This window comes from Anastrepha obliqua, chromosome 2 (assembly GCF_027943255.1).
Source record: "Anastrepha obliqua isolate idAnaObli1 chromosome 2, idAnaObli1_1.0, whole genome shotgun sequence".
Classification (NCBI taxonomy): Eukaryota; Metazoa; Arthropoda; class Insecta; order Diptera; family Tephritidae; genus Anastrepha; species Anastrepha obliqua.
This window is the reverse complement of record NC_072893.1, coordinates 14,140,394-14,212,482: the sequence shown is the minus strand read 5'-3', so window position 1 is coordinate 14,212,482 and position 72,089 is coordinate 14,140,394. Positions and strand designations below refer to the sequence as shown.

At 32.4% G+C, this 72,089-nt stretch overlaps 1 protein-coding gene across 5 annotated transcripts; it reads left to right on the top strand.

Moving 5' to 3' along the window:
* Window positions 1-16,127: 16,127 nt before the first annotated feature.
* On the top strand, window positions 16,128-53,889 carry LOC129239009 (serine/threonine-protein kinase tousled-like 1). Of its 5 annotated transcripts, none has more exons than XM_054874266.1 (8): window positions 39,915-40,215; window positions 47,914-48,745; window positions 48,857-50,496; window positions 51,744-51,922; window positions 51,997-52,189; window positions 52,275-52,480; window positions 53,318-53,537; window positions 53,620-53,889. In XM_054874266.1, exons 1-8 carry the CDS (start codon window positions 39,970-39,972, stop codon window positions 53,887-53,889), a joined length of 3,786 nt encoding a protein of 1,261 aa, XP_054730241.1. In that variant the 5' UTR covers window positions 39,915-39,969. The 5 variants fall into 5 exon arrangements, with proteins under 5 accessions (XP_054730244.1, XP_054730241.1, XP_054730240.1 ...); XM_054874268.1 differs by lacking the exon at window positions 39,915-40,215 and adding exons at window positions 46,210-47,009; window positions 47,539-47,735 and having other exon boundaries at window positions 47,914-50,496; XM_054874269.1 differs by lacking the exon at window positions 39,915-40,215 and adding an exon at window positions 16,128-16,801 and having other exon boundaries at window positions 47,914-50,496.
* The last annotated feature ends 18,200 nt before the right edge of the window (window positions 53,890-72,089 follow it).

Here is a 72,089-nt window from a genome sequence, read left to right as displayed (position 1 = left end):
GAGAGCACATTTACGTAGACGTCTTTTCAAAAATACATTTTGCAGTAGTCAGCATATCTCAGCGTAGAATCATCTGAAATCAAAAAAATTGAATAATTTAGTTAAAGCATGAGTTAAACTTCCCCCCAACGTTTATTTTGACGATTTATTTTCATTTTCAGCCATTTGGTAGTCGTTTGAAGTAAAAAGTGATTTTTGACGAAAAAATGCCGCCATTTTGTAGGTGTAAAACCACCTTAATATAAAAAAAAAATGGCGAAGAAAAAACGTTGGGAGGAGGTTTTTTATATGTAAAATATGTGTGCAAAATTTCAAAAGGATCGGTTGAGTAGTTTTCAAATGCCAATGACTAGGCACTTTAAAAAAAAACGTTCGAGAAAATCGCGTTTAAAGTTTGTAACGGACTACGCGCGCAACTGCTGCGTCTCGGCAGATGTTTGAGGCGGCTCGGCTTTATGCTCTATAACTTAAAAAGTTTTGCTCGGATTGACTTAAAATTTTAACACGGTATTTTTGAAATGTTTTACTACAATAACATGCAAAAAAAAAATCGATTTTTATCTCTTTCTAATTTCTAATTTCAGGGCCTGTACTGAAGATAGATATTTCGCTAAACTCAAAATGTTCCCGCTGGTTGTTTTCCGGTACGAAAGGGTTAAAGAGAAATTTGAGCTCTACTCGCTCCCATGAAATACTCGTACTTCGAACAGAAAATTCAGTTTGAACTATGACTGGGTACCTCATAGGTATTTCATTATGGCCTTCCCCTTTGCTTTGTAGTACGATTTTGTTGTTGTTGTTGTAGCAGGATAAACATTCCCCATACTTACATACGGGGAATGCTGCTGGAGTGTGGCAATCCTTGGCCGGATATAAATGCGGGTCGTTTCGGTAACGTAGAACCGACTGCCCTGGAACCGAGTACGATTTTGTCTTCCCCTCTTGCACACCAGCAATCATCACAGCTTGTTCCCCTTGAGCTTTATATTAAGTATATTTGATTAATTAAAAATTCTAGCTGCTAGGCTCAAATTGTTGGTTACTATACTTAATGTACGCATCTTAGAGATATTTACTTTCCACCTGTTCCACCTGTTCTTATCTCATAACTCATCGTGCTAAGTTTCAGATTTTCGCACTTTAAGTAAATGAGAAAAAATGTGTTAACATTTCTTGCTGTTATTCTTCTTTTTCCTTTTATTCCTACACATACATATGTACATATGTAACTACATACACACACATACATACATACATGTATGCTGTAATCATACATACATATGTACCTACCTACCCATTTGTGGTAGACAAGTAAATATGTACATATCTGACTATTAAACGGTTCGCATATAGATTTCAATAATTTAAATTAGCGGTTAGTTTCAAGCGGAACGCGTTGTTGAAGTGAGTGAGTGGCAGCTTGACTAAGTGGCTAACTGAATTAAGTGTAGATACTATTTAACAAGAGACGTAGCAGAAGACTAAGCATGAATTGCAGTAGCACAAGAAACACACAAGAATAAGAATGATGAAAAGACCAAGCAAAGAAGAAAAAACAAAAAACAAAATTAACAGACTATCAAGAAGTGCTCAGCAGATAGACACAGACTAGACCACCAAATAAATCTCAACACAACAACTCAGGTACTACACATACTCGTACATGCTGGAGGGGGAAAAAGAGTACATTTATACACTCAATTGTCACATTGGCAAACCAACTTACCAAACTGTATGGGACAGAGAAAGATAGAACAGCTATCTAAGGTGAAGAATGGAGTTAAATGTTGGGTATTGCTCCACCACGCTCCACTCCACGTTCCGCTTACGGCGACCGGCTTTTGAAGGTAGTGCGTCGACAATTTCGCGTTTTGTTTGAACACTTTTCGCCTTCGATTCCTCACCAACTGTCTACCCCGAGAAACGCTAGCTACTCGCCGAATGGGTACAGTGATGTGCATAAAATAATGTGCTTTTAAAAGAATTGCTGACTATTTGCTGATTTATGGCTTACATGCGAATATAAATAAATGATGATTTGAAAGAGAGGCTTTAGTTTTTGGCTCGATTTATAGTGAAAGGTTTTATGAGATCGAAGTGGGGCAGCGATTTAGTCAGCATTTGCGTTTCTAATGAAAAAAATTAAAAAAATTTTAATTTTCTTAAACAAAGTTTGCGGTTTATTTAAGGGGGGAGCCTGCTTTAGAGGCTTCAAAAAATCGATTTTTTTTTAATAAATGTCTTCCCAAACTATCCAAGAATGTATACTCAAAATTTCAGAAGCAAATTCAAAATATCTTCGGAGTTACAGAAGAAATTGTGAGCAAGCGTCGAGCAGGTATGCAGCGGCCGGATCGCTTTGACGCGCGATTTCTCGGTTTTTTATTTTTACGATTTTTCCTAATTGGCGGGAAAAATAAGGAAAAAGTTAAACGTCCTATCGAAGCGAGATAACATTGATTGTATTCGGAATTAAATTCTCTTCTAGTTGAGTCTAAAAAACCTTAAGAAAGTTACGATTAACCCACTTTTTAAACATTCTAAAGTGAATTTGTTTTTCCAAAAAAATTTTTTTTTTTTTATTTAGCGAAAAATTTTTGAATGTCTCACTTTTTGCTTAATTTTCTTGGTTTAACCATAAGCTATACTATACTATACTAAAATAAAATTTCTTTTGGGTTTTTGGTTTGATGTGAAAATTGCGACCTGCATCTTTCCCGCCGCACGACACAAGCACACTCGAGGCGCCTCGGCAAAATGCTTGTACCAGGCATAATATGACATACATTTTAATGAAAAAATTTGAGCAGACTGTTGAAATATATTACAATAAAACCCGAAAGTTTCGTTTCAATCGAATATTTCTTTCCTTACCAAAAATATCCACGATAAGCTCGATTTTTTGAAGCCTCTAAAGCAGGCTCCCCCTTAAATCAGATGCATTCAATCTTTAAAAATATCGTATTTTTACTTCTAAATTATGGAATGAATAATTTTAGTGTTACAAAATTCTCGTAGTTAAGTACAGATTTTTCAATAGTCTGTAAGTGAACAGCTGCGGCATAAGACTTAAATAAATAAATAAATTATTTAGCGGGCATTCAAATAGGAACGCATATTGGCTATGATCATAAACAGTTGAATGCCGGATCGAAATTTTGCAAACCAGTTCTGGCACTGGCGTATTGTCAACACATCTTCTCCGTACAAATCGGTTAATTTCTTTCTGTCTTGAACAGCATTTTTACCTTTTCTATAGTAAAAAAGTAAAATATGACGAAAATGCTGTTTAGTGCTCTCCATATTTTAAAGTGCACCAACCAAAAACTACTGCGTAAAATCAACTGAACTTATTCACACACAAGCCAATAGAAAACATTTAATAGCATGAAATTGCACAGAATTGCGGCGGGAACGGATTTCGTGCCGTAGATTTTTTTTACAACGGTAAAATAATTAGATTCATTTCTATTTTCTCCGACGAGTTGAAGACTCGGGGTTGCTTTTTTGCTTACTTGATTTCACTAAAAAATTAATTTTATTGTAAACACAAAATATGAGCTGAAAACCAGTCCGGGCATCAGTGGATCAGTTGATAATCACCCGTCAACCCGCTGTTCAGCTGCAATTTTATTCCGGGCCTTAGTCGAATTTCTGTACCTTTTTGATATAATTTGGGGGTTAAAGAAAGCTTTAATCTTCGCTTTAAAGAAATCTTTGAATCTTCGTGTAGTCAAGCATACATTTTAAAGCATTGTTTTTCATGTTTTGAAAGATGTCGTCTTTTTTTACAATAAGAGGAGGACCATACGTGGTTTTAGATTACTTTTACTTGTTAAATTACTAAGAAAAAAATTAATAGCATTAATGTTAGATTTTTTGGTTAATGTTCCTACTTAAACTTAAATGCCCCTTACATTAAAGCCTACTCATCTTTCGAAATTGATGGCAATAATTCATATATGTATAGTAATCACATTTACCAGCAATGCAGAAAGTAGTCCCGTGAACGGACCACCACTAGTCCCCACAGTGGCCACACCATTTGACACAGTAGACGACAGTCGCTGTAAGTGCGACCCTACCTTGAACCCTAACTCGCCCATAAAAATAAAAAAAAAGAACAACAAATCACATTGCTCTTCCCATCACTGTAAAAGCTCCTTGCTTTCTCCACGTTTGGCACCAAAACGACACCACCCCAGCACATCTTCGTTGTTGGCATCCTCGGCACTGCAACAATGCGTTTCGCTATCACCAGCAACATCAAGTTTTGACTTTTAGCTGTTGGGAACTGTCGGCTGTGGTGGGCTGGTTTGACGGTCAGCCGGTCGCTTGGTCGCTTGGCGTGCCTGTCATTAATCGGTGGTCGCTCGTTTTTCGTTTTAAAGCACATAAATACAGTCATATATGAAAACTATTCAACGCTTTGTGTCCACTGTTACACATACATGTGTGTATGTAGACATGCATGCACATGTGTATGTTTGTATGTATCTTATGAACTTCGTAATATTTTGCTTCGCCACTTTTTCGCCTTTTAACCGTTAATAAAAACAAAGAATAGTTAAGCATTTCTGTTGTAGCTGCTATTTTTATTGTTTTATTTCGTGTTGTTGTTGTTTTGTTGTGTGGTTAAATATAAATTTAATATAAAATTATTTGTTTGAAATTTTCGCATTGCTGAGTAAAAATGAATTAAAAGCTAAACGCGAGAAATGTTTTGCGGAAATCGCGTTGACGAGCAACTTGTTTGTTGTAGTTTGTGTGTATGTATACATATGTATAGGTGTGTGTGCTGTTGGCCAAGATAGGCAAAAATAGGTGTTCGCTAATGGTACTAATTGGTGCGTTCGGCTGGTGGTTTATGCTTAATTGATGATTGGGTGAATTTATTTAGTTTATAATTATTATTTTTTTTTTTAATTTTAATTCGGTTTTGTTTTTAATTAAACGAAACTCCTATTTTAGTTCTATTGATTCTACTATAAGTTGGAAAATTTATTTAGTGTGAAATTTTAAAATTTTTTTTTATTTTAATTTATTTTTTTTTTTAACTTTTTTTTTAATTTTAACTAAGTTTTTTCTCTTAATTAAATGAAACTCTTATTTTATTTTATTAAATTTTATTATAATTTGATAAATTTATTTAGTGCGAAATTTTCTTTTTTAATTTTAATTTATTTTTTTTTTAATTAAATTTAATTATTTTATTTTAATATATTAAATTTTATTATAATTTAGAGCGATTTTTTTAGCTAAATTTAATTTTTTTTTTTAGATTTTATTATAATTTAGTGCGATTTTTTTTTAAATTCAATTTCGTTCTTTTTATGAAATTCTTATTTTATTTTATTAAATTTTATTATAATTTGATAAATTTATTTAGTGCGAAATTTTCTTTTTTAATTTTAATTTATTTTTTTTTAATTAAACTTAATTATTTTATTTTATTAAATTTTATTATAATTTAGAGCGATTTTTTAGCTAAATTTAGCTAACTATTTTTTTTACATTTTATTATAATTTAGTGCGATTTTAGTTGCGAATTTTCTTTTTTAATTTTAATTTCGTTCTTTTTAATTAAATGAAATTCTTATTTCATTTTATTATAATTTGGTAAATTTATTTAGTGTGAATTTCCATTTTTTTTTTTAATTTTAGCTTAGTTTGTTTTGTTTTAATTGAATGAAACTCTTATTTTATTTGATTATAATTTGGTATTATTTTTTTTATTATAATTTGGTAAATGTTTTTAGTGGAACATTTTCTAATTGTTTTTTTTTTGTTGTTGTTAATTTTAACTTAGTTTTTTGTTTACTTAAATGAAACTCTTATTTTATTTTATTTTATTTTAGTTGATTTTATTATAATTTGGTAAATTTATTTAGTGTGAATTTTTCTGAATTTTCTTTTTTAATTTTAATTTAGTTTTTTTAATTACCTTTAGTTATTTTATTTTATTGAATTTTACTAAAATTTGGTAAATGTATTTAGTGCGTATTTAAAATTTTTTTTTTTTTAATATTAATTTCGTTTTTTTTTTTAATTAAATGAAACTCTTTTTTAAGTTTATTTAATTTTATTGTAATGTGATACATTTATTTAGTGCGAATTTTTTTAAATTTTCTTTTTTAGTTTTAATTTAGTTTTTTTTTAATTAAATGAGACTCCTATTTTATTTTATTAAATTTTATTGTATTTTGTATTGCTTTATTTAAATTCTTTTTTTATTCTAATTTATGTTACTTATTACTTCATTTTATTTTATTTTTTTTATTTTATTTTATTTTATTTTATTTTATTTTATTTAATTTCATTTTATTTTGTTTTATTTTACTTTATTTTATTTTATTTTATTTTATTTTATTTTATTTTATTTTATTTTATTTTATTTTATTTTATTTTATTTTATTTTATTTTATTTTATTTTATTTTATTTTATTTTATTTCATTTCATTTCATTTCATTTTATTTTATTTTATTTTATTGTATCTTATTATACGTTACTTTCTTTTTTTTCTATTCTATTTTACCCCATTCACTTACCTGTGTTCCACTCAATTAGTTGTGCTTACATTGACGCTTTCGTTTGTTTTTCCCCATACATCTCATTTGTGGCCAAACTTTGTATTGCTTCTGCATTTTTCGAAACAAAAATAAAAAGAAAAAATAACAAAAATAAAAACCAAATTGTAAATGTAACTTATTTATTTTCGTTTTTGTGCTTGTGACTCTGCCTAAACGTGTCACATTCACAGCGGTTGAATGACACTTAGTCGTTATTATGTTGAAAATAATTTTGTTTGTCTTTTATAATTGTTGTTGCGCCTGTTGTGGTCGTGTTGTATGGTGAAGTGTTTGTTGTGTATTATTTCTTTGGTTTTGACAATCGCGTTTCGGTGTTTTTGTGTGAATCAATCCAACACTGCTGTGGGTTGCGAGTTGAATTTGGGTATACACAAAAACAAAACGAAATGGGCGTAAGGTAGATGGACGAAAGACTGAAAAAACTACATATATATTTTCACCTGCAAATATCGATATTTTTGCACAAGCAAACATAAAATCCATGTCATTTTAGTATTTTTTTCAACCCTCTCAACTAAAAGCTTACATTTTTTTTCTCTTTCAACCTACCCTGCGCTGTTAATGGTACTGTTATAATCTAATTGCATATGTGAAATTGAGACAAACATCTGTTTTGTAAAAGAATTGAGTTGTGGAACACAAACATGAAAGAATTTGGATCATAGAAAGCGACCTTTCCAGATTTTGAGGTTAGCCCCGAATACAGTTTCAAGCGACAACTGATATACATACATACACATTTATAAGGCATCAAAAAGGTACAATGCACAAGGGCACAAATAGTGTTTGCATAAATCTCATCAAGGTGCGCGGATACTCCTTTCAAAAGTAGAACTATGCTAACGGCAAACAGCTTAAAGGATGGAAGAGTGAATCATGTCGCATATTTTCTTTGAAGTTCATTGAGTTAGGGGTAATGATCAATTGCAGGGAGTATCTAAAACTGCAAATGTACAAATCTTTAAACGAAAAAAAACTCTTCTAACAAGAAACTGCATTAGAAAAATTACAAAATTAATTCAAAAACTTTTTCGCCCGATTTTATTACCAATAATCCTAAGTCTGGTGCTATCACTGGACTTAGGTTATGTTAGGTTAGGTTGAAGCGGTTGTCCACTGTAGGACACGCTCAGACTCATGGCCCATTATGATGCCGCCCTTATCCCTCCTGAAACCAATGTGTACTATTCAAAAATTTCGTAAGATCGACAGAGCCGAGATCTTCTGATTGATTAAAGAAATGTCCGCCCAAAATGGCGAATCTTCGTCTGGATTGAGCAGGACAGAGACACCGAAGTTGCGGGATCGTCTCTTCCTCTTTCTCGTCTAGACAACTTCTGCAGAAGTCATGTGCTTGCATATCCATTCTCACTGGATTTACAGTCATTAAATTTTTAGGCAAGTGAGTCACTGCAATCCGAACAAACTGACCGCTGATAAGGTTAGAAGAATAAAAACTTTAAAAATACCTCCAAAAAATATAGAAAGAATTTTCTGAACAGTAGCTGTGTTTGCAGTTTGTGATGATTTTCGAAGTGTTATTAAAGGCAAATGATTTGAAAAATATTATTCATATATGTATATATATATGTATTTATAATTGACGCTTACACCATTTCCCAAGTGCTTGACCGAGCTCCTTCTTCTATTTGTGTTGTGAGTCTTAATGTTTTCCTCTAATGGAGGGGCCTACACTTTTACGACGCCTCTGAACGGCAGACATTTTTAGGAGGAGCTTTTTCTTGGCTGAAATACACTCGAAGATTTGCCATTGTCTGTTTCGGGGGACCGCTATAAAAATACCTTTTCCATCATTTTGTGTTTCATAGCCGAGACTAGAGCGTGTGCAATTGTTACAAACTATCAAGTATTGGTGTTCGTGTACATCAAAGTAGGGGAAAGTGAGAGAGCAAAACGACATTTCATTTTGAGGGGAAGTTGCAAGTTTTTACTCGATGAAGTTTTAATTGTAAGAATTTGCAAGTGAGAAAAACAGCTGCTTTCAAATAAAAATAAATCCAAATCAAAATTTTTCAAATCGAGTCAAAGTTCAAAAATATAAATAAAAATTGTGATTTAAATGGAGCATTGAAGTGTATATATTTTAGAAAAAATGTATACAGTTTATTTGAAGTCATATATTAAATGGGAATCGTCCAATGCTATAGAGGTATGTATGTACGCCTGAACCACAGCTTCCAGTCACCGTGGCTGCATACACACATACATGCATGCATAGACGGAAGCAGGGGAACTATGAAGATATGGAGATGTGATTGCCACTGCAACGCAGTTGCTAATGGAATATTCTTCATTTGACGGCGATGATGAAATCGAACAAATTAATGTGGCCAAATTAAAATCATGTGATGCTAAGCGCATTATTTTGCATTTTATTTGCAATATTTATTTTTTTTTTTAATATAATACGAGGAAGCTCAACTTTTTTAATTAATTTTAAAATTTTTGTGATTTTCGCAATTTAATCAGCTGTTCGTAAAACTTACAAGTTGTTACTGGTTTTGCGTTCATGTACTTTTTTTTGTTGATATTTTTGTCTTTGAGAGCGTATTCCTGGTAAATAAGTTACGGCAAGTTACTGTGTAATTTTTACATGAACCGACCTAACATTTGAATGTCCAGCTGAATAGCAACTTTTAACTGAAACACACACGGCCCTATGGATATTTTAATATATTTTCTGATTGATAAAAATATTGTGCAAACAAACACGCAAAAGTGTGCGTACATATTTTTTATAATATTTTGCCCTGGCTGTCCAACTAATTAATTTCGTTTTTTTTTTTGTTAAAAAATCCATAAAAGTGAAAAAATATTTTATTCAAAATATTGTCCATCGGAAGCAGCAACTTTTTTCCATCTTTCAGACAATTTATGGATTGCATCCCAAACAAACTTCTCATCTTTTGCGCCGAAAAAGTCATCAAGCCATTTTTTAATACCTTCAACATTGGTGAACCGTATTCCAAAAGGTGATTCTGCATCGACCGAAACAAGTGGTAAGCAGAAGGAGCTATGTCTGGGCTATAAGGCGGGTGAGGTAGAATTTTCCATCCGGCATTTTCCAAATAATTTTTGACCGGGACTGCGGTACATGTGGCCGAGCATTGTCATGATGACAAATCAATTTCTCGTATCTGGTCGCCCATGCTGGCCGTTTTTCGGCTATTGCTGGCTTCAAACGTATCAATTGTTGCCTGTATAGCTCTCCCGTGTTCGATTTTTTAACAGCTCATAGTACAGCACACCCTTCTGATCCCACCAAATACAGAGTATTGCCCTCAAACCATGAATATGCGGCTTTGTTGTCAATTTGGCTGGTAGGCCTGGCTTCACATATGATCTTTTACGCCGCTTTGGGTTGTCGTAATGAATTCACTTTTCATCGCCAGTGACAATACGATTAAAAAAAAAACGATTCCTTTTTGTGGCGATTAAGCAGCATTTCAGACATACAAAATCGTCTCTCAACGTCTGACGGCTTCAATTCGGGTGGCACCTAATTTCCTTGTTTTTGAATGTAACCGGCTGCTTTTAAACGTTTAGAAATGGCTTGTTCAGTGACTTCCAATGTTTTTCCAAGTTCTTCTTGAGTTTGCGTGCAAACCACTGCTGACATACCCTAACCTCTGGAGCATATTCAGGATAAGCTTCTGAGAGTAAACGATGTGCTTCTGTTGCACGTTTCTTTAAATTGAAGGACAAAAGCTAAACTTCCCGCAAATGCTGTTTTGTGGGAATGTAATTTGACATTTTGACTGTAATAAAAAAAATTTTTGTGTGTTTACTAATATTCACTTGATTTTTTGGCGTGCTTTAACATAGAATAGCTGTCACTGTCAAAATATTGACTACATAAATAGATATGAGGTTAGTAACAAATACGAAATTAATTAGTTGTACGCCCGAATATTTCGAATATGAAATAAAACTTCAGCAAAAAACAAATAAATAAAGATTTTTCATTTTACAACCAAATTCACCTTACTTTTTGCCCACAGGTAAGAAAAAGAAAATATTAATCCTGGCAATCCTAATAAGGATAATGGAAAACTTTTATCAAATTATTGCATTGTCATCGGTCCTTGATAGGTGTGCAAAATTTCAAGTCGATCAGATTTTTAGAAGCCAGTGAAAATTAAGCTCAAAGATTCCGTTACATACATACATGCATACATACATACATATATACATACATACATACATACATACATACAACCCGACCTAATAAAAGTGTGTTAAAAAAAATGTATGATTACGTCAGTTTCTTTGTGCGATTCGCTCGAAAAATAGCTAAACGCAGCTATCGAAACTCTCCAAATTACAAACACACAGCAGTATATATGTACATTCATATGTTTGCATGTATGTGTGTGCGTGTGCATATTATCATGTATTTATATATAAATATAAAAATCTCACACAACAACAACAACAGCAACATCAATTGCTATACTATAGAGCAAATAATTCGAAAAGTGCAGTGAAAAAACAAAAAAAATTCTCTTACAACGCATTCAATCGCGTAATGCGGCACAAATAATTGTCTCTACATACAATATGTATGTATGTATTATGTATAGTACATATGTACGTACTTTCGTTTATAAATACATGTATGCATACATATACATACATACGTGCATGCACATATACATACATGCATGCACCCGTTTTTTTGCCCCTCCAATTTGCGCCCCCTTTCTTACCATCCTATCATTTCCATTTTTCACATCCATGCACACAAACGCACTCACACACACATGCCTAGATGCATTTATATGCATCGAAAGAGTATATATGTAGACATCTGTGGTACATAGTCGCATACGTGGCTATGCACTCGTGCATATGCGTAAGTACAGCGTCGATTTGTATTTATTGCAAAGTATCTTTCCGCTGTTTTATTTATTTGCCTGCTTGAATGCCCACTTCTGTCGCCCATTTGTACTGCATTAGTCAAACAATCGGAAAAAAATTAAATAAATACCTATCAAAGTTCATGCAATTTTGATTAAGCTAAGTGAGTGGGGTGGTGACGTTTTAAGGGTGGCTCAATGCCACTAGTTTTCGTGAAGTTCGCAAGTCGAAACGAAAGTTGAAGTCGCAACTCATTAATGTGAAATGGGATTAAATGAGAATAAAGAATATAAATAGACATAAGTATGAGTACTAATATTAGTGTAAACAAAAATATATAAAATTCAACAAATAAAATTATAGGACTGCGACGGTTTCTAAGTTATTAAAAAAGTTAATATATGTATAAGTACAAAAGTTATAGGTATTTGATTGTATGTTTCTTATTTTAAAATAATAAAAAAAAATTCTTTTTATAATTTATAAAAAAAATAAAGTTAATAAAATACAAATTTATATATAAAAAAATTGTATAGTCCAATAAAAAAAAATTAATTAAAAAAATTTTATTAAAATTAAAGCAAAAAATTTAACCCAAATTTTAATCACAAAAAATTTTATAAAACATTAAAAAAAATTTAATACAAATTTATATACTTTTTTTTTTAATAATTAAAATACAAAAAATTAAAATACTAATTTATTTAAAAAAAATTGTATATTCCAAAAGAAAAAATTTAAAAACATGTAATAAAAATAAAATATTAAATAAACAAAATTTAATACAATTAAAAAAAAATGTATAAAAAAATATTTTATTATTTTTATTAAAAACCATGAAATGCTAAAATCGAATATAATTTATGTTAAAAAAATCAGTTCAAAAAAGAAATATATATATATACAAGGTGAACGATATGAAGTGTTACCTATTCAAAGCACCATAACTTTTTTGTGTGAAATTAGTTTTTATTAATTTCAAAGACAAAATTGTTCAAAAATGATTACAATTTTAAGATATGTATATTCACTTTAGCTCGATATTACCACCTTTTGCCTTGACTATAGCCTTCAAACGGTAAAAAAATGAGTGGCATGCTGCACGAATGTGATCGTGATCTTGAGGTATTTTGGGCCATTCTCGTATAAGCGCTTTTTTCAGCGCATCCATACGGCTCTCCAAAATGGACCAGATGGAATAGTCCATCTGATTTGCGTCTGGCGAATTCGAAAGCCATTGTGTGGACGAAATGAAGTGTGGAACATGATTTTTTAGCCATTGACATTTTCCCGATAATAAGTCGCATTCACTTTGACACCAGGCTCGATAAAAACGATTGGAGAGCGTTCATGAGCGCTCACTGCGCCCCAAACCATTACTTGCGATGGGAAATTGCTTCTCGTATGAGCGTTCGGTCAAGTAAACCCCATCGTTTTGAGTGTTTATGAACTGCTCAATTGGGAAATTTGTTTCATCAGAAAACACAATGTTACGAAATTCGCCACGTTCGTGCAAGTGCAACAACTCCTTTGCTCTGCACCTTGAGTTTTTGTACTGATTCATATTTATTCACAGCATTTAAAGGGATTTAATAAAAAAACTTCAAATTCCTTGGAAAGAAACAACAACTAAAGCAACGAAAAGAAGTAGCACACTTTTTGACATTGTCAATAAATTATTTTTGCAAACTTTAGACAGGGAATAGGTAATTTTTTGATTAATTTATTGTAATATTTCGTATGATAGCCATTTGTGTCAATAACACTTTGCAAGCGCTTTTTCATGGAATGGATAAATTTATTGACGTCGCTTAGGTTCTCGGTATATTCTGCCATTCCTCCATTATTGCAGTTTTTAATTCTGCTGCATTCTTTAGATGCTTGGTAAAATTAAAATTTGGTTTATTCTCGGTGATGACTTTTTAGCACTGCCGACTAAGTTTCTTTTCTATATATTTAAATAGTGTTTGGCGTCCGTTGCGCCGCCAATGAGCACCAAGTCTCTTACTATTTTACTTGGAATGCACCCCCGAACCATAACGGACATTTTTCCAACTTTAACCGTTGGAATCATATTTTGATTTTGTAAAGCTCTCAAGAGCTTGCACCATACGTTAGTCGGTCCATCGATGTAATGTAGCATTATCTTTGTTGTGCAAAGGAAAATACAGACGTTTTTCTACGTTTTGTGCAGATATTCTTTTTTTTTTAATTTTTTATTTTATATATCGGTTGCTTTTTTAACTGCATAGGAATTATTGATATCGATAACAATGGTTTGACAGCTAATAATGGCAAACTGTGTTGTAATTTCTGTTTGGCAAGACGTGTTGAATCGTTCAGCGCCAGAATAATGCTTCCAAGTTGTGCAAATATATTCTGAAAAAAAAAAATAATAAATAAATAAATTTGTTTGTGAAGTTCATAAAGCACTTCGTTCATTTTATGATCAACATACGATTTATGGCAAAATCAATTTGGTGGCATCTTCGGTTCCAGAAGTGGTGCTGTTTATGGGCCCTTCGTACTCAAAAACTGAGCTGATCGAATGGACCATGAAACTCGTAGCCCCGGGGGCTATATACCAAAAAATAAATGCGAAGAAATTATTTACCAGATTATATGTAGTAAAAAACAAATCATTCTAATAATATTACATTTTTTTTAATGTGACTTTTATTTTTTTGATAATTTTTTATTGTTTTTAATTTTGTTTATTTCTATTTTTTAAATCATTTTGCTTGTGTTATACTGTTTAGTTTTTTTAAATTCAAAAAACTTAATTTTTTATATTAATTTCTACTTTTGTTTTTGTTAATTTTTATTGTTTTGAATTTTTTTTTAATTATTTTTTTTTGGTTATATTGTTTTATTTTTTTTTAATAAAAAATTTTTTTTTAATTAAATTTTAATTAAACGTTTTAACTTTTTGTACATATTTTTTAATTTTATTAAATACATTTTTTTTAATTTAATTTGAATTTGTTATTGTATTAATTTTTTTAATTTTTATTTCTATTTTTTTTTAATTCTTTTTTTACATTTTTTGTTTTAATTTCTTTTTAGTTTCATTTTAATTTTTTTTTAATAAATTTTATTTTTATACCTTTGTTAATTTTTTATTGTTTTAAATTTTTATTTAATATTATATTTTTATTATATTGTTTTATTTTTTTAACCAAAAACAATTCTTAACTTTAATTTAATTTTTTCATTTTGTTATACATATTTAAATTTTTTTTTTAATATTTGTTTTTTTAATTTAAGTTTTATCGTTTTTTTTCTTAATTAATTTCATCCAATTATTCCAATAATATTTCTGTTTTGTATTATCATTTTAAGTTCTCAAGCTCTTAAGGGGGGAGCCTGGTTTATGAGGTCTAAAAATTGCATCTCTTTGCGATTTTTTTTTTAAGGAAAAAATTAATTTAGCACTGCAAAGTTTTTTCTATCTTTTAATGAACATTTAAAAAAATTTTGTACTGGTTAAAATAAGTTGAAAAAAATGTTTAACATAGAAATTAGTAGAGCACTGCAACGCTGGAGTTTCCAACTGGCGTACAAGATACAGCTCGTAATTATTATCTAAAGCAAAAAATTCAAATGGATTTCCAATTATCATGATTTTTTATTCTAGATGAACTAAGAAAACTGAGAGAAATTCCAAAATTTCAACTTTTTGGAGGTTTAAAAAAAAATGCCTTTCTATAAAAAAAAAATTCACTTCAACTTGGTATAAAAATCTTGAAAAATTTTTTTTTATCTATTTTGTTAGTTCAAATAGAAGAGAATTTAATATTGAAGGGAACAAGCTATGTTTCATTTCCAAAGGTTCATTAATTTTTTTTTCATTCATGTACGCCAATTCAAAGAAATCATAAAAATGAAAAGTCGAGAAAAGAAGATAAAGTTTGTACTATAGCTGTTCGGTCACAGCGTAACTACTTAACGCTCGCCTACCTTTGGCTTTGTATCTACGGAAATATTGAGAATTAGGCTCTGTAACTTTGTGTGAATATTCTGAAATATATTAGGAATCGGTTAAAACAAAAAAAAAAAATTGATTTTTTTGATTTTATAAACCAGGCTCCCCCCTTAAAAAAAACAACCGATATATTTTATTATGTATGTTTAATTTATAGAAGTGTTGCATTTGTCTTGTTCTATTCTCATTTGAAATTCCCAACATTTGCACAGGGGCGTATGCCAATATTTTCGTAATGTCGAGAAAAAAAATTGCGCGTTTTCGCAAAAATTTGGTTTGCCCCCAAATAAAGAAATAAATAAATAAATAAAAATGTTCACCTATGAAATAAAATAAATAATAAATAAATTACGTAGTAAATTTTTAATGATTTTTGCATTTCTGGGTTTTAATGTCATCTCATACAAAAAATTAGAGTATCTGTAAGAAAGAATGGATTTGCAAACCCTGAAATATTCGCATAATAAAAAAGTTTAAATGCCTTCACCCCTTTTTTCTGCCTGCATAAATCATCACGGTTTTTACACCAACATACATACCTACACGTGCATATTAAATTACTGCTTACAAACCGAAGCCTTCGCTTCAAAAGAACTTTTCACAAAACCTTTTTTTTTTTCTCGCATTAAATAAATGAAAAATATTTTTGTGTAATTATGAATTGTAACAGCGTTTGGAATGCCAATAAGCAAGCAAGCAGGAGAAAGTAAAAAAGAGCAAAATTAGAGAGAAGAAACTACAATACATTGAACTAAGCGAATCAGTAAATAGAAAAAGCAGCTAAAGCAAAGTACTTGTAAAAGTGCGCTGAATGTTCAAACAGATGTGTGTATACACATTAAAAATCGTTGAGATAAAAAGCAATGCAAACAATGAAATTGAACTGGATTGCGGCACCTAAATAACGATCGTCGTAAGTGAAAAGTGAGTTGCCAGTTGAGATAAAACAGTGCACAATTGAGCTACTGAAAAACGTTATACGACGTTACCGCACCGAGAAAAAAGAAGATTAAAAAAAAACTTAAAAATAATGAAAAAAAGTAACCTTAAAAACTGCGCCTAAATTTTTACGCTCCAAACTAAATTAATTCGGCTTCACACATCAGGTCCAGAAATAAGTGAAAAAAAGTAAATTACAATCAAACAAATAAAAAACAAAAAAACTACGCCAACGTCAACAAAATCTTCGTGGGAGATTGAGCCGGAGAGATTCTCGTGCGAGTACCGTTTTATTTTAAACTTATTTACCACATACATACACACATACATATGTGTGTATGCTGCCAGCAGTATTTGCATGTGTTTGTGCATCGGTGGAAACAGCGCTAATTATTATGCAAAAAAGTAAGTATCACTCGAGTGTTTATTATGCGCTCAGCTATAGACAACAGTTTCTGTTACTGAGTTTTTTCTTCACAAAAAAAAAAAAAATATATATATAAAAAGTGGAGGCGTATAATTACGAATGTAAAATCTTAATATAATATACAATATTTTTTGTATTTTAAGACTATTTTGATTGCATGCGCCACTGTGTTGATAGTCATTCACGCTTCTCAGTTGTGCTTAGTTGGTAGTCGTAACGAATGGTTTATTGAGATAGTTCGGAAGCGTCATTTTTGTGCATGTATGAGCAGCTGCAGGTATTTGCACTTCCAAGCGTAAACGCAAACGTCGCTTCTACTAAATTTAAATGTAAATATTTAGTTGAAAATAATTTTATAAGTATGAATAGATAATTGCGTGAAATATTTTTCGCTTCAAAATAGACTCCCCCACAATCACACAGACGCGTGTTATACGAGTACATACCTACGTCTATGCATAGGTTTTAATAAATTGTGTGTACACCTGTGTTAAAAATAATAGCAGCGCGACATATTGCAAAATTTTGACTAATTAATTAATTTGAAATTTATTTTTATTGGAATTTTTTTCTCATTTTTTTTATTAAACTATAGTTCATACAAAAACAACAATTGCAAAGTTCTCTTGTTTTACTTAAAAAAAAATTTATAAATTTTTGCACCTATGTTTGCAATAATAGCAGCGCGACATATTGCAAAGTTTTGACTAATTCATTATTTTCTAATGTTTTTAATTTGAAACTTTTTTCTTATTTGATTCTAATTTTTGTTGAATTCTTTAATCTTTTAAATTTTTTTCTATGGTTATTTTTTGTAAAACTATGTATAGTTCATACAAAAACAAGATATTGCAAAAGACTAATTATTTCTTATTTTATTTAAACAATACTTTTTATAACTTTTTGTTCTTATTAAACCGCGCGTACACCTGTGTTTACAATAATAGCAGCGCGACGTCTTGGAAAGTTTTGACTAACTAATTGTTTCTGATTGGTTTTTTTTTTTCATTCATATTTATAAATTTTTTTCAATTTAAAATATTTTTTTTAATGTAACTTTTCATTTATTGTCAATTTTTTGTTGTTTTTAATTTTGTTTATTTATATTTTTTTAATTATTTTATTTTTGCTATATTGTTTTATTTTTTTAAATAAAAAAAATTAATTTTTTAAATTAATTCTTATATTTTTTTACTTTTTTTGTTAATTTTTTATTGTTTTTAATTTTTTTTTGCTTATACTGTTTTATTTTTTTAAATAAAAAAAAAAAATTTGTTTAATTTAATTTTAATTTTTGTTTATTAATTTTTTATTGTTTTATTTTTTTTATTTTTGTTTCTAAAATAATTTCTATTTTTCTGTTTTACTTTTTTTAATTTCTTTTTAATTTTATTTTAATTTTTTTTATTATTAATTTTATTTTTATATACTTGCTAATGTTTTATTGTTTATAATTTTTTTTGTTATGTAATGTTTATTATATTGTTTTTTTTTAATAAAAAAAAATGATTTAATTTTCATTTAATTTTTTCATTTTGCTTTATATTTTTTAGTTTTTTTTAATAATTTTTTTAATATTTTTAATTTTATGTTTTTTTAATTAATTTCTATTTTTTAATTAGTTTCTATTTTTTAAATTCTTTGTTTTTAATTTTTTGATTTAATTGCATTTTAATTCTTTTTTATTATTAATTTTTTTTATTTTATTTATTGTTTTAAATATTTTTTGTTTGTATTTGGTTGATTATATTTTTGTTATATTGTTTTATTTTTTTAATTTAAGTTTTTAATTTAGTTTCACTTTAATATTTTAGTTTTGTTGATTTAATTTTTTTTATTTAATATTTATTTTTGTTTTTTAATTTTTTTATTGTTTTCAATTTAAATTTTTTTTTTTTAATTTTCTTTTAATTAGTTTCTAATTCTTTTTTTTAATTCTTATTATTTTTTAAATTCGATTTTAATTTTGGTTATTATTAATTTTTTTTTAGTTTATAATATTTTTATTGTTTTTAATTTTTCTATTGTTTTTAATTTTTTTCTTTTAATTATTTTATTTTTTCGATATTATCTTATTTTTTTCAAATTACAAAAATAAATGTTAAAAAAATTTAAAAAATTATTTTTGTTTTTCATCTTTCTATATATTTTTTAATTTTATTAAATACAGGTTTTTAAATGTAATTTTTTTTTAAACTTTTTTTATTGATATTTAAATTTTTTATATTTTTTCAAATTTTTTATATTTTTTCAATTTTTTTTTAATTTTTTTTTATAAAACTATAGTTCTTACTAAAAAAACAACTGTGTTGCGCAAAGTCTCAAATTTTGTAGAAATTTTAAAAAGATCAACACAGTTTTATCAAGTTTTAAATTTTTTAGTTGGCTTTTAAATTTTTTTAGGAAAATTTCGGATATGCAGTTCTATCGCCCATTTAATTTTAGTAACAAGTTTAAATGAATTTGTGTATGTGTATGTGTATTGTACTTCAATCTGACAAAGAATCCAAAGATTTAGGTGTAATTTTTGTCTTACGCTAAGTACGAAGGAATAGCTCATATTTTACGGATCCTTTTAACTGGATGAAATGAAATTGAAATTTGAAAAGTTCGAGCCAAGGAGCACCATAAGATTTGGCGGCTCCTAAAACACTCAGGCTAAAAAAGCCCATTGTATTTAAAGCTCTGGAAAGAGGGTAGATAGTCAAGGAGGGAATGAGAAAAGTATCATAGAAAGAGATAGGAAAGAATAGAGACAGAGATAGAGATAGTTAGTCCTGTGAGAATTTTCCTGATTCTTTGGCAAATCTGTAAATATCCTCCAGTTTTAGAGAACGAATATTACTCATTCTCGGAACCCAAAACTCGTAGCTCTGCTCTAGCAAAGGCAGGCCACCCACAGAGAAAGTGCTCAGCGCCTCTTCCAAGCACGACATGCACATTGGGTCTGCGTTTATCGAGAAACTGAAAAGAAACGTTTATGAAAAAATTGCGTGCCATTATTAATTTGGCATGAGGCTGTATGCGACAGCTGATTTGACAGCTTTTGAGTGGGCATCATTCAGTTGTCGAGTACTTAAGTCAAGTCTAGGGTAATTACACTATAAGTTTCCTGTACAAACTTGCGGAAATAAGACACGGCTATTGCACTATTTGGACCGAGATTTCTTGGTGGCACTATTTTTCAATATTTCAAAACGTTATTTAGTGCCGCTGATTTATGATGCTGAAACCGCCTTTTATATGAATTCACTATCGAATTGCTTTGATTTTGAGCGCAACTGTAAATGTTTATACAAATCTGATTTGCACAAAATTTTGAAATTAAAATTTCTCGACACGCTTTACTTAAAAATATTGAACATTTTCAAAATTAATTGAATTTTTAATTATTGACTGTAATTGTAAAAATGATTGCTTACAAATAATTAGTTCATTTGTAATTTTATTTATGCTATTTTTAGACAAAATTTTTTTTTTCACTCATGCACACTACATACATACATACATACATACATACATACATACATACGTAGTGATTACCTCATTCACTTCAGGCTGAAGTCAATTTACATCTGTTGTGATTGAAACGCGTACTTTTATACATACTTATATACCCACTGCTATAATCTCATACTCACATACATATATAAGTATTTATCATAAATTTTATATGAAAATTTACATTACTACATTTGCTTCACATGAATTTCTAGATGAACTGTTTAATACAATAAACATCGGAAATGACTGTGGCCTGAGATTTGTTAAATATAGCAACGAAAATATGAAATACAAAGTATTTTGCATAATAATTAATGCATTAATACAGCTTAATCTGGGTAGTAAATATAAATTTAAAAATCCTGAAATGAAAGCGTCAATCCGAGCAAGACAAGACAGTCCACGACAAAAAAAAAATAGTAAAACATATTTTTTTTTTTCAGAAAATCGAATAGATTTGCATAAATGCTATAGTATTTTGATTCATTTTAATTTTAACTCAACCATGTGTTGATATAGGTGAACCGTTACCTATGAGAATCGGAAATTCTATTTCAATTTCTCGAAAAAATTATATCACCATCGCCAGAGGCTACAGAAAGTTGCGCATATTGCGGTATCGCTACTTGGCTCTCAATAAATTTGCCTGCCAGTTGTTGAGCTGATGTGATTGTACAGTGGAGTAGACTCACGATGTACAGAATTCAGTTTGTGGTCAGCGCATTTCAAAGAATCATCTGATTGGCTGACGTAGCAGGGGTAATGAATCAGTTTGTTTACGAAGAAAATGAAATTGTGTTGGTGATGTATGAAAAAAATAAGCGCAGCCTAAGTCCATGTTACTTTGTTGCTGTTTGAATAACAACTGTGTGTCAGCCGATGTTACTCTCACAATTTTGTTTCGGATGGCGAAAAATTGCAAGGATGATAGATAGATACCAGATTTGCTCGTTTAAGTATGGTGAAAAAAACATTTTTTTTCAGAGGAACTTTAGATTCTACGTCGAAGCTAAAGCTAAATTTTGTGAAACACAAAACGAATGACGTCGGCATAACTGTCAAGTTTCCTCAGAGCCGAATAACGGTCTGTTAGGTAGTACAACTCTAAAAATCTTTTCACCATGGAAAAATTGTAATCTAACGTCCTTGGAGTAGGTTGTTTACAAGGGTGTTAGATTACCATGTTTGCTATTTAGCTATGGTGGGGAAAAAATTGTAAGGGAACCTTGGTGTTGCCACGTCACTTGGGGATTCTTCTGCCAAATTCTGCATGATCAATTCACATTTATTCACACACTCGTCCAATCAATCGGTGTTCAGACAGCAACGAAGGGTTATTGGTTGATTTTTTTCAAATGTACACCACTAACACAATCTTAGTTTTTTTGTAAACACTCCCCAAGTGGCGTCAACCCATCTGATTCTGTCAAATTCGCTCAGAGCCGAATAACGGTCTGCTCTCTCTTAGCTTTCTTAAACATCTCGTCTACATTCACTTTTTTCACTTTAATCGGCGTCATCGAATTGTATTCTTGATAATAGGCAAAGGTGCCTAGAAGTGCAAGTTGCCATAAAGGAGAAGATCAAATCTCTTGGGTGTGCAGGTAACATTTCTCTGAATTGGGTTCCAGAAAATAGGAACATAGAGGGAAATGAATTTGCTGATGAGCTTGTCAGGAAGAGAACTCAATTGGTCTCAGAGATCTCCTATCCGATCATCGACATTCCGCTGACTGTTGTGAAAGGAGAATTGCACAACTTATTTTTCAGCAAAGCGCAGAAAGGATGAAGCTCCAATTTTTTCATGTACTATTTCGAAAACCCTGTGGCCTCAATACAAGAAGAAGGACGCAAGGAATCCATGTCATTCAATTTCCAAACTCGTAGAAACTGTATTTACGGGTCATTGGACGATCGGCACACACGCGGAAAAACTAGGTTTACCCTTAAACCCCCATTGCAGAAGCTGTAAAGACCTTTGAGAGAAGGATACTGTTGAGCACTTTCTCTATAAATGTCCCATTTTGGCAGCTCGACGATTAAGGGATTATATACAGTTAGAAGGCCGAAAAAACCGAATTTTGCAGAACTTTTTCTGAGAAAACTTTTAAATTTATTGATCTAAAAATTTTTACACATATTTTGCTATCTTTTGACTGTATTTTAAGACTTAGTATTAGAAAAAATATTTATTTTGAAAGGAGCTACAGCTGATCTCCGGGAGTTCCTCTCAAAAAAGACGTTTTGCAGGGACCACTATATCTTTGAACTGGTTCCTCTGAAATTAGAAAGCCAAACAGATTTCTTTAAAGTAATGGGAAATCTAGTAATTAATCTAGAAGGAATAAGCAAAATACATTTTTTTGAGAAAATGGCGCTTTCTCAAAAAAAAAAAATTGATATTTCACCAAAATTTCGGCCTTAAATTGTTTATAAAAATAAACAAAATTATCGGTGAGAAAAAATCTTCGATTAAATATTAAACAATATATTTAAGAAGCTTTTGTTAAAGTTTGAGACTAATCCGTTTAGCCGTTTTCAAGTAATGTTGGTCGCAGATTTTGAGAAAAACGCCTTTAAAATTTGAAAAGCACTTTCAAGCACTCTGAAACGCCTTCCCAAATTTGCGTGTGACTTCAAAAATATTCACCGGAACGATATTAAATTTTCTGTGTGTATTCTTAAGTGTACACTAAGAAAAAAAATCAATTTTTTGAAAATTCTTACTGTACAGAAACGCTTAAGGTGACTGAATGCTCCTTTCTTTGATAGCCTGGGGCAGTGCGCCAAGCAGAAAATTTAAATTAAAAATGAAAATTAATCAAAATTAGATTACGCCATATTTTTGCTCTGCATTGTATGTACGAGTATTTACCTGCATTATGTCACCGAGACTCGTACGAATAAATTAAAATAAAGCAAAAAATGTCTTGTCTCTGACTTCCAACATTCGTCAGGGTCACTATGCATAGAATTTTAAATATTTAGCAAATTTAAACGATACAAATGTTTACTTTAAATAAAAATAAAGAAGAAATACCTACCACCTACCCACATACATACATACATACAAACATAAACGCAAATGGGCGAGTATTGTGCTTAAAAATGCTCATCTGCAGGCGAATATGCAAGTACATATGTATGTATGTATGTGTGTTTGTATGTATGTATGTATGTATGTATGTATGTATGTATGTATGTATGTATGTATGTATGTATGTGTATGTATATATGTGTGTATGTTTGTATGTATGTATGTACGTATATTGCACACAAGTATGTATTAATGTATATATATATATGTGCATACCCGCAAATACATATTTATGTACATAAAAATAATAATGGCGTCTCAGATAATGCCAATTCTCGTTGATTACCCGTCGTAGTAGCGCATCGATTTTGTGCGGTGTGACGTTTTCATCAGTTGCGGCGCTCTGTATGCCTGCTTGCAAAAATAAAAGGCAACAAAAAAAAATGAAAAAAAAAATTAACAAAACGAAGAAACTGCATTCAACTGTTAATTCAGTTCAACAACGAATTCTGCGCACAGTTATCGATTCGTCGGTGTTTGGTTGTCGGACCGAATGATCCAACAGCACTTTAGCCAGTCACTTCATGTTGCAACGATTCACCACTATGCCTTTATTTGATTCGATCGCTTTTTGTCTCGCTTACTGTCGCTTTGCCGCCCTCCTACCTGCCTGCCTGCTTGCCATTCGCGCTCGGTAGATCGGTCAACCGCCCCGGCTATGTGTCAGTGCAATTGTCTGGCTGTCTGTCTGTGCGTTTGTCTGTCGTCTGTGGGTTTGTCTGTCTGTCTGTGCGTTTCTCTGTCTGTCTGTTTGTCTGTTTGTTTGTCTCTACATTGTGATGTCAAGCTTGAGCCACATACTATAAAATTATGGCTTGCTGTCGAATCGGTAGTTTGCTAAAGCTGAATTGGTTGTAGTTGGCTCGGTCGCCGGCACGATCGTTGGCTAAATGGCTGCTGCTTCACTGGCTATTGAGTTGGCTGACGGGCTGTCTGCCTGTTTGTTGGTCGCTTACTTTGAGTAAGTCAAGTCGAGGCGTTAGACACATGCTTGTACACTTTTTTTGTATGTTGTTGTTGTTTCTGCAATTGCCACATTTAATAATAAAATATATACATACATACACACACACACACAATTCATACACATGCATATTTAGCTTTGGCTGATCGCTCTTACCGTTTGTTGAGTTGTGTTTTTCTTAAGTTGGTACTGATTTCGGTTTGTTGATGTGCAGCTTTTCTTGCATTATTTTTTGTATGTACATACCTTATTTTTGCTGCTCGTTTTAAGACTGTTAAGTTAGTTGTCTTTTTTTTGTTTGTTTGTCTTTTTATTTCTTTTAATTTATATTTTGCCGTTTTGCTGCTTCTATGAACACTTTTTTGTTTAAAAATGTAGCCGTTAAATCGCAACGTTGGCAACTGTAGCCAAAGTAGCAGCAGCAGCAGCGGCAGCAGCAACAGCAACAGTAGCAGTAGCAGCAACAACAGCGCAGTCGCATTTTGTGGAAGTTTGTGGATCGGTCGTTTGCTGTTCGCTGCTTGATTTTGTCGAGACTGGCAACTGGCGACTGGCGACTTGCGCTGGGCTGCGTTTCTTGTGTAGCCATGGCGAGTTTATTCACCTTTGCCGTGTAAGAAAATCATGTAACAACAACAACAACAATAGACATTACGAGAAAAACAATAAGAAAATGCGCAAAGCATAAAGTAAGCCAAATCAGATGCATACCTATGTGTATGTATGTATGCGTGTATGTATGTATGAATGTGTAAATGTGTGTGTATATGTATGGATGTATGTTTGGATGTATGTATGTTTCGATGTATGTATGTTTAGATGTATGTATGTATGTTTTTGTGTATGTATGTGTGTATGTTTTTATGTATGGATGTGTGTATGTATGTATGTATGCATGTATGTAAGTATAGACATGCATTCATACCCGTTTACTAAGCAAAACTTGCGCTAACTTTATGTGAGGCAATGCGTCAAATCAGCCAGTCAGCCAGCCAGCCAGCCAGTTTACGTGGCCAGCTTCCATCTACAACAAATACTATGTAGTAGAAGTGGAAAAATTAGTTTTTGCTATTGAAATAAAATTTAGTTAACTTGCCGTTTGTTTGCTTAGAAAGTGCAGTAATTTATTAACACATTGAGGTCACTTTCCCCCGAAACGAAGCGTCAACGATTTTCCACTTGAGAACACTTGCCGAATATGAGATACTTAAGTACATACATATGCACCTACATGCATACCTCCCTAGATACATATTTTCAAGCTTCGAAGTTTTAGGCTAGCGTTGACCTAATACACATACACATACATATATGTACATATATACGCCCGGACTAAAAAGAAGCAGCATACGAGTACATATAAATCATTGCCTCTGAAAAGAAAAATACATAGAAATACCTATGATTGGAGGGAGAGTCGCCTCCAACTTCCATTATTCTCCGCACATTAATGGCCAATGCTCTTACACTTACTTTTGCTCCAGCAAGTGCATCCCAACAATAGTTGCATATTCCTGCAAATTGACAAATGTCTGTAAAAGCTCATTGTGATATGTGTATGTGTGCATGCTCCTATGTATGTACATATGTATGCATGCATGTATGTATGTATGTACATATATATATGTATATATAGTATTCATGTTAATGATGATGTGCAAAGTGCATAGCTACCTCTTTATCGATTTTGTTGCATGTCATGTTGCGTGCATCCACTAAAGTTTTCAAGGGTTACTCATCTGAACGCATTCGCTCGCTTGCTCTCCTACTACATAGGCTCCTCGTACATGTCGGCCTAGGGTGCTTGACGGCTGCTTGGCTGCCTTGCTGGCAGGGCTGGCTGGTTGGCTGACTGCTCGGTTGGGTGGCTGCCTGCCTATTTGGTGTTGACGCACCACTCAGGTCAGTCCAGCATTCGGCTTCCAGGGTTGCCAGGCTCTAGCCTGCTCTTCTGAGACTTTTGGCAGACTCTAGCCTGCTACTGGCGCACATTCTAAGGGGAATTCAAGTGAAGCGTATGTATGTATGTACATATGTATGCATTCAACAACTTCCCCAACCATCTTTCAAACCGTTGTGCTCGGCCATGTCGTTTTAGTTCTTATTTTACTTAATGTTTGAATATTTCGCCTCTTACTTAGTTTTGGCGAAACGCTGACACGAAGCCGCAAACGAATGTATTATACAATTGCAGCCACATATCTACATATAGATAAGTACAGGGTATGTTTTTGAGGTAATAGCGTTAGCAAGGGGAAGGCATGGAATGTGACTTTGCTAGAGCAACAGCAACTTTTACATGTAGTTTGTTTTAACAATTTGGTTGTTCGAATGTCAAAATTTCAATGCGGTTGTAAACAAATAAATCAGACAACAACAAGTGCACTTTGAAATGTGCTGCTCTAGCGAAGTCACCTTGAGCCGTAAGTCGTACTAATGGCCGTATCTTATACGAAATTTCGTTAGCTTACAGTTTTACAGGGTTTGATTGAAAAGTAATGAGCCTTCCCGCGCGGAGCGTCTGCCAAGCGATCAACCGAATCGGTTGGTGGGGGAAAATAATCGTTGGACCTTCCCCTTCCACTAGAAACCGGTCCCAGTTCGCTGGCAACAGCAGTGCGGTCAACATCGCTCCGCGCGTGAAAGCTGTTTAAAAGTGTGTTAGGATTTTGCAGACGCGAAAATGCAGCGATCGTTGGAGCAACGGTACTCGATCAAATTTTGCGCAAAGCTAAACAAAACGACTACCGAAACCATTGGGCTACTCAAGGAGTCTTACGGGGACCAATCTCTGTCCAGTGCCCACGTAAAACGGTGGCACAAGTCGTTCAAGGAAGGCCGGGAGGACGTCGAAGACGAACAGCGACCTGGTACCTCCTTCCTCTACACCTCTGCATTGGCCAAGATGGGGGTTCCGGTGCTTCCCCACCCTCCCTACAGCCCAGACCTGTCCGCTCCGGACTTCTTCTTGTTCCCGCGCCTGAAAAGAAAGCTGAGGGGAAGGCGTTTCGACTCCATCGAGGCGATCCAAAAAACTGTGACAGCCGAATTGAACGCGATTCCGGCGGATGAGTTTAAAAAATGTTTTCTGCAGTGGAAGGACCGCTACCAGCGGTGTATTGACGCTCAAGGGTCCTATTTTGAAGAATATTAGTTGTATAAGTCAAAAGGTTTAATAAAACTGCTTAAAAAAAATAAGGTTCATTACTTTTCAATCAAACCCTGTATACAGGGTTGACAATCTGAACGGCACTACGTCACTTGTCAGGTTAGCGAGACCAGCAATGGGTATGCATTGACAGTTAATATGTTTTTGCGTAATCAGTATAAATACGACTAACACTGTTATGGATCACCTGGGTCACCTTGTAAAAGTTCTGAAATGTGTCAGTCACCTAAATATGACTTTTTTGAGAAAGTTATTATGCGTATCACTTCAAGCAAAGTTTGTTTCCAGTATTTCAAATGTTTTTCCAAATTTTTTTTACTCCAGAAATTAAGAAAAAAAATGTCTTAAATATTGATTATAAATCTCATGCAATTTCCTATAAGTTACACGTACTGAAAACCAATTTTCAATTTGGCTAACTATACTAAGCGGGAGTAGTTACTTAGCCTTGATATCTGTCTGCCGCTCTTATAGTTTAAAGTTGCAACACTTAATAAAGCACCCTGTCCTAACATTTTAATAACGTCCCTCTCTAAATTTGCTCGTTGACGAGTTTGCTACTTTTTAATTTGTTTTTTTTCTTATGACTACTCGTATTTTATATTTTTTATTATTTTGTACCTCATATTTATATATACATACATATATTTATATATGTACGCACTCACATTAGTATGTATCATATGTATTTTTCCACTTCGTTCTTTGCTTTAGTTTGCATTTCATTTCGTTTAAAATGCTGCAACCCAGCCCTCGCACTTTGTCTAGTGTTTATCACACCCAACAGCCAGCAGCTGCAATTACAATATATTGTTCCAACCTTGCCATATGACGACTAATAGTATTCGTTTACTGCTTAGTTGCCAACCATCATCAAGTCAGCCAGCAGCAACTCGTTACTTGACGCTGTGCGCCTGTTAGCAGCCAAACAAGTCGTTGCCAGCAATCCCAACTACCGAACCAGCACCGAAACAAAAACCAACAACGTTATCGTCATCGCTGTTATATTGACAGTGTCAGGTGGTGGTGTTGGTGATGGTGATGGTAGCTAGCGGGCTCTTTTAAAGTTTGCTACATACATGCACATTCTTCTAATCTCCTGGAATAGTTCACACTGCAAGCGAGAGCGTAGAACCCAATTTCACCAATATGTATGTAGATATGCACACGTGTTCGATCAGGCACAGGGGAAGTCGAGGTGTGGCAATGATGTTATTGTACAAGAAAATCTACAACAAGTACACATTCATATGTACTTTTGTGGCTTAACGGTTTGCTAATGTGTACACGAAATGGTGGGTGGTAGGCGCACAGAGAGCGCGAGAATTTTGCAATTCATTGGCGAGTAGGTATTTTTGTTGGAACAACAGTGAAAGAGTATCTATTTAGTAGTTGCACGAATAAATGCCTTAATTCCGAAGTGTAACCGATATACTCATCTGCATGCACATTTAAATGCGTCGTATAATCGGTAGGTTTTTAATAGAACTGTTTTTGTGTTTTTTTTTTTTTGTTTTCGTTCTGTAGAACTCTCCTCCTGTTATCGCCAATAAAATTATAAATGCTAAGAAGGAAACGGGTAGAAAAAACTTAAACTAAATTAAAGTAAATAATTTACAGTGACGCCAAGCAAAAATGGTTCACCTTCCATGGCAAATGAAATTTGATATAAACAAATATTGTTATGAATTAATATTTAAATGTTTTGAACCGAATCTACAGCGAAGTGCTGAAAAATTAGGTATTTCGAATGCGTTTCGGTTGTATGAACACAACCAAGCGAAAAATACAGCTAGCACCGATAACGAGTAGCCTTACTGCAGAAGCGTAATATGTAAATACTTCGGAACAGGTTGCAGGCCCGACTATTTTCAAGTTGTTGGAAGCAAGAAAATTGCATAAAAAATAACCACTAATGAAAGAATGGGAAATCATTTTTCCCCTATATTATGTGAAAAAATGCTTGCAAGTCCCAATTAAGTAAGCAAAGGAGACTAACGACAAAATGTGCAATTAATTTGGAAATAATTTTGTGAGTAGTCAAAAATCTTCATAACCCAAAAAACCCATTTTATTTGAATTGTAACTGGAAAATATTAGTTTTTGCTTTTGTAAAGGGTTTTTCAATAAGGACGGGTAGATGTTGAAATGGAATAAAATGGCGTTTGCTGTGTGGCACGTAGCGCCGTCCTGATGGAACCACATGTCGTCTAGGTCCATATGGTTCAATACGGGCCATAAGCAATTGGAAAGGCCACCACGTCTACCGAAAAATGGGCGCAATGTGCGCAACGTTTGCGTTAATGAACACTCATTTTGATAATAAAGTTTTATCATTTGAACGTGCTGTTCAATCGTGTAACTTGCCATGATGATTTGGCATAAACAACTAAATAATAAACAAAAGATTTGACAGATGTCACCAAAACAAAATGGCTGCCACAGGGCGCCAAAATCGACCCGCGCCAATTGAAAAACCCATAGATTCGCAATATAATCCATAAATTCGTAGGAATGATTATAAAATATTTATTTCCGTTTTTATTTATATGCTAATTCAAAATATTCTGTGATTTTTAATAATTCAGTGAAAATTTGGGCATTTTCAATGTGGCTACATACCTACCTATGTGCATACCTTTTGTATTCTGACGATTCTAGTACAGTTATATCTGGATATAATGGGGTTAGGGGTTGTCAGAAGCCCGAAAAAATTATGATTTTCAATAATTGTTTGCTAGTCAATTGCTTTGTTTTACAAAAATATAAACATAGCATTACTACATACATCATGTTGCGACTTGGCGTTAGCAGAATTAAAAAAAAAATTAATAATTGTAAAAGTTATCGCTGTTTGTGTGGAGCCCGTTTCTACAGAAGTCCCTTGCGGTGAGCATCACAAGTCCTTGGAGATCCTTCTAAACTCAATCGGACAAGAGAAATTAGTTTTGTTAATAGATAAACTTGAGCCTGATCGAAGCTCTTTTTTTTTGTTTTTCAAAATTAACAATATGTCGGCCTCAGGAAATATTTTTCAGATTTTCGAGAAAAAAACCGACAATTAATAAAAAAAAATTTTTAATTAAAAAGAAAATCCTTCGATTAGACACAAGTTTTTTTGTTTCTCAAGAGCAGTATAAATTTTATTGAAATCTACCAAGCGGTTTTTAAGTTACAGCATTTAAAGTTTTGCTATCGAGCGCCGGAGCGCCTGAGCGCCCTTTGTTAATTGTCGAATAATTCGAAAAGTATTTGTCGGATTCACTTCAAAGTTTCACACAATATTTTTAAGATATTATACTTTAAAAAATGCAAAAAAAATTCCAATTTCTTGAAAATTCTGACTACCCCTTAACCCTTAATAAATACACGCTTTTTCTGATATCTTCCTCTTAGATGCTAAAATTGTCTGATGGGAGATAAATGTTACGTATCTTTTTATTTCCGAAGTTCTTAACCTAACCCTCCGTTGGGCACCTAGGTTTGGTCAGACTGGCTTTTTCGACTTTAGACGTGAATTTAACTTATTTCTATTGTAGCTAACGACTTGAGCTTCCAGGTAGCTCCCTAAAATCTAATTTTCTATCGATTTATGGATATAAACTTCTAAAAAAGATCCTCGAACAGGGCGAAAAAAGGACAGACCCCGAAGGTTTTAGAAAAGATGTCCAACGAAGGAGCTACCTCAAATATTTTTGCCGAAGTTGAAACATTATCACGCCTTTTCCGATTTTTTCACTGATTTCTGATTTTTCCTTTAAGTAAAAAAAATTTCTTCCAAGGCCAATCGTGTCGATCAGCTTATCAATTTATTAGCATTATTTTAAATATTCGTAAAACTGCACGCTTTCACCCCCAAACGGTTTGTCATTCGAAAAAAAAAAACAAAAAATATCCACGCTAACGCTCAAATCATCAAATAACAGCAATCAAATTACAAATCAGAAAATACTGTGATTATTTTTCGTGTTTTTTTTGTTGGTTTTTGCTTTAAGTTGCTTTCAAAATTTTGTTCACTTATAATAATTATTATCGGTTTTCGATTGTTCACTACTTAAAGTATTCCATTTGAACAATTCAGTGTTCATAGTGAACGATCGAGGTGTTCATTATATAGGGGGTTCGCTGTATCCAGACACGACTGTATTTATAAGTACATGCTTTTCAAGCTCGCTTAACATGTAATCTATTACATTAATCGCTTAAGAATATGGGGTTTTTAAACATTTTAATTAAAAATCTCTGATATTTTATAAAATATTGACTATATTTTCTAAAAATCTCAAAGCATACGAAATTTTGATTTTTTTATGTAGACATATTTTTTCTAAAAATTGTACAATACAAATTTCTAAGTTATACTCTATTATGCATGCTATGATTGTTCGATCTAAAAATAATTTTATATATTTGTTTTAATTTTTCGATCTTAAATTATTTTCTGACCCTGAATTTGATGGTAATCAAAGCTGTAAAGTCTCGGTATTGTGTATGTGATTGTGTGATATTACTTTCGAAAGTGTGCGTTCCATTAAAATTTACAAAAGTTTTCTCTTTCCGTTGAATTTACACAATTCTTTATTTATTACGCTTAAAGAAAATTAAAAAAAAAAAAACAATCAAACGACCAAAAATTGGCGATATAAATTAAATCGTCTTCATATATAGTAAATAATATTTGAAACAAATAATTCCCCATTTTCGATTAAAATATTGTTTTTTTGTTGTTTTTTTTGAGAATATAATATTTTTTAAATCATTAAAAAAGTTTTAATTTTAATTTATATTAATTTATTCAAAAATATTTTTATCCCATTTCGATTACTGCTCAAATCCCTACAGGGCACTTTTTTGCATGTCTGAATGTAAACGAAAGCAGAAAGAAGGTGACGAGTACGTATTTTAGTTGTTGTTTTTTGTACGTACATAAATTAGGTTTGCCAAATGCATATGAACCGGTTTCGGTTACCAGCTCTTATTATATTATTTATATTGGAAGCAAAGATGAAAAAATTCACGAATACTTAGTTATATTTGTGGAGCTTAGGCATGGAGCTTAATAAGACTGCGCACAGTGTACGTGCATATGTAAATATAGTTGCAAGCCTGAAAGTCCGTCGGACATACATACATAATTTTTGTGATCTCAATATAAATTTTTGTTTGATATTTACATAACTTTTCCTATTATACGCAAATTATATTGCAAATTATGTCACGTATATGCCATTTGTTTCGATTCTTTGCTGGACAGCATAATTTAAAAAAAAACCATTTCTATAATTTTCAACCATTTTTCACAAAACACTTTATAATACAAAAAGCCACAATCCACGCGCTGGTTCGCATACTTAGTGGATCCTATGTGTATAACCTTTAATGCAAGCTTTCAATCTATCGAAATTTCTATGTCCGCCAGTGTATGTTTGTGTATCTGGCTTTTAATAAAAACTATTTATCTGTGGGATGGTGCCTACCAACGATTAGGTACTCGTTTCAATTCGCATGCAAGCATTTCTGCACGACCGAAAATTGGCGACATAAACCATCTTTAGTGCCACTATTGAGCGTTACTTCGTTCAACGGTTTTGACGAGTATATTCCACTAGTATTTAGTTGTTCGACTACGCCGTCGTTGTTGTGCTATTGAAATTGATACGTTGACTGGGGTGAAAATACGATTGGAACACACCGCAGACATTCATATATACATATGTATATATGTAGTGCATGTATATGTATGTATCTTCTCTTTTTTATATACCTATGCACAAAATGGAATCATTCCAAAATAATTTCTCTAATGTAATATGTGCGTATGTATGTATATATGTATGTATGTATGTATACTCGTAATGAAATCTTAAATGTATTTACACATAATTGATTGTTTTTAAGTCAAGGCGACGGCGATGACTACATCCACAATGTAACGGAATGTAAAATATGAATGTGTTTATTAAGCTGCGTAGAGATGCAAGCATTGCACTCGCTTAATGAGTCAACGAATCAAAGCTCTTTTAGCTGAAGTTTTTAGATTTTTTTACTAAATTTTTTTAGATGCATTTGTTCTTATATTGTTTTTGCTTACATTTTTATGACAGAATGAAAATATTTTTATGGGGTATATTTTGTTATCATTAAAATAAATTTCATTTGCTAGTAGAGTGGGGAAATTTTGTTCATTTCATTCAAAGGGGATTGCTGAGTAGTTTATTTTAATTCAGAAGTTCACTACTTTAGGAGAATTGGGAAAACCTGAATTTTCAATATGCATTTTTGCATAAGGCCGACCCAAATTATTGGTTGCTTAGTTAGCAAGAATATAATCCTTTTCCTTAGTTAAATAAAATTAATAAATAAATTTAACTCAGTTTCAGTTCTTTTTTAATAATTCAAAAATATCCTTAAAAATTTGTGTACACTTTTTATATTTTTTGTTTTATTATTTTTATTTTTACGATTTTCTTATTCATAGACTCATATACAAATTGAAGATACATTTTTATTATTTTTTTTTTATTTTGTATTTAATTTTTTTTTCATAAACACATTTAAATTGGGGATCAACTTTGTGTTTTTATTTCATTTTTTTTTAATTTTGGATAATTTTTTTTTAGTTTATATATATTTTTATTTAATATATTTAATTTTTTTTATATATTGTTTTATTTTATATATTTTTTTTACTTTATATAATATATTTTTTATTATATATATTTTTTTATTTTATTTTTTTATTTTTATATATTTTTTTAATTTTAAGTTTTTCTTTATTCATAAATACATATGTAAATTGGAGATCAACTTTAGTTTTTTTATTTTATTTTACTTTTAAAAAAATTAAGTTAAATTTTTTTTATTTGTTTTCTATTTTTTATATTTCTTTATTCATGAATACATGTTTTAAATATATATTTGAATTGGAGATCAACTTTGTTTTTTTTTCCTTGTTGTAATTTTTTTTCTATTTTATTTATTTTCTTTTTATTTGTATTTTTCTTTATTTCTTATTCATAAATGCATAGATACATATGTACTTGAATTGAAGATCAACTTTGTAAAAGTAAATATTTGAAGAATAAAAAAAAAAAATATGTTTAATAGACAATTCTACGTTTACTGCGCTGAATTGTTATCAAATTTAAAAAAATACCATAAAATAAAACTGTTTTGAAGAATCATAAGAGTTTCAGCTTCAGAGCTGAGGTGGCTACGCGCAAATGCCACCACAATTCCAGTTAATCATCTATGCGAAAATAATCCATTTAACCCTCCAACGTTAAACGCCTTTTTAAAACCTTTGATTCTGACTTTTTCGTCCGGTTCGGAGATCCTTTTTAAAGGGTTATATATCCATAAATCGATAGTAAATTTAAATTAAATTCACGTTCAAAGTCAAAGAGAGCTGGCCAGAAAAGTCTGGTTTAATACTTCACCATTTCTATATTCTTGAGGTAAATGTCATATTCACCGCAAAACGGTTTAAATATTTCGACTGAGTATTGGATGTTTGAATTTCTCTTTCGCTTTGTGGAATCGCTGTTCGATTTTATTCCTAAGAAATTTAATACAAGGTGGCACCAAATTAATCACCCTATCGGAAGATTTATAATTTTTGGAAATGGCATCGTGCATCAATCATATATATTTGACACTTGTGAACCAGAGACAGCTGCAGTATACAAACAGACAAGTATTTTTTTTTTAATTTAATTTTTTTTAAATTTATTATTATCATTTTTAAATACTTTTATTTTTTTAATTTGATTTTATTTAAATTTTTTTTTATATTTTATTTTTTTTTTAATTTTTTTTTAAATTTATTTTCTTTTTTAATTTTTTAAATTTCATTTTTTTTAATATTTTTAATTTAATTTTTTTATTAAATTTGTTATTATTTTATTTTATTTTTTTTATTTTTTTAATTTTTTGTATACTTTTTTATTTTTTTTAATTCGTTTTTAATGTTTTTTTATAAAATGGTTCAGACTACATTCTATTTTTTTATATATATTTTTATAATTTTTAAATAGTTGATACTACCTTATAATCTAAAGTTTCACACTTTGCATAAATTTAAAAAATTTAAAAACTTTTTTTATAAAAATTTTAAACTCGCTAATCAGAACTTTGAGAAAAATTTTAACTATGCAGTTGTATGGCCATTGAACTTTGTTATAATAAAATGCCAGTTGAAGTGGCTCAAAGATCGCGTTGACTTTTGATATTTCTTCTTCACTCGGTGTGTCCAATTGAGACACGAGAACGAAACGACTGGCGCGCTTTGTTAAACTCGGCCAAAATCGCTTAAAGCGATTATCGCGCCAGTTAAGAAGAAGAAAGTGTTCAAAAGTGGCTCAAAATTCGGGAAGATTTTTGATAATTTGTTTTTTTGATTTGTGATAAAAAGCATTTTCATCTGACTCAAATAGATTAGGGCTTATTGTTAAGTTTCATCGTTTATTATAGCAAAATCTCTTTCGATATCTTGAAGATCATATTATATATATTTTTTTTATTTTTTTTTTTATTTTTTTTCAATATTTAGTTGCATAGACATTTGTAAATATCTTTTGATTTTTATTTGCTTTAAACCAACTTTTGTGCCAGTTTGTGGTGGGTTTAAATTAAAACTCGGTTCCAAGCTAAAAACCAAGTAGCAACTGGACTATGACTGAAATAAACTATGGTTTTTCTTAAATTTTTGTCCAACAAATATGTATGTATAGAAATAGAATACTTCTTTTCGACTGTGATTATGCGCTATTATTTTCTAAATTTTTAAACCGATAATTTTTAAAATTCTCGTTTATTCTAAACTCCTAATCCCATCCTAATATTCTCCTAATCCCATCCTAACATATTCGTATTTACATACATACATACATATGTAGGTATAGGGGCTTCTGACAATTCATATAACACTACGTGACGCACAAAGGCACACAGCCGCTCAAGTGAGTTGCAAATCTTGGCCAGGATGGGCAGATAAATGGAAACTACTTTCAACGGTTCTGCAAGGAATTGGCTTTTAAGTTGAGTTCATCCCTTACGTGTATGAAAGTAATTGTAAATATGTTTGGAGTTATACATACGTACATACATATGTATGGTATGTACTAATGATTCATAACTCAAATGGGAGCATTCGGCAACAACTTAAAAAGTTTGCGAATACCTCAACAGATTCGCCGCGAACAGATTTTCAACATAACGATAACGAATAAGTAGCGAACACACAATAAATCACATTCATACATACATACATATTAATATTATATGTATGCACCTATTACATATAAACAAGGGAAAAATTGCGAAGTAGAGTGTGGTGCCACGAAGTCGAGCTGTGGATAGGCTACTTTGAAGAAAAGTGGTGAAGCCTTTAAAGAAATTAAGGAAACATTGACGTGGCAGCGAAAATTCGTATGCTGTTGGTTGGCTGGCGCGTGTGGTTAGTTAATTGCGTCAAAGGAAGATATCAGAGTCGCAAAATGCAACTTAAACCACATACAACATACAACATCTAGCAACAGCAATAGCAGCAGAATCCACGCAGTGCGACTAAATGTACAAAATCGACAAAAATAAGAACAAAATATGTGGATATGTGCATATGTATGTATGTGCCAAGTCTGACCGAACGAAGGCGAACAGAAAGCAGCTGCAACAACGACGTCAGCGTCGAGTCGTGAAGTCGGCGAATGGACGAGTACAGCATTGGTGTGGTGTGGTGTCATTGCGGCATCGCGGCGTTCTCTAACTTAACCCAAAGCAAAACAACAATTTTAAGTTCAGTCGGTTAGTTGATTATTTTCGCTTCGTTCGGTCGCTTCTATATGTGCGAGTCGAGTACGTTTTACTAATTTCACCTTGGCTCGCCTTGTCGACAACGTGTGGACGGACAGATGGTGGGTCGGTTGGTCGGTTGGTCGGTTGGTCGATTAAACAGTTTGTTAGACTGTCGAACACACACGCATATATACTTATGTTATATATTTACATACATCTATATTATATTATACATGTATAACAGAGCGTTGTATGTATAGCGCAATGCAATGAAGTTAATAAGTAAAAAACCGTGAGACGAGGCTCGTCGCGACGACGCGCAACCAATTGCAAACCAAAGCAAAAGCACTGGTATCTGAGTATCTTCTCTGCACTCGTATCTGTCAGTATTGGTTGCGCAGAGCGCACATCGTGACGTGTGTACTCGTTTGATAGACGGTTGAAAAAATTGGCAAAATGGAAACAAAAAACGACAAACGACAAAAACTGAGGAAAAGCAAATAAATAAATAGTCAAGTGATAAATAATAGCAGAGAAAAGAAGTGAGACCAATGTGTGATAAAACAGGTAATGTGTAGAACACACACAAAACAAAAACGTAATTACTTGTACAAGTGCAAAGTAAACTAAACAGATAGTGAATGTTGGTTAAAAAAAAAAGAGAAACAAGGGTCGGTAAAAGAGTGAAGCGAGAGAGAGAGCGAGAGCGAGGGAGCGGACATGTTAGTGTCATTAACAGGGTACCGCAATCATTTAACTATTACACACACACACACACACGCAAAAACAAAAAGTGTAACAACACTGACAATAGTAGAGGCCATACATACATACGGCTCCAATGAGCAACGCGAAATATTCCGGCAACTTCGAGTGATAGCAGCAGGCAAAGTGACGACAATAAGAGTAGCAACGACGAAACGCATATACCAGCGTATGTTACTTGCTCTGCTCTGTGCAATCTTATATAGGCCCAAAACGCAGTGGAAGCGAATACCGAATTCACCTTAGTGATTTTCGCTGTAAAATCTAGAACACCCACAAGGGTATATGACATTGAACACAACAACCAACAACTGTGTATGGTCCGTCTGCATTTTGTTGATTCGCCACACAGGCGAATTAATTCAAGGTGGTGGCGCTAGAGCAGCTGGTTTTGCGATTTTCAGTTTTGAATGTCAAAGTGCTTCATTTTTTTCATTTGCTTTGTTTGTGCGTTTACTTTCTCATGGAATTTTTGACATTGTCAACACCAAATTGCAAAAACAAAATGCATCTAAATGCTGTTGTTGTCGCTAAAGGTGATGACCTTTATAGATTCGCCTTAGCAGCCATTGAGCAACTTGCGGCTTATCAAGTTTTTAAATTTTTTGCTCAATATATTTAATTAAAATACCTTACATATTATTAATACCCTTAAATTTTGTTTTATGGAAAATGTGACTACGTGACTTGAACTGAAATCAACAAAAAATATGCATTCTTCCATTTTGTATATCCCATTTCTTGCTACTTTCTTTTCTGTGTAAAATAATAGTGTCAGTTGCTATTGCAGCTGCTAAAATTAAGCTTCAATAAACGACAATGTTGGGCGAAATTTGCCGTTTGCCTTTTGCTGTTCGCCGGTATTGTGTTTACGCTATTAATCATATCTACATCTATACAGATGTTAGTTGGCAGCATCTTGTCGTCGCCTTATACTCATTTTTATTTTATTCTTTGTGCTCCATTGAAGAATAGCCGAGAATACATCGAAGAATACGAACGGAATAGAACACAAAAAATTGCGAGTGTAATGCTGCGCTATGAATGAGCAATGAAAATTAAGCAAATCAAGAAATACCATGCCAGAGACAATTATATCTATCGGCTGTTTGCTCTGGTCAGTCATCTTCGTATACCCCAACTAATCAACAGCACCGTCAACGTTGTACGCAGTTGGGAGCTTACCTCGTGCGTTCATTAATTTATAAAAACAAAATACATACTTATATTCAACGTGTACGTGCTGTCAAATTTTATCTAATTCTCTACACCACTTAAACATGACTTAAACTGCAATAAAAAATAAAACCTACAGAGGCATACAAAAGTTAAAAAAAAAAAAAAACGAAAATATAAAAACGAAGATTAATCGAGTGGTGTCTGTTGAACTCTCGCATGCCGAGTGATTGTGCACTCGTTTGTTTACAATACAAACAAACAGCGGATTGGTATTTGTGTTGTTATTCATATTGGTTCGTGGAGTGCGAGACTCTGCTACGACTACGACGACGGCTACACGGATACGGTCAACTAAACGAGCAGCTGTTTCGTGCCGGTCGTTCGTTTGTTGTGTTTATACCGATCAGCTGATTTCTCTTTGCCTCGCGGCCAATCGCTTATACCAGTACCAGTCAGTGTCTATCGTGTTTGTGTTGTGTTTTTTGTTGCAACGTGCATGACTTCTAATTGTGCGCATATGTTGCCCGCTGCTTCGGGCTTTGGCAGTGTCGGCGCTGGTCTTGTCGTCGGTAGTAGTGGTGGTGGTGGCGGCGGCGGCGGCGGCAGCAGTAGTAGCAGCGGTGCTGGTACATTTACATTATTAACAACTACATCAACCGCCGCAGCGCAGCCAATGTTTACCGAAATGGTTGTAGTTGCGGCAACGACAGCAGCAGAGCAACAGCTGCAGCGCCAGCGTTCCAACTCGAATTTGATAACGAGTATAAAGTCAACAACTGCGACGCCACGCGGAAAGCGACGCTGTATGAGCGCGAGTACGCCGACTCAACAAATAATTGGACAAGCAGCAACAGTAGCGGCAGCTAAACGGAATCGTAAACTGTTAACAACAGCGGCAGGAAAAATAACAGTAGAGAGAGTGAGTTCTATTTGTGACTTCCGTTTGTGAAAGGGTTTATAAAATCTGTTCTATATTTATTGCTTACCTTTTTCTCGTACTTCTCTCAGGAGATGAAGTGGGCGAGAAATATATATAAATATATATATATATACATGCATATGTGTGTGTCTATGTAATTAGTTGCCGACTGCTTCGTGCGTGTTTCATATTCCATTTTCAGCTCTCATTTTCGGTTCTCTTTAAAATGCAGTGATTTTCTCTTTTGTTTAATTTTCAGCTTGCACGTGCTGGTGTTTTTTCCGGTTAACATTATTTTTTTTACCTCACTCTTTGCTTTTGAGCACAAAGTTGTATTACATATTAGTGTAGGTACATACAGATATGTATGTATGTATTTCTTTGATGAAATGTGGAGCAATGCGAATGCCACAGACAGTTAATTTGAAAAATTGGATTAAATCGTTAAAGTCAGATTTGTGGTTGTGGGTCGTGTTTCTCACGCTGTACGTGTATTTTTGCCACTTTCGTTTCGGTTTGTGGTCACCAATTGATTGTGGCAAATAAAAATGTGTGAATGTATGTATGTATGCATGCAAGTGCTTAAATGAGTGTGCATGGGTGTTTTTTTTACTACACAAAGGCGACGGGAAAGAGTGGAAGCTTCGCATTGCTAATTAAAGCTACAAATTTTGTATATTTAAAGTGCATTTGAAATTTTAAGTGAAACGGAGTGTTGGTGGCTTAGTTTTAAAGTGCTTCGTATTTATTCGTAACTTTATAATACGGCCTGAGAGCTAATTTCTTTTAACTAATTTTGAACATTAGCAATAACAAAAATAATGAAAGCCATTTAAAACGTGAATATTTTTTGTTTTCGTGAGCGTGAGTTTTTAACTTTACTGGTTGGAGTGCATATATACATACATATGAGTCGTGGCTAATTAAAACTTTCATTATAAAAAAAATATTAAAAATGTATATCTAGTTTTTCACAAAAAAAAAACTCATACTTGTGATAAAAAAAATTAAGTCTACATAGTTTATCTTTCGCTTAAAACTTGCACACATAATTTCATACTTAATCATTGCTCTCATAAATCCAAAACAAATTAACGCTTAAAATGTGAATGAATAAAAATAAAAACGAAGTGTAAAACATATTCGTTGAAACGAAAATAAACAAGACGAAAAAAGAAAAAAACAAATCGTAAACGCCACTGCTCTGCTGTGCTGGAGAAAAAAGCAACAAAAATAACAGGCAATTCAAACAACAGAGCAACAATGAACTGTTAGCGAGCGTGGCTCTCCATTTTTATTATTCTCCACCAAACACTAAAAACTTGAATAAATTCGAGTGCGTATGAATGTGTGTGTGCAAATGCTGTTAGTGCTATAAATAAATGTAAATGTTTGGATGCCCTATTGGAATTTATATGCGCGAATGTTTACACATCTCTCCATACATACGTACACGTACGTACATCGTATGTATGTGTGTATGTATTAATTTATTTTGTGTGGGGAATGAAAATGAAAATTTGCGTGACGTGACGTCTCTCGACCTTGACTCATCGGCATGAACGGTTAAACTGTGAAACTGCTGTGGTACAATTTGATGCCGTTGTTGCGATCTGATACCAAGTTGACAAACAAGCGCGTTGCCATATAGTTACGAGATTTTATATCTCAATGAAGAAGACGTTTTTAAATACTTGTAAATTTTCTTTGAATCGATTTATTTGTTGGAAGTTTTGTATCGCGTAACTTTTGGCACGATGACTTCCTAGTTGTCGTTGTTGGTTGTCGGTTGTTGTCGATGTCGTTTAGCGCCGATGCTGCCGCCGTTTGCTATATTTCAGCTGATGACTGCCTGCTGACTGCTTCTCTAAGTGTTCGTTCGCGCATAATCGGGAGCCCATTCGGTGTTGGGGTGGCCGGTGGGTTCTTTAGTTGTGCTCTTTGCTGCTTCTGTTTTTGTTAGTGTTGCTGCTGCTGTTTCTTTTGTTTGTTTAGTCTGCGGTGTTGCCGTTTTGTTTGGGATTATAGTTTCGAAATTGACAGATGGTCGGCACATCTGGCATGGTGTAGTGGGGAAATAACGATGTCTTACTCATGTACGCTACATTCGTCTGGTAGCTATAGAATTGTTATCAACAGTGGTAATTTTTTCGATTGAAATGTAGTGGTAATATTGTTTGCCGTATCTAGACGGGTTGATTTTATTTCGCGCGATGTTGGCTGGCAATGCAGAGTGCTTGTTAAGAATATGCAGTGACTGATGGGGTTTTTTTTTTGCTGTTAGAAAAACATAAATTGCATAAAAATGAAAAAAAAAACATGAAAAAATATGCATGAAAAGTAATGTGAAAATTAATTGAGAGTACAAATAAAATCAACAAAATGGTGCGGAAGCGCTAGTTGGATTCTGGAGGAATCACCACTCAAACCAACAAATAAAATAATATTTTAAATTGGCATAAGGTCATTTTTCAATATTTCGTTATAATTTTTAGTATGCAACCTGAGAGATAACAGCCCAAGCTTTGTTTATGAGCAGCCAGAGAGCAAAACTCGGTATAAGGTAAAATTATATGAATCAAAATAATGCAATAACTTGCAGCTGTCATTGTTGTTGTTGTTGTAGCAGCAGAAACATTCCCCATACTTACATACGGGGAATGCTGCTGGAGTGACAGTCCTTGGACGCATATAAATCCGGGTCGTTTCGGTAACATAGAACCGACTGTCGTGGAAACGCAGCTGTCATTGTCTCATCAATAATTCGATAGTTCGGACTAACATTTTGGTAGAAGAGGCATCTCCACATTATAATTAATACACCTCTATGTTTAATAGTTTTAAATGTATGCTGCGGTTTACAAAAGGTGAACATTTTGTGTATCCCAGTCTGGATAAAACTTATTAAATTTAGACTCATCCGACATCTGAACATCTGCAAGCTGTCTTCACTCCTAATCAATCTTCTGCAACTACTTGTGTACCACTAGACATATTGCAACCACCAAAAAAGTCAATAAGATTTAAAATAAATAACACAGTTTCTATCAAAACGGCGCTTTAGTGTTACTTGAGGAATGCCAGGCCGGATCTTCAAATCGCTATGAAAAGAAAAGTGCGTGTAGCGTAGGACACATAACAGAAGTGAAACTTTCAAGGCAGACAAAGAAAGAGGGAGAGACCCGAGAGAGAATGAAAGAGAGAGAGAGAAAGAATATATATCTACATAAATAAATTCACAACATTTGCAGAGAATACGAATAGACAAAATTTACAAAAAACGAAGAAGGGTCGACCGGTGTAGGTAAACGCCGGACACAAACCGTGGCAACAACGCGCACTACTCTGAGCGTTTATCAACCGCACAAACGCAGCTATTCCAGGACCCAGCAACGGCACAAATTACCGCAAGGCAATACCAATAAATCAGACTCCGGAATGGAAAGCACTTTATAGTACGCACAAGCAGTAGCCAGGAAACGGAAATAAGCGCTAAAAAGTAGGCACCAAAAAAAAACGCCAAAAAAATTGGGACAAAAAACGCCCCAAACAATAGGCACCAAGGAAATATAACACCAAAAAGTAGGCACCAAAAATATATTTCCTACAAGTTTGCACCAACAAACAAGCGCCAAAAAGTAGGCAGTGTTTTTTCTCACTAGAAATTAGCAATCACAAGGAAAAACTCAGGAAAAATAACCCAAAGTGTATATAAGATATACATATATAAGGTATAGCTCTCTCTCCTTTTCCTCTATGTTATATCTTTTTTCTCTCTCGCGGAACGAGAATGCCCAAAACGTTGCATGACCTTGAAATTTTACTCTCTATTCTCGCTCTTCAACCGACGTCTAAGAAGTTTGACTTCAAAACAAAAATTTCTTGAACTAAAATTCTCGTTAGCAAGAAATAGCCTTTTAGCAACATTTTGCTTCAGCAGAAGAGGGAGGTTACTATCTCTGGTCTTTTCGATACCAAATTTTTCTTAATTATAGCCTTTTGCGAATGGTAGAAGTGTCGACGTTCAAAGAAGATTTAGTTTGAGTGTCACTTGACGATCCAAACGGGTTCTTTTTGTCAAATGCTTTATATTTTTTTTTCAAAACTTGGAGATATTTTTGATTTTAGTCCAATTATTTCTTTTTCAGGCTTATATTTTATTGCATTTTCTATTATTCTCTTGGAACATTTCAACGTTTCAACTACTTTTCGGTATAGAAATTCGAAGGACTTTTATCTGCTCTCGAAGCTGAACGCTACAAAGCTGTCGTTAGCCCATTGTGATTGAATAAATTATATTACAGGGTTATTTATTTAATATATCTTTAAACTTTCTATTATAAAATCGCTTTATCCTTTACAGTTGTTTAAAATCCACCATATTTCAAAAGAAATATAATAAATATTAATTTGATTTTCATGACCCCATCATTTCATTTCGCACAGGCTTAAAGGGACTCACTCACACAATAATCAACAATTATAAAACGACGCAAAATATTTGTCCTCTGATAACGGGTTTTTACTTCAATGACATACCAGCATGAAATTTAATAATAAATTCTTGCCAATTTATAAGAATTGAAGCCGCGTGAGGTTTTGAAATATGTTAGAGCAAATGCACCTATTATTTTTCGCATGACTGTATTTACATACATACATTCATAGGAGTATTTATGAATATGCAATTATATATATGTAGGTACATATAGGAAAATGTACTTGTTTGCACGTCTGCCAAATCGATTTTTTAATAGTTTTATTAATTTCAATGAAAGTCAATCATTATCTAGCTGGTAAAAATATAATAAGGCGCAACATTTTTTTTAATTCGCCTTCTTCATTCAAAAGCGTATAATTTGTAGTTCTTTTTAGGTTTCTAGGTATTTCAATAAAAGTTAATTCATAATTGTTAAGAATTATTAAAACACAAAAATTAAGATTAATTTAATTCATAAATCCATTAGTCTTGACGTTGCTTTGATTTTATTTTATTTACCATATCAATAATAATTCTTTTTCTGTTTTAGTATTTTTTTTCCTATACAATAACGATTTTCACCCATTAACAAATACTTATGTATAAAGTGTGTGATGAACAACTAGGAATCGACAATGACGAGTATACTTGGTCGGTCGGTCATCCGTTAAGCTCTCAAACATATGTCGTGCACTTATTAAAGTAGAGTTGCCCATTATAAAATTTTACACACACACAAATTAAATATAAACACCTTAAAATTTGCTTGTCTACCACCAATTCCCCAGATTCCGGTGTTGTATAGTTGGCAAGATTGAGATGAATTATTTTTGCAATTATTTGCAAACAAAGCAAATAGCGGAACACAAGAGCACGAGTGAGCCAACGCGAGAGACGTTCACGCCTTATATACGTTAATGCATTTGTGTGAATGTGTTCTCTGTTGGCACAACAATTTTGTATGTATCTCTTTACCTGCTCATTTGTTGTGCTGTTTTGTTTCCTTCGCTATATTATCACGCTGTTATACTTCCCCGTTTGCTCCCAAATTCGAATATATTGAATTTATTGTGGAGAATAAGGTATGCTCTCGTGTGTATATGTTTTCATGCCAGGCATATATTTATCTCATTCTAGCGTGAGCGCATGAAAAGTGAACGAGCGGAACTACTCATGCTCACGTAGTTAAAGTGTTGACATTCTTGGTCTGAGGGAAAAATATTTCGCTCTAAGCACGTTTGTCCCTTTTTATAAGTGTGATTTCAATGTTTATCAATTAAATAAGTTTGAATTATTGTGTTTCCCATGTGTGCGAGTACATTTGTTTGCCCGTTTTAAAGTGTAAGCGGGTGCTTGCCGAAAAGGGGCATAATATGGGGATTGAAAGGCAACACCTTTTTTGTCGCATTTTTTCTCATATACATACACATTGATAAATTGGTGAGTATAGCTCACGGTATGTATGTAATTTTTCTTCCTTCCTTTTACACACTATCATGATTGGATCGGTCAGTCGTGTGCGGAGTAAATGAAAAAGACGTCGAGTGTAAATTAAAGTAATTTGCAATACAAAAGTGATATTTGTGACAAAAAAAACATTTAATAAGTTGTGTGAAAAGTTGATTGTGCTTAAGAGTTGAGTCTTATTAAAACTTTGATAATAATGAGATGGTATTCTTATAGTGGAAAATGAATGGAAATTATTAAAGAAGTGTATGAAATGTGGAGGAAAAATGTATTTAATTTTTTTCGGCAATGGCTGCCGACGACGAAGAAACACAGCAGTGGCAGTGGCAGCGACAACAACAAAATGCATTAGCAAATAAGGCGACGTCGACGACGACGACGACGACTACTAGACAGCAACAACGATGACGAAGTGAAAAACGAGAAATAATCGAGTGACTGACAGCCGACTCGTTACAGTTGGAAGCAACTTGGCTGAACTCGTTAAGACTCAAAAGGGACGAAGCGAGACGTGAAGAAAAACGAATCGAAGCAAAGAATTTTTTTTCGCTCAAAGTCAGAGAAAAAAGTTTTTGTGGTCTGCAAATAATTACTAGTCGCCATTTGTTTCGTTTAATAAATATTAAAGAATAATTCATAAAGTGTTAGCAAAAAATTAAAAAATGAAAATAAATATTCACGTGCACGGTACTTGGAAAGTAATAGTGATTATTTTTGAATAATTTTCAATTTATTTGAAGCTTTGCGATATAAAAGCAGTACGACGAACCGTGGTGAAAATCACAAAAACCACGAATTTAAAACGTAACGCAAAGAGAGCAACAACGAAATGCGGCATTTAAAAAAGGTGACAAGAACACAGACATACAAGAAAGTGGAGAATTAGTGTTGTCCGCTTCTTTTAAATATGATAAGTAGTTAAAGTGTATTCGTAATTGATTTTGATAAATGAAAGTTTAGTAGTTGAAAGTAGATTTGTGTAGTAGTTGCGTATTTCGATGCAAAAAACTAGTTAGGGGAAAAGTAGTGCAGTGCGAAGCAGTTGGCTACTAGGCTGACAAGTTGACGAGTGCTCGCCGACGGTAGCCATTTTTGTTTCTGCCCTGCTTTGACATTTTTACTATTTTTTACATTCGTTTACTCGCACGTTCGTTCGTTCGTTGGTGGTACGTTCGTAGGCTTGCTTGCTTGTAGTTTGGTAATTCGTTAGTTTGACTCGTTATTGCGTGGACCTCATCCGCATCGTCGACGGTTGCTACATATATATTTATCTCTGCCATAAATATGTGTTGTATTTCGTATTCTGCCAGCTGCTAGTTGATCGGCCGGTCGGTGCTAATCGATTATTAAATGTAGCTTGTTATCGATATTTACAGGGTCGTGCTAAGAATGTCAAATTGAATTTGTGTAGACAAATTTAATTGATTTAATTTATCAAGTAAAACTAAGTTGACAGTACAAAAAAAAAAAAACGAAAAACATTTCTAGTTATAAAACTTATGCAAATAACTTTTCTGGAATTAAATGATGGTGTGTGCAAAAATGGGTATTACCACAACAATGTATGCGAATTGTGAGTTTTTAGTTATTACTTTAGTCGTAAAGTTATATAAATATGTGCATTTACTAAATTCCATCCATTACCATCGATATGAAATTTATTTTTGATGCGCAGTAAACATAGATAGTTTTGTCAAACGTAATTAAAAAATTCTAATGTTTGTGTTTTCTATTTGTTTTCTCATTTGCAGATGTCAGCTGGCGCTCAATTGCAGATGGCACCGCAGACCACTTCGTCGATAAGCCATCATCATCAGACCCAGCAGCAGCATCTTTTTGGCACAGCACATCATAATCCACAACAACAGCAGCAGCAGCAGCAACAGCAACAACAACAAATTTTAACACAACAGCAACAAATAACGCAAACACATCAGTTACAACAGTTGCAACAACAGCACATTACGCATCATACGACGCAGCAGCAGCAACAGCAGCAGTCGCAGCCGCAACAGCAACCGCAAACACTACACACATTAGCCAATCATCATCATCACCAACAGCAGCAGCAGCAGCAGCAGCAAACACAGCTTCCGCATCCACATTCACACACACAACAGCTGTCCCATCAACAACAGTTGCTGCAACAGACGAATAGTGGGCTCGCAGCTCCGTTGCAGCAGCAGCAGCAACCAGCTGCCCTGCAGCAGCACACGCATAGTGGAGGCCATAGCAGTAATCCCGATTCGAATATGAGCACAGGATCATCGCATAGCGAAAAAGATGTTGCCGACATGTTAGGTGCAGCAGGCATTCCCAGTCAGATAGGTTTACTGCCTAATAACGGAGCCCCGGGGGCTATGATGAGCAGCAGCGGTTTGGGTCAAGACGTAGGAAGTATGATGGGCGGTGGCGCAGGTGTTAGTAGCACACAACAACAGCAACAAGTGCAGCATAATAATATGGTTGGACGACTTGAAAAGCCACCACGTAACACAACTGAACGCAAGCGTAAGCGGAAAATTCCACACACCGAAGATAGTGGTGGTGGCGGTGGTGGCGCAGGAAGTGGCGGAAACGGAGGTAATAACGCTGGAAATGCGACTATTGTCGGCACCGGCAAGGCGTCCAAAACTTCTAGCTTGATCGGCAGTGCACAGACACTAAACAAAGCCAATTTATCATTGAATATAGGTACACCAGCGGATCGGTGCAACTTGCCGGGCGGCAAGAATGCAAGGCTACTCCAACATAGTAGCATGGATAACAAAAAGATCAATGAGTACTTCAATAAGCCCCTCATAACGAGCAGCGGTGCTACAAATAGCCCTATGCGTCCGCACACTGGCGGCTCGAAGAGTCCATCGGCTGCCGGTGGCGTGCAACAGCAACAAACGGCGCAGCAACAAGTGCAAAGTGCAGGCGGTAATGCTGGTGGTGGCGGTAGTACGGGCGCTTATGCCATGTATCCACCTAGTCCTCAACAGCTGAATGCAGGAGGCGTACAAACACCCACATCGCAAGCGCCTGAATTCCATCATTACAGCGCTGTGCCGGTAAACAATGCTGCCAAGCAGCAGCGTCAACCTCCACCACAAACTTCCAACGCAATGGTTCCTCCCCAGTCGTCCATAGTCGGCGTGTTGGCAGGCAACATGGGTAGCTTAGGTGGGGGTGTAGTTGGCGGACCACCCCCACCGCCAATGGGCCCGACACAACAGCAACATATTCCTGCAACATCGGTAGCCACTTCGGCGCAACAAACGCTAACCAGTGGCGTAACCTCGCAACAGCTGGCCGCAGTGCAGCTGAATTCATTGCAGCATGGCGGAATGATGCCAGGCGCATTGGGCGGTATGCAGCCGCCACTGCCACCGGTACCGGCTAGCACCATAGCGAAGGCAACCCAAACGGATCTCTCGTTCCAAGAAATCAAGGAACGCGACACGGAGATCGAATCGAGCAAGTCGAAGCTCGACGAGATGACAAGACTGTCCGATGAGCAGAAATGCCAGATAATCGCTCATCAGAAGCTGATCGACCAGCATAAGTCGCAGATCGCCAAGTGCATTGAAGTAGTGAAGAAACTGCTGAAAGAGAAGAGCAGCATCGAAAAGAAAGAAGCGCGGCAGAAGTGCATGCAAAATCGACTGCGTCTTGGGCAGTTTGTGACGCAGCGCGTAGGCGCCACATTCCAGGAAAATTGGACAGACGGCTATGCTTTCCACGAGCTTAGCCGGCGTCAAGATGAGATATCGGCCGAGCGTGAAGAGATCGACCGCCAGAAGAAGCAGCTGATGAAAAAGCGACCCGCGGAATCGGGACGTAAACGCAACACCAACAGCAACAATAACCAGCAACAGCAAAACTCGAATTCAAATGATTCGACCAATGTGGCTGGTTGTGATCGGCTGACTGGCGGCGGCGACAGTGGCATCGGTTCGACTGGTGGCGGTGGCGGCGGTAGCGGCCGTGGTCTGTCACGATCCAATTCCACACAGGCCGGTCAAACGCAATTGTTACACAATGGTGGTGGCAGCGGTGTTGGCGGTAGCAGTGGTGTTGGTGATCGCCTCTCCGATAGAGGCGGCGGCGGCAGCAGTGGCACAGGCCGCGGCGATAACAGCGGCGGCGGTGATGCAACGTTCCTTAAACCCGACCCCGTGTCGGGGGCATACACAGCGCAAGAGTACTACGAGTATGATGAGATATTAAAATTGCGGCAGAACGCACTCAAGAAAGAGGACGCCGATTTGTCACTAGAGATGGAGAAGTTGGAGCGTGAGCGCAATCTACACATACGCGAGTTGAAGCGGATATTAAATGAGGATCAGGTAGATTGAATTGGCCAAGCCCATTTTTATATGAATATTTTTTATAAAAAAATATGCTTTTACACTCTGAAAAATGCTTGCACAGTCAGGAAACATTAAATAAGGCAGCTAAATGTTTTTTTCCGCTGTTAAATTCGAGCTTTGTCGCTAAACACAAACAAAAATTAAAAGTTTCAGAATGCCAATTTTTGGAATTTAAACTTTTTAGAATTAGGTTGATTGCAATTGGAAATATCAACTAAAGCATTGCAAGTATTTTAAGTATTTTCAAAACTTTTTTAACTCAATTTAAATGAAATTAAATTTACACTCGCTTATAAAGTCAATAGGGCAGCGTTATGCCGGATGCTAAAATCTGATTTAAGGGGGGAGCCTGCTTTAGAGGCTTCAAAAAATCGATTTTTTCGTGGATTTTTTTGGGAAGGAAATAAATATTCGATTGAAAAGAAACTTCCAGGTGTTATTGCTATATATCTCAGCAGTCTTCTCAAATTATTTCATTAAAATATGTGTCATATTATGCCTAGTGCAAGCATTTTGCCGAGGCGCCTCGAGTGTGCATGTGTCCTGCGGCGGGAAAGATGCAGGTCGTAATTTTCATCTGAAACCAAAAACCCAAAAAATTTTGTATTTTAGTATGGTATAGCTTCTAGTTAAACCAAGAAAATTTAACAAAAAGTGAGAAATTCAACAATTTTTCGCTAATTAAAAAAAAGAATAATTTTTTTGGAAAAACAAATTCAGTTTAGATTGTTTAAAAAGAGGGTTATTCATAACTTTCCTAAGGTTTTTTAGGTTCAGCTAGAAGAGAATTTAATTCTGAATACAATCAATGTTATCACGTTTCGGTAGGACGTTCAACTTTTTCCCTATCTTTCCCACCAATTAGGAAAAATCGTAAAAATAAAAAACCGAGAAATCGCGCGTCAAAGTTTTTGTAATATATATAAAAAATCCGCTCGCTGGGAAAAAAATTTGAATTTGCTTCTGAAATTTTGAGGACACATTCTTGGATAGTTTGGGAAGACATTTATGCAAAAACAAAAAAATCGATTTTTTTAAGCCTCTAAAGAAGGCCTCCAAAAATTGAATTTTCTTCTTTACTTCTCTACTTTTTTACTCCTTTACTTTATTTTTTACTTCTTTTCTTTACTTTTTTCCTGTTTTCCTTTTTTTAACACTTCATTAATTGAATTGTTTCCTTCTTTTTACACAACTTCTAATATTCAAACTGTATTTTTGTTTAGTCCCGCTTCAACAATCATCCAGTGCTAAATAATCGATACTTGCTGCTCATGCTGCTGGGCAAAGGCGGCTTCTCTGAAGTGCACAAGGCATTTGATCTAAAAGAGCAACGATATGTAGCGTGTAAGGTGCACCAACTGAATAAGGATTGGAAGGAGGACAAAAAAGCCAACTATATCAAGTGAGTATCGAAAACATAGCCACCCACCCAATTATGTTTCTCACATCGCCCCACGTTTGTTTGCTTGTTTGTAGGCACGCTTTGCGAGAATATAACATACATAAGGCATTGGATCATCCACGTGTGGTCAAGCTTTACGATGTGTTCGAGATAGACGCCAATTCCTTTTGCACAGTGCTCGAATATTGTGATGGTCATGACTTAGATTTCTATCTAAAACAGCATAAAACAATACCGGAGCGTGAAGCACGCTCGATTATTATGCAGGTAAGTTTAAGTCACACAAAAACAAATTTTTTTTTATTATTTACGGAAAATTTATTCTAAATTTAATTGTTGCTGTGCATTTTAGGTTGTTTCAGCATTGAAATATTTGAATGAGATTAAACCACCAGTAATACACTATGACCTGAAACCAGGCAACATACTTTTGACTGAGGGCAATGTATGCGGTGAGATTAAAATCACCGATTTTGGTCTCTCAAAAGTGATGGATGATGAGAACTATAATCCAGATCATGGCATGGACTTAACATCACAAGGCGCGGGAACCTATTGGTGAGTATGTGTGGGGCAACAAACAAACACACGCATTAGCGAGAAAAGTGGCATTTTCGGCAGGGTGAAGAAAGAAAATTTTCGCATAAGGCCAGTGAAGATACACGTAAAATTTCTAAATGCATTGACGATAATTATAATTATGTATCGTTGTTGTTGTTGTTGTTGGTGTAGCAGCATAAATACTCCCCATGCATGTGCGGGGAATGCTGCTGTAGCAAGGCGCATTCATTCATTCATTCATCCATTCACTAGACCAACAAAAATGATTTTTACGTTTAATTGTCAAAGCGAAGTATTGACGGCGAAGTAGAAAATAAAGAATGAATTCGCCTTGTCTCATTCTAAGCTGACAGCCACATGGACGCGGCGAAAGAAAGAAAAAAAAAAAACAAAAAACAAATTAACTTTAATAGATTCGCCTTGAGCTGTAGTGACTGTCCTTGGTAGTTCGGGTAACGTAGAAACGAACGATTAATATGTTGTGAAACCTGTCGCTTGAATATTGGAAAAGTAGAACTGCCAGAGCAGACAACTGGGTTTTATTATTGTGATTTGGGTAGTAGGTATTCACAAAGAAAGACAGTTGGCACTCCGGGTGACATTAAAGTATAAAATATATATGTAACACATGGGCTCAAAAGTCCCGGGTCTAACAAGAAAACACGTTTTTTGTGTTTGTTCAAAATTAGTTTTATTGTGGCCCTATCTATCTATTGTGGCCCTTTGTGCTCTCAGGTAGCCATAGGAACTTTTATATATGTATATATAAAATCTATACAATTCATTCGAAGCCTTGCAACTTACCAGCTATTTTCATAATTTACACTTCCACAGGTATCTACCGCCCGAATGTTTTGTTGTTGGAAAGAATCCGCCGAAAATTTCATCGAAAGTCGACGTTTGGAGTGTTGGTGTTATTTTCTACCAATGCCTCTATGGCAAGAAACCATTCGGCCACAACCAATCACAGGCCACCATCCTTGAAGAGAACACAATTCTCAAAGCCACAGAGGTACAATTCCCCAACAAACCAACTGTCTCCAATGAAGCAAAGGTATGTTTGAAAACATTAAATTGCTTATTAAATTTCGAAAATTTGTTAATTAATAATTTTTTTTTTTGTGTACTTCAAAAAGAGTTTCATACGTGGTTGCTTGGCTTATCGCAAGGAGGATCGCATGGATGTGTTTGCTTTGGCGCGACATGAGTACATCCAACCGCCTATACCTAAGCATGGGCGTGGTCAGTCGCAGCTGACGCAACAGCAGCAGCAGCAACAACAACAGCAGCAGCAACAACAACAGCAACAGCAACAACAGTCGACTACATCGCAGGCGAATTCCGCTGGTCAGACGTCCTTTTCGGCGGGTATGTTTGGTAATCTGAATCAATCGAGCTCGTCCTAGCTGCAGACGAAACGTAACTCAAATTCCTAATTGCTGATGCTGATCGCGAATAATAATAATAACAACAACAATAATAATAATAATAATAACCACAGCAACAACAACCACAACAACAACAATAGTAGTAATACCAACAACAATAGCAACAATTGTTATAGCATCAGAAGTCGTAAATATAATATTAATTACAACATCAGCAACAATAACAACAGCCACAACAACAACCACCATCATAATCACCACTACAATTACAATAACAGTCATTGCAATCAACAAAGTAATGGGCTAAAAGTGGCAGCAGCAGCAGGTGGCGGCGGCGGCGGCGGCGGCGAGCTAGTCGAATCCATGGAGACGACTGTGTTGGAGAATACGCAAATTTGCATGTATGCGCACAAAAAAACCGAAACGCCAGCCACAGCAGCGCCACTGGCCACAGCTGCACCAACAATAGCCGCTGAGTATTATAATGGCAACAACAACAACAACAGCAGCAGCAACAATATACAGCCCGAGTTGCGTATGAAACGTCGCAGACAATGTGTAGCAGCGGCTGGCAGAGAACGAACTGTGGTGGGACACGGGCGCAATGGCAGTAACAGCACAATTGGTCGTCAACTGAAAACGTCGTCGCCAAGCAGACATTACCATCAGTATCAACACTGCCGCAAACAAGACTTGTAAAGAAACAAGAAAAAAATATGAAAATATGAACAAAAACAAAAACCGATGCTGATGGCAAGTTGCACTACTCCCAAAAAAGCTGTTGCTGTCTGTCGAATGCTGACAAATATTTGAGAATGCTTGACCTAGCGATATATGCAGAGTTAGAAGAGACATTTATTAGAGATTACAAACCTTTCGAAACAAAAAGAGAAAAAGAAAAATTGAAGAATTGAGAAAAAAAGCAATCTTATTTAGACGAAAAATGTGATAATGTACTTGAATTTTTGTCAAATGAAAAGAAAAAATAATAGACACAGACCACCAGCGTGCGGTGCGCTTGTGGAAGTTACTAGTGGCGAATTTTCGAATTTGCAGCATTAAAAGCTGAGAGAGAAATGCGTGACAACAATAGCAAATTGAACATTGTTGGGTGGATTAAACATTGTTGGCTTTTGTAAGCCCGCGCGCTAATTGAGCATTTAGTGATTTTTATAACGGCAAATTTCAGCCAGCGCGACACTACTATTGCGCTAATGCAAAGCGCAAGCAATGCAAAGGTGCCGCAAATTATGTTGAGCGTGAGTTACATACATACACGCGTTCAATTGGCATTGCTAAAAACATACATACATGCCATGCATAGGTCGATGATTAAATGCACGCGCATTTGTAGTTACTTTTCAGTTTGTTCTGCTCTTTCATTTGTATGTATATGTAAAACCTTATAGAGAAGCCTTGAAATGCCTTTAAAAAATGCCAATCGGTTTGCATTTTCGTTTTAAATTAGCTTAGCTTATTAAGTTCGCTTTTAAAATAATACAAATAAGCTGCAAAATGTTGTACAGTGTAATCTTAATACTTAAACACACGAAAATAGTCGTTCTCCTTTATTTTTGTATGTAAAAAACTCCTTCAGTTGGTTGGTTGGTTCATTTATTGTACAGGAAAATAATTTTTGCTCAAACGCACGCACGCCAACAATTCGATGATTCGACGATGAGATTTTAATAAAGTTTGCTAATTTTTATTTTCGAAACGCATTGCTGCAACAACAAAGTGATGCATGCCGCACGCATGCAGCCAATGATGAAAAGTGTACATAAAAATACAAAACAAACGAAATGGAAATCAAATCATAGAAATTCAAGTATGACAAAAGTAAAAAAAGCTAGAAAGGCGCGCAAGTCTAGGTTATAAGCAGTGGAATGCGTGAATTCCCACCAAAAAAAAATAAAAAATAAAAATTGTATATTGTCGCAGGGTGCAAAGCTAAAAGAGTTACGCAGTATGAACAAAATACAAACAAAGAAAAACAAAAACACATACAGGCAAACAGAAGAACAAGCATAAGCATAAGCATAAATACGTCAGCAGCAGCAGCAGCAAAACAACAACAACAACAAGAACATTTAGGAAACCAACACGTAAACGCGCACGCAAATTTACCATAGGATTATCTCTAACTAGCATTAACTCACACACACATACATACATTATATATATATATATATATATAAATATATAGGAATCTACATAAGCATAAGATTGTAATGAGATATATATATATATGTATACATACAAACAAATATAGGCAAGCAGCAGCGCGAGTGTGTAGGTGACGAAAACAAAACAACAAAATGAAAGAAAATAAGAGCAAAAAACCAAGCGAAGTATGCAAATAAAATAGTATCGCAGTTAAAAAATTACACTAAACTTAAGTTAAAATGTAGAATTTGTGAAGGCGTTGCGAAGCGCAGAAAAACGAATGCTCTAGATATGATAAATATGATAAAAATGATGATGATGGCTAGCATAGCCAGTGAGGAGGGGAGGGGGCGGGCGCGTGCTGTAGGCGGCGTAGGTGCGCGAGCCAGCCGCAGCCCAAATTTTATGATTAATAATATTATTAATTCTTAACAATTAACTATTGATTAGCAGAGAGAGAGAGCGAGAGAGTAGCAAAATAAAATAGCATGCTATGAAACACAATAAAAAATAAATAAAAAAACAAAAACAAAAAACGGAATGTAAAAGTGAGTAAAGAAAGAAAGAAAAAACAAAAAACGAAAACAGATATAAATTAATGCTAATTATTGGTATAATAATGGAAAATTAAAATTAAAATTTAAATTAAAATTAAAAGAGAAAAAAAGAAAAAAATCAAAAACAAGAACTATACTACCACTTAAAGTAAACAAGCAACAAGAATATTTATAGTTTTAGCTATTATTATTAATATTATTATTATTATTAAATACTAATAATAGTTTATTAAATTAAACAAGTGAATAAAAATGCAAAAAAAAAAACACAACACAAATAAATAAAACAAGCAGACGTTAAAAACACTATATAAGTATGCAAGTATGCAAGTATGTATGTAATGAAGAAGTGTAGAAGAAGAAGAAGAAAAATAAAAAAACCTAACTATAAATGTATAATTTAATGAAAAAAGGAAAAAAATAACATGCAAGCGTTATAATTTGAAGCCGAAACAAGCCGACGATGTGATGTTGATGATTGACGGTGTCGATGTTGAGCTGCCGGCACAACCAGCAAAAGCAGCAGACTTTTGCGGCGTTAAAAAACGTTGCCACGACAGTCGGGGTTCTACGTTACCGCAACGAGCCGGACTTATAACCGGTCAAGGACTGACGCTCCAGCAGCATTCCCCGTAAGTAAGTATGGGGAATGTTTATGCTGCTACAACAACAACAACAACAGCACCACTCTTCTGAGGCGTTAAAATTAAGGGGGGAGCCTGGTTTATGAGGTCTAAAAATTGCATCTCTTTGCGATTTTTTTTTTTAAGGAAAAAATTAATTTAGCACTGCAAAGTTTTTTCTATCTTTTAATGAACATTTAAAAAGTATAAACAAATTTTATACTGGTTAAAATAAGTTGAAAAAAATGTTTAACATAGAAATTAGTAGAGCGCTGCAACGCTGGAGTTTCCAACTGCCGTACAAGATACAGCTCGTAATTATTATCTAAAGCAAAAAATTCAAATGGATTTCCAATTATCATGATTTTTTATTCTAGATGAACTAAGAAAACTGAGAGAAATTCCAAAATTTCAACTTTTTGGAGGTTTTAAAGAAAAAAATCCCTTTCTATAAAAAAAAAATTCACTTCAACTTGGTATAAAAATCTTGAAAAATTTTTTTTAATCTATTTTGTTAGTTCAAATAGAAGAGAATTTAATACTGAAGGGAACAAGCTATGATTCATTTCAAAAGGTTCATTAGTTTTTTTTCATTCATGTACGCCAATTCAAAGAAATCATAAAAATGAAAAGTCGAGAAAAGAAGATAAAGTTTGCACTATAGCTGTCCGGTCACAGCGTAACTACCTAAAGCTCGCCTACCTTTGGCTTTGTATCTACGGAAATGTTGAGAATTAGGCTCTGTAACTTTGTGTGAATATTCTGAAATATATTAGTAATATTCGCTTAAATCGAAAAAAAATTTTTTGATTTTTTTGACCTTATAAACCAGGCTCCCCCCTTAACGCACGCGTTGGGGGGGGATGCGCATACATACCGAAAAATTTGAAAAAATTGTTGCGCTGCTTTCGCTTGAGGGTTACTTACACTCACCAATGCCACATGCCACATGGTGCTGGAGCAGAGCGCACGCGAGTTAGCTTTTTCTTTGTTTTTTTTTTCTTTTTCTTTGATTACATTTAAAATGTCATTTTTATTTGTTGGCATAATTACTCGTCGCTGTTTCTCTGCACGCTGTGCTGCACGTTTCCTCAATTTTCAATTTTCTCTGTTGGCGGCGCCGGAAAGCGAATTGCTTGTTGTTGTGTTTTTATGCAACAATCAGTCAAACCAGTTATTGGCTGATGCGCAAATACCTTTTTTTCTGTTGTAAAAACCGGTCGGTTTCGCGTAGGGCTTTGTACATATGTATGCATGTATGTATGTATGTATGTGGTTGGTTGGTTCAGAATTTACTTGCATTGTTTTTCGCCGTATAAGCGAAATGCACCTCTTCCTATCGACTTGAAATTTTCAAGTGCGTTTTGTGTACATACATTTTGAGAGTTTTTTGTTTTTGCGTTTGCTTCAAAGCTGTTCCGCATATGTTTTTTTTTTTCTTATGGCCTTTGACTGATCTTTTGGTTTCTTCTTTTTTTGTTGTTGTTTTTTTTTTTTTTTTTACTTACATATGTGTTGCCTTCGATCGACGTTGGTTGGTGGTAGTTTTCATTGGTGTCTTTTGTGTTGTTGCGTATATTGCTTTGGCAGTGCGGCCTATCCTTGTGTAAGGATTTGACGATTATTTTTTATTTTAGCAATTTTTAGTTAAGTTTTATAAAAGTACGATTTGGATTAAAATTTATTTTGGGGTTATAAAACCGAACTATTCTGATTAAAATTTATTTTGGAATTTTTTTATTTTTATTTTGGATATTTTAGTTTTATAAAAGTACCATTTTGATTAAAATTTATGTTGACAATTTTAGGTTTATAAAAGCGCCATTTTGATAAAAATTTATTTCGGCAATTTTGGTTTCATAGAAGTACGATTTTGATTAAAATTTATGTTGACAATTTTAGGTTTATAAAAGCGCCATTTGACAGTTTTTTACTTTCATTTTGGCAATGTTGGTTTTATAAAATTACCTTTTTGATTAAAATGTATTTTGGCAACTTTATTTTTGACAATAGATTTCATGCCAGCTGGCTGGTATTTTAAACGTCGTTAAGGTTTTTAAAATTTTCCTTTGCTACAGAAGTTTTTATTTTATACTTACAAAAGTGCAAAATTAGTTTTTCATTTAGTATTGAATAAATAAATAACTAAAATAAATAAATAAAATAAAATAAATAAATAAAATAAATAAATAAATAATAAATAAATAAAATTAATAAATAATAAATAAATAATTTTTGATAATAAAAAAAAATATATAAAATAAAAATTCGCAAAAAATAAATTAATAAAAATAGAATAAAATAATAAAAACTAAAGTTTAGAGGGAAATTAAAAAAAAAAAACAAATAATAAAGTTCATAAGTCGAAACATCATAAAAAAATAAAAACAAAAAAGGGGAAGTTTAACAAAATACAAAAACAAATAATAAAATTTATAAGTCGAAACATCTGAATTTTATCATCTGTTTTTGTATTTTTTTAAATTTTTGTTCTTATTTTTCATTATATTTTTATTTATTTATTTTTTGGATAATATTTTTTTTATTTTTTAGTCTATCTTTATTTATTTTTTTTATTTTTTTTTTATTTTTTATATTTTTTTTTTATTATCAAAAATTATTCAATGCTAAATGAAAAAATTATTTTGCATTTTTATAAGTAAAGAAAAAGAATGCATAAAGTGACGTCGCCAAATTTAAATCGAATACTAGAACAAAATGTTTTATAATAAATGTTCTATATAATTATTCTATATCTGTTTTTGTATTATTTTAAATTTCACTTTCTTGCTTCTGTTTTTTTTTTTTTATTTTATTTAACATTTTTTATTTTATTTAATTTTTATTTTTTTAATTTTTTATTCTATTTTTATTTATTTATTTTTTGCTATTTTTTTATTTTTTCTTTATTTTTTGCTAGTTTATTTTTTATTTTTTTTTTGTATTATCTAAAATTTTTCAATACTAAATGAAAAAATTATTTTGCATTTTTATAAGTAAAGAAAAAGAATGCATAAAGTAACGTCGCCAAATTTAAATCGAATACCAGAACAAAATGTTTTATAATAAATGTTCTATATAAATATTCTATATCTGTTTTTGTATTACTTTAAATTTTTTCACTTTTTTGCTTCTGTGTTTTTTTATTTTATTTAATTTTTATTTTTTTATTTTTTATTCTATTTTTATTTATTCTATTTTTATTTATTTATTTTTTGCTATTTCTTTATTTTTTGCTAGTTTTTTTTTATTTTTTCTTAATTTTTTGCTAGTTTTTTTTTTTTGCTTCTATTATCCAAAATTTTTCAATACTAAATGAAAAAATAATTTTGCATTTTTATAAGTAAAGAAAAAGAATGCATAAAGTAACGTCGCCAAATTTAAATTGAATACTAGAACAAAATATTCTACAATAAATGTTCTATATAAATATTCTACATCTGTTTTTGTATTATTTTAAATTTTACTTTTTTGTTTCTGTTTTTTTATTCTATTTTTTTATTTTATTTAATTTTTATTTTTTATTTTTTAATTTTTATTTATTTTTTTATTTTTTTTCTAAATTTTATTAATTGATTTTTATTTATTATTTTATTTTATAATTTTTTTTTTAATTTTATTGGTTTTTTAATTTTTAATTTATTTTTTTTTTATTATTATTATTTGTATTTATTTTTTATTTTGTTTATATTTTTAGAATTTTTTATTTTATCATTTATTTATTTCATTATTTTACTATTATTTTTATTTACTTTTGATATTATTTTTTTTTATTTTTAATTTTTTTAAATTTATTATTTTAAAATTTAAAACATTTTTTTTATTATTATTTTTTATTTTATTATTTTTTTATTATTTATTATTAATAATATTTTTAATATATTTTTAATATTTAATAATATAGATTTCAAATTACTTCAAATTCCTTTGTATTCTATTTTTCTAAATTTCAGTTTTCGCTCTTCTTATTTACCCCCCAAATTCTTCATTAAATTTATACTATTTTGGAAATTTTACTGTGTTTTCTTTGCCTTATCATAAAATTCGTATTTATATTTAATTTTGGAATTCATTCATTGCTCCACCTTTCTTAATTCTTCATTCCCATTTTACTTAGTTCGATTTGTCACAGAAATTTCTTACTGCTCTTCTTTAAGTCCTTATACGCAACAACAAAAAAAAAACGCCAATGAAAGCCAAATAGTTATTGCGCTTGAAATGCTTAAAAAATGAAAACAAAAGAGAGAAAAAATAAAAAATAAAATAATGAAGCAACTGATTATAATCATACAGTTAAGTTAAAATGGTAGTAGATGCATGAGTAAAAAGCGGAAATGAAATATTTGTTGAGTATTTTACTATTATTATTATACTATATTAATTAATTATTAAATAATGTAAGCTGAATGTGTTGGCGCAGTTTGAAAGCAGTGAATAAAGTAAATTAAAAAATAAAAATAAATATATAAACATTATTACATCAAATTATAACTTAAAAATAGTTATTAATAATATTTAAAAATAAAAATAAAAAATTTAGCATGTCGGAAAAATATGATATTTACGAAAAACAAAAAAAAAAAGAATTAAATAAATAATTACACTACGTATATACAATGAAAGCAAATAAATTTAATTTAAAAAATTGAAAATCATGAACATTGCCGCAACAAACTTCACACTCCAATCACTAACACACGCGCAAACACACAAAATCACGCCCTCATCTTCTTCAGAACATCTCACACACAAACACACACATCCACATACATACATTACATTCATAGGGATTACGTTAATGTAATAAAAATGGATAAGAAATAAGCAAAAACAAAAACTATATATACATTAAATAAAATTAACTACAATAAATTTACATATTAGGCAACTGCGCATGTATTGGTATGAATGAAACAGCAAACACGGAAGCAACAAACAACAAACAACAGAAATATAAATATAAATATACGCATGTAACGGTAACGTAATACAGAAATTACATTTTAGTACAGTAACATGAAAAGGTGAGCATACCCAAGCAGAAGTAAAAGAAAATTGTTATAAAAAAATATGATAAAATAAAAAAACCTATAAGTTTTAACTACTGCGAAATTTATAAAATATTTAATCGCTAGAAAACAGTAAATAAATTAAAACATACAAATATACATAAAACCAACATCAAAATTAAAGAAATAAACAAAAATAAAACATTTAAAAATTTTATTTCAAAAAAGAAAAAAATTTCAAAAAAAAATTTAAGCATTTTTATTTCCTTACGATTCGACACATTCTTCTTCTTCAGTTTGCCGCTGCTTAATGTCGAAATGCTTTTACGCTAATTATGCAATGCCAAAATGAGCTATAAATAGTTGATTACACAAATCGCAGGACCAAATTTTATAGTTGAGATCAACTCTGATTACGAGCTAAACGTTAAAAAAAATAGAACTTAATTTCAAATTTTATGTTAGCTAAATAAGCGCTGAAAAAAAAAAATACATTTCTTTGAGAGGCACTCAGCTCGAATGAGAGAGCGTAGGATGCAAATACGGTTAGAGTCAGTTCAACCAACCAGTGGGTACTTAAAAGAGTGCACAGTTAAAACAGTCACTTACACATATTTGGCGTTGCAAATTTAGCGAGAGCGCATTTTTGTTTTTGTTGCATATGATTATATTTGGCACATTTTTTACTTGTGTTTTACGATTTGCTGTTATTTACACTTCTGTGTTGGTTAGTTCATATTATTGCTACCCTGGATTTTTCACATTTTTGAGTTTTGTAGAACATAATTCGTTTTGAAAAGGTTTTCCGGAAAAGTATTTACATTCAAAAATAACATCTTTTCGATTTTCGCTAACAAAATGGTATGTTTTTTTAGGAATGAAGCCTAGTGTTCAAGATCAAAATTCCATTGTATGCGTAGCCTACTTTAGGGACTACATTTGCAGGCATTTATTATTGGCTAAGTTATTAGGTCCAGTTAGTTTGAGGGGCTACAGAGGTTTTGTGCTGTTGTAACATTTAAGGCAGTATTCTAGTCTAGAAATTTGAAAAAATCGAATTTTTTTTTCAAAATTCGATAGTTTAAGTATTCAAAAATATCTCCCTAAAAGGATTTTTCAAAATTCGAATTATTTTCGAAGTTACAGTTTGAGCGGACGGCGAACTTTAAACGTGTTTTTCTCGAAACTACTTCTTTCGATACGGTCGGTACGATATCTCAAGTTCTAATCAACCGATTTGCTTGCAGTTTATCATGAATATTCTTTAAATATTTCTCTATTGGATGACGCACGAAAAACTGGAAATTGCAATTTTTTAATATATGTAAATTATTTGAGAAAGCTTAAAAATTAGGGAAAAATCGACCTCGATTCTTGAGTAGCCGCCATTTTATGAAAAAAAAATGTTTCTCCTTTTTTTCTGCGTCATACGATAATGACATTCATATTAATTAGCAATTTGTCATCTTTTTTTTTTCAAATGACCACAAGGGTAGAAATCGTGACGACGAGGGCACTGCCTTTTGTTTTCCCTTTCCACTTCAAGGACGCATAATTCCATGAAATTTTTTTTTTTTTAATTCATTTTGTGTGCTCTTAACATATTAATAAATAAATGATAAAAAATGGATAGTAAAAATATGAATACCTTTTTTTTATTCACCGTCAAAAAATGCTCGAAGTTCGGGCCTCTAGACTAGAATACCCTCTTAAGGGACATTCAAGGCGCTGGAAACCACATCTACATACAAGAGAGCCACTCCAGGTGTTCTCAAAGTATTTTCATTAAAGAAGAGTTCCGAGTTTGGTTATTCTAAGCGATGTGAGTTCACTCAAATAAATACGAATAAAAAATTGTATAAGCATTTCTGAAGTGCTTTTTGTGAAATTCATAAAAGTTGATTTTACAGTATTAGTCTTCTAGTGGATTTTAATTTTTTAAAACCTTCATAAAATAGTTCGTTCAGCGTTTAGTGTTGAATGATTATTTAGATTATTGATATGATTGGTTTATTGTTCTGCCTGAGAATACCAATGAGTAATTTTACTATCGAACATAAAAGTAAAGGCGGGGATGAATGCAGTCTGTTTTATTTTTCTTTATTGCTTTTTCTGGGAATTTTCTTAAATTTTGAAAAATGTAACCGAAGAGGAATTCAGCTCGAATGAGAGTGCGTGCTTAGTCGGATATTAAAACGGGTACTCAGTTTAGAAGTGGGTACTTAAAAGAGTGGGAAGTTAAAGCAGTCTCTTACAAATATTTGGAATTTTCTTAAATTTTAATTCTTAAAAAACCGTTAATTCTTAAAAAAAAATCATTAATTCTAAAAAAAATACTCCCTCTTCACTAATGGCGCAGTTCCAAATGGCGCACGACATTTTTAATGAAATTCAAATTTGATTCCTTTATTGCAATTAACAATATTTTTTAATTTTTGAGCGCCTTAAAAATTAAACAATTTTTTTTATTATTTTTTAAATTTTTGAGCACCTTAAGGGGAACACCACTGTGATTTTTCAAAAAAATCGATTTTTTTAAATTAGATTTTTTTAAAGTAGATATATTCAAAAATATGTAAAAAAAATTTTAACTTAAAATCTTGAAAATTGACGAAGTTATACCCAATACAATAAGTGCAGGTAGTGAGTTACAACGGCCAATGAAAACTTTAAACGCGTTTTTCTCAAAACGACTTTTCTGAACACGGTGGCCTCGATTTCTCGAAGACTAATGAACCGATTTTAATTTGATTTTTTTTTTTAATTTTGCACATGTATTGGCTACAGTCGTACATAGCCGTTTTTAAAAATTCCAAAAATTAAAAAAAAAATTAAATATTTTTTCAAGCTTTTCGAAAACAAAAAAAAGGTAAAAACACAAACTCATTTTTCAAACCTGCACCCTTTTTCAAAAAAAAAAAAATAAAATAAAATAAAAAAGCCCGCCATGTACGACGATAGCCATTGATGTATAGATTAAGAATTTTTTTGGTTTTTGTAATTTTTAATATTTTTTAATAAAAATTTGTGTCAGTATATGTTAAATAAATTATTCCGATCCTCAAATAATCATCCCTACTTAAAAAAAAAATTCATGAAATCACTTAATATTCACGCGTTCACAGTGGTGTTCCCCCTTAAAGATTAAAATTTTTTCTTTTTAATATTTTTTAAATTTTATTTCTACAGTTAAAAATAAAATAGTTAATTCCATAGCTTAAATGAATAATAATTTTTAGTTTTTTCTAAAGAATAATAATTTGTTTTTCATTTTTATTATTATTATTGTCTGTTTTGATCAATAATGGAAATATTTTTATTTTTTTACTTAATAATGAAGGTAAAAATAATTGCGTGAAATAATATTTAAATTTTTTTTATACTGAATAATCTAATTTTGATTGCTATTATTATTATCAGCTTATTGAAAATCCACTTTTGATTTTTGTATTTGTATATTTTTTTTATTATTTTATTTATATATATTTTTTATTATTTTATTTATATTTTTTTTTATTATTTTATTTATATTTTTTTTATTATTTTATTTATATATTTTTTTATTTATATTTTTTACATAATTAGTATATTTTTTGTTCAATTTATATATTTTTTTCACCTAAGGACAATGACAAAATTAATGTTTATTCAAGGCGCTGGCCTCATTTGAAATTGTGGTTTTTGGGTGTCTCTTTAAAAGCGTGTAAAACGGAAACGAAAAAAGATTTTTTATTTTTGTTTTCAGTATTTTATTTTCTAAACCATTGTTAAAAAACAAAAAAAAAATGTTTGGCCATACAAGGTTCGTTCAAGAAGTTGTCAGTCCTCAAAAAATGATCTTCCCGACACGGATACTGGCGTCTGAAATCAAAAAGGCAAAAAGGTTCTTGTTCAGTATGAATGTTATGAATGAGGTGAGCTATGAAAAAAATAAAATTTAAAAATAAAATAAGCTTTAATAAACATAAAATTTGACGAAATGGCGAACGTTAAAAGATGAAAAATCGTTTTTTGACGCTTGTTTTTGATTTTAAAGGATCGAAAAAAATTCTAAAAAAATTTTTTTTCCAATGATCATAGTTCACACGATAGCGAGCTCAATTCTATAAAATTTAAATTTTATATCACCATAATCGGTTCAATAGAATCGGCTACATCTGTGTTCATTGTACATGTGCAAACCATTTTTTGAAGGCTGACAATTTTGTGAACGAATCTCGTATGGCCAAAAGAAAATTTTTATTTTTTAACAATGGATCAAAAAATAAAATGCTGAAAACAAAAATAAACAATCTTACTTCGTTTCCGTTTTACACGCTTTTAAAGAAACACCTACAAAACACCACTTCAAATGAGACGAGGGCGAATATACGAATACTCGTATACGATTTTTTTCGCTAATTAATTTATGGCGATTATTTTTTTTTCACTAGTTATATTTTTGGCTTCGACTTTTTCCTACACAATTATAATTTTTGAAATTATTTCGACTAAGAGAAGTATATATATATTTTTTTAATATACAGCGGGCGTCAAAAAAAGTGTTATACCAAAAAATTTGTAAAAATCTGAAAAATTTTCACTAAAATTTTACAAACTTTTTACTAAGAGTTTCTGGAAAAATTTCGAGTTTGGTATACAAAATTTGTAAAAATCCGGCAAATTTTCGTCAAAATTTTACCAATTTTTTAATTAGAATTTCTGGGAAATTTTCGAGTTTGATATACAAAACTTTTAAAAATTCGGCAAATTTTCATCAAAATTTTACCAATTTTTTACTAAGAACTTCTGGAAAAATTTCGAGTTTGGTACACAAAAAATATGGCAAATTTTCATCAAAATTTTCCAATCTTTTTGCTAAGAATTTCTGAAAAATTTCGAGTTTGGTATACAAAATTCGTAAAAATCCTGCAAATTTGCATCAAAATTTGACCAATTTTGAACTAAGAATTTCTGGAAAAATTTCGAGTTTGGTATACAAAATTTATAAAAATCGCTCAAACTTTACAAACTTTTTACTCAGGATTTCTGGATATGCATTTCGAGTTTGTAGCCCATTGAATTTTGCTATAATGAAATACAAAATTTGAGTGAAATGACCGTCAGTTGGATGTTTCCACTTAACGCATATCTTGAACCCCCTTATGTTTGCATGCAATCAGTCTACAGATCATCATCAGATCACCATTTTGGCGGCTTTCCCTACGTTTTTTATTTGAGCTCAGAAGGTTAGTCTTGAGTGCCGCCTTATGCCTAGGTACTTTATAACTGCTTTGCTTGCTAACTTCTAACGGGATGTGCTGCTTGGGTAGAAGTATTAGCCTCCTTTTCTAGGTGGTTAATTTGCGGCCACGTGAATCTAGCCGCATTTGGGTTCGTATCATTGGTGGGTTAAGTTTCCTACGAGCTTCTTCAGGGTTTCGTGCTGTGATGAGTGCTTCGATCGATATTATTTATTATTTATCTTTTATTATTTTTTTGTTATTATTTATTAATTTTTTATTTTTTATTCCATTTATTATTTATAATTTTTTATTTATTTTTTATTATTTTTTTATTATTTATTATTGTATATGTTTTTTATTACGAACAAATGGCCGCAAAGGAACAAAGAGCCACATTACATTATTTTATTTATATTATTTTGTATTACTTCTAATTTTTTATTCACGTTTTATTACATTTTTTGTCAAATTTTTTAACATTTCTTTTTAAAATTTACTAAGCAAAAAAAAAATAAAATTGCTATACAATAATTATTTTATTGACCAAATCTTTATTTTAATTACGAAAATCACAAAATTTTTACTTTCCAAAAGTTCCACTACTGCAATTACGGCTACGGCAACGGCTATTTTAAAAATTAGTAAAAAAATTAAAAAAAAAATTCGAAACTTGAAATAATTACAACGAAAATTATTATTTGCCATTAAGGCGCAATGTAAATTTTTTATATGTAATTAAAAAGCGGTCAAAACACCTCAACAACAAACACGCAAAACTCATGACACTCCAGCTACAAAAATAGGCATTCCATAGCATTGAATTTAAAACTTTTAAAGATTGCATTAATCAGCAAAACAAAAAAACCGAACATAAACAACAACAGCAAATGAACAGTAGTGAAAATTAAAACATTAAGTATTTTGTAAAATATTTGCATAAGAAACAACTTCCAAAAAAACAAAACAAAAACAATCCATTAGATTACCAACCAAACAATAAACAATAATGAAAAAGAAAAAGAAAGAAAAACAAAGCAAAATAATTGACAAAAAATAGATACTCAAGTCATTTTTAAATTAAACTAAAAAAACTCAAACAATCTTTGCGAAAACTATTGAAGCATTCAATCAACAAAAAGCCAAAACAAAATTAAATGCATATGAAAGGAAATGTGAAAAAACATAATAACAAAAATTTAAATTAATTTTAACAATTTTTAGATGTTTTCTAATAGGCGGCTAATAACTTTACAAAACATACAAAGAGTTTTAGTAAAACTCAATATGAGAACAAAAAAAAAAACAAAAGTTGGAAATAAAAAGAGAATTTTCTGCAAAAAAACAGAAACCAAAAAAGAGAAAACAAACTCATAGACACTAAAGACAGACTATAGAGAAATGAAAAATCAGCTCCAATGAGGTTTTCAAAACTTCGCATCAACAGTAGGCAACAGAAAAGAATTACATTATATCGAACTCTTCTCTTCCTCTCTCAGAATAGCAAGCAGTATAAAAAGCAACAACAAACAGTGTTAAGGCAGTAAATAATTACAGAAAACTTAATAAACTTAGTGCAATAAAATTAAAAACCAGAAAAAAAACAAAAATATGAGCAGTTAAAAGAAAAAAAGTAATTACACTTTGAGACTTCTTAATTGTTAAATGTATAGACTTACAGGCAGAAAACAGAAAACCCATATAAAACACGGCAGACAAAATGGCGACACCAGGCAGTCAGAGAAATGGCCTACAGGAAATACCACAAAAACAAAAAAAAAAACTAAAAATAAAAATAAACCAAAGTGAAAGAAACTGCAATAAAATTTAAAGTAATTACATTTTTAATGAAGCTTAAAAACAAAAAATCTCAAAAAACAAAACTCACACATACATACACTCACAGAGACACTCACACACTTACAATTTACCAAAACCTAAAAATATGATCAAGAAATTAAGTGATTTTCGCAGTTGAAACGATTTAGTGGAAATAACAGTGTATTTCGAATTATGCATTAGAAAGCTAATTAAAAATAAATTAAAGAAAAAAAATATTGAGAAAATTTCTTGCTAGCAATGTGAATACATATGGAAAGGATGTTCTGAGCTGAAGGCGTTTGCTGGGGTGGGGTATGTCGGCTAACGAACTAAATGAAGAATGAACAAAGAGAAACATACAGACATTATTTAAAATACCAAAACGTGTTTGGAGTAATAGAGTAAAAAAAAAATATGCTAAAAAATATACATAAAATTAAATGAAATTAAAATTATGAGAATATGAAAATATGCAAAGAAAACAAAAACACAAAAGGATTATAAAATAAATGAATGAATGAAAATAAATGAAGTAAAAATATGAAAAAAATACATAAAAATATTTAAAAGAAATCACAAAGGCATTTTTGTATTTTTAAAGTGAAAGAAAGGGTTTTTATATGCGCAGGTTTTACGAGCAACTAAAGCAATTTTTAATTTTAATTTTAATTTGAATTAATTTTTAAAAAACATTCTTTTAACGATATCAGCCATATCTGTTTGTTTAAATTCATGTTAAAGGATAATTTTCAGGGTCACAAAGTTCAATACATTAATTTAATATGATACAATTTTTTGAGGTTTCAATCAACATAACTTTTATTCATTTAAGGTTATTTAGAAATGTAATTTTCCGGGTTGCCAAGTGTAATATGTTTTTAGGTTTATAATTACCCTATTTTAGATTCGTTACAGATTATTTGGGAATTTTATTTTCAGGGTTGCCAAGTCTAATATTTTTTAAGGCTCAATTCAACATAATTTGGAACCATTTAAAATTATTTCGAAGCGAAATTTTCAGGGTTTCCATGGTAAGACATTTTGTAGAGGTTAAAATTTACATAATTTATATTCGTTGAAGATTATTTTGAAATTTAATTTTCAGGGTTGCCAAGTGTAATATTTTTTTTTGGGGTTCAATCCAACATAATTTGGAATCATTTAAAATTATTTCGAATGGAAGTTTTTAGGGTTGCCAAGGTAAGACAATTTTTTTGAGGTTCAAATTAACATAATTTTGATTTGTTCAAGATTATTTTGAATAGTAGTTTTCAGGATTGCCAAATGTAATACATTTTTTAAGGCTAAAATTGGCATAATTTTGATTCGTCAAAGTTTATTTGAAACTTTATTTTTAGGGTTGCCAAGTGTAATATTTTTTTTTGTTTCAATTCAACATAATTTGGAATCATTTAAAATTATTTCGATTATTTATTTTATTTATTATTATATTTATTAAGACTATAATTGACATAATTTTGATTCATTTAAGATTATTTTCAAATGTAATTTTCAGGGTTGCCAAGGTAAGAGACATTTTTAAGGTTTAAATTAACATAATTTAGATTCGTTTAATATATGTATTTTGATTCTTATTTTAGGGTGTCAAGTGTAATAAATTTGTTTAAGGTTAAAATTAACATAATTTCGATTCATCTAAGATTATTTTGAAATTTAATTTTCAGTATTGCCAAGTGTAATACATTTTGAAGGCTAAATTCACATAATTTTGATTCGTTAAAGTTTATTTTGAAACTTTATTTTCAAGGTTGCCAAGTGTAAAAAATTTTTTTAAGGTTAGAATTAACATAATTTAGATTCGTTGAAGATTATTTTGAAATTTTATTTTCAGGGTTGCCAAATGTAATATTATTTTGGGTTCAATTCAACATAATTTGGAATCATTTAAAATTGTTTCGAAATGTATTTTCCAGGGTTGCCAAGTGTAGTACATATTTTAAGGTTCAAATTAACATAATATTGATTCATTAAAGATTATTTTGAATGGTAATTTTCAGGGCTGCCAAATACAAATTTCCTTCTCTGTATTTAATTATGGGAAATAAATTTACTTTCCAACCCTTGCTTTGTTTGTTTTTTCTCCGCCATAGGGTTCGACGAAACAGAAAGTCATTGTTCTAACGTTCAATGAATGGGTTGGAAAAATTTCATGGATCTAGTGGAAAAGAAAAAAAGAATTCAAAAATAAGCGAAATGAAAAGAAAAATCAAGCGAAGCGACAAACGGATGGATAAGAGTCGTCTAGATCGGTAAGTCTATTGCAAGTTGCTTAATCAACTATCTGCTTATACAACTAGTTGCAAATTAATCATCAATGCTGCTTCGAATAATAAAATACTAAATAAAAATAGAATTGGAGTACTAAATAAAATAAAAATGATTTTGACTGATGGAAATCTTTGCATTAACTTTTACGCACTCCATCGCTTCTCCGTTTGTATGCTGCAGCTGTCTAGTTCTCAAGTGTCAAATATGATTGACGTATGATGCCATTAGCAAAGATTATAAATCAGCCGATAGGGTGATTATTTTTGCGCCACCTTGTACAATATATCGAGATATCATGACCTCTACTTTTCCTGTTGGAGATCGGCGTGGCAGTCAACGAAAGCTTGACAACACCATGCTGGGATACCTGACCCCATGACATATGCTTACCGCCACCCAAGCTTTCAGATCTTAAGGCTATGGCACCAACCCTGCATCAGCAAATTCGTTCAACTGGACTAAAGTTGAATGTCGCTAAAAGTAAAACCCTACATGTCAACAGCACCACCTCGGAGTCACTGGATCTTGACG

Coding starts and splice junctions, on each gene's coding strand:
- LOC129239009 (XM_054874265.1), top strand. CDS start 39,970: ATGTTTACCGAAATGGTTGTAGTTGCGGCAACGACAGCAGCAGAGCAA. Junction 52,190..52,274: donor CACGCTCGATTATTATGCAG/GTAAGTTTAAGT, acceptor TGTGCATTTTAG/GTTGTTTCAGCATTGAAATA. Junction 53,538..53,619: donor CTGTCTCCAATGAAGCAAAG/GTATGTTTGAAA, acceptor TACTTCAAAAAG/AGTTTCATACGTGGTTGCTT.